At 42.3% G+C, this 72,089-nt stretch overlaps 1 protein-coding gene across 1 annotated transcript; it reads left to right on the top strand.

The window, feature by feature from the left end:
* The first annotated feature begins 17,188 nt into the window (after positions 1-17,188).
* Fem1c (fem-1 homolog C) lies at positions 17,189-45,409 on the top strand. Its single transcript, XM_006977662.4, has 3 exons — positions 17,189-17,328; positions 18,126-18,855; positions 40,785-45,409. The coding sequence occupies exons 2-3, from the start codon at positions 18,312-18,314 to the stop codon at positions 42,092-42,094; spliced, it is 1,854 nt and encodes a 617-aa protein (XP_006977724.1). The 5' UTR covers positions 17,189-17,328; positions 18,126-18,311; the 3' UTR covers positions 42,095-45,409.
* Positions 45,410-72,089: the final 26,680 nt, after the last annotated feature.

The following is a 72,089-nucleotide window of genomic DNA, read 5'->3' as shown; positions in this document are numbered from 1 at the left end:
TGGGATTGGGGTACAAGATGGTGAAATTCCCAAAGAATCAATAAAGAATTATGTTAAAAAATTACCATGGAAACAAACCTCTGGGCATGTCTGTAAGGGAGTTTCTAGATCTAGTTGAGGTGAGAAGACATGTCTTGGGCTGGAGAGATGGCTCAGAGGTTAAGAGCACTGGCTGCCCTTCTAGAGGTCAATTCCCAGCAACCACATGGTGGCTCACAACCATCTGTAAAGAGATCTGGTGCCCTCTTCTGGCCTGCAGGCATACATGCAAGCAGACCACTGTATACATACTAAATAAATCTTAAGGAGAAAAAAAGATGGGTCTTAAGTCTAGGTGGCACCATCCATGGGTGGGATCCCGGACTGAGGGAAAAGAAGCAGCTCCATTGCTCTCTACTTCCTGAGTGTGGACTCAAGATAACCAGCTGCCTGATAGCCCTACAACCACAACTTCTCCGAAACAATGGGTTGTCAAGCTTTCAAAGAGTCTGTTTTGTCTTTGGTTCCAGTCTCCACCTCCTGGTCACCATGAGGTAAAACCATTTTCCTCTCTCACTGGTTTCTGCCATGACCTACTGCCGTGCCTTAAAGCAACCTGACCAAATGACTACATACTAAATCTCCAAAACCAAAAGTCAGAACGAACCTTTGTTGTTGCTATTTCAAGATAAGATCTCACTGTGTAGCTCTGGCTGTCCTGGAACTCACTCTGTAGACCAGGCTGGCCTTGAACTCACAGAGCTCCATCTGCCTCCTGAGTGCTGGGAGTAAAGGTATGTGCCACCATGCCTAGCTTCATAGATTTTAACACCCTTTAAGTTGTTTATCTCAGACATCTTGTCATAGTGATAGAAAGCTAATACATCTAGTGACATTGCAGTCATATCATTTTATGGTGAATTTCTCATGCTTAATGATGACGTTGGTCAAACCTTACTTACTCTTCTGCCAGTAGCACATACAGTTATGTATGGCACGTGCTGCCTGATGGAAGGAAGCACCCATGCTTTGAGTTCTGTATGCACTATACTTCACTGTGCATTCTGTGATGTTTGCACAGTGACAAAATCACCCAATGGTTCACTTATCAGATCTATCTCTATCATTAACAATGAATGCGAGAGATATGTAGACCAAAGGGCCAATGCTGTTTGGCTCCGCAGAAATAGGATAATGGTAAGTATAGAGGGAGCAAAACTCTTCTATTGATGATTGGTTTGATTTGGTTACAAAAGCAACTTCTTTCATTTTTCATTCTATACAAATACTCGCAACTCTAAAATCATTTTATCTTTCTTGTGAGAGGCATGAGTGACTTCAGTGTTCAGGTTAGAATCTCCTACTGCTTTTTGTTCCCCACTTTGGTGAATAGATTTAGCAAATTACTTACAATTAGTTTTCTCCTCTTCTGGATCATATTCCACTGGGTCTTGTTCCTTCAGTAATAATTTATAATCTATTTTAATTGATACTCTTAAATTCTTATTAATATATGCAACTCAAAAGTAACCGGCTTTAGAATATGCCTGGGATAAAAGCCAAGATATGCAGAGTATCAAAACTCGAGGCTGCTGGTCCAGTGACATGTCCTGTTGGGGAGACTCCCATGTGGCAATAGAAACTGGGTCTTGGATAGCCTCATGACTCTGTGGCTCTCGGGTTGCTCATTAGCAAGCAGTAAGTGTGAAAGCACTATCACTGTGGTTCTCAAATGTTATTGCATATTAAAATGACCAATGGGGCATGTTAGAACAGAGGTTATCAAGCCACACCCCACATGGATATTTGAGTCTCTAGGGCTCAGGAATTTGCCTCTCTGAGCTCCCACGAGCTGCTGAGACAGCAAGAATCGAAACCACACTTGAAGAATCATTATTTAATGGAAGAGGAATTCTTTCAATTTCTGTCTGTTGAAGCCACCCAAGGTGTGTTAGGATCCTCATCTCAAGGCTGATCTTTGAACACTCTGACTTCAGTGGGTGGTGGCTAGCTTCCAATCCCCTCTTGCCATACAGAGATCACTTGCTTCCTGCATCTCTGATCCTGGATCCCAGTATTCTCAGGCTGACTCCACGGTCATTTCACAGGCCTTCTCTGTCTTAGTGGGCTCAGCTTGACATTTTTCTTGGCCTTCCTGCACCCATGCATCTTGTCCACACCTCCTCCTGCTGTACCAACCATCCCCGTCCTGTGGTCACTTAAGACAGGGCTATGTAAATTGATAGTGGCTGAATCATTAGCAACTAATAGCACAATAAGCCATTGGTGATTTAATTTGTAAATTGGCTTCAGTTACACAAAGGCATATTGTTTTTTAAACGTAGTCAATCAATGTATTTGTTTTCTCTTGCTGTGTGGATCTCACAGAGCGAGACTGCTACAGATCATTCCTTTACCCCAATGATTGACATCAGGCTCAAACTTTGCGGACTATAACAATGCCCATTCATTCTTTACAGTTCTCTTGGTTCAAGTTTGGCATAGCAGGGCTGGGTCCCTTGCCTGGAGTTACAGAAGACCAAGGTCAAGCATCAGCTGGCTACATTCTCCTCTAAAGGCACGAGTGAGGAAGAATCTGTTTCCAGCCTCATCTGTGCTGTCCACTTAGTTCCTGTGTCCACCTCCATGCTGTCAGTCAGACACCAATTTCTACTCAAGGCCATTCCTTCTTATGGGCCCTCTTCCAACATAGTAGTATCAGAATCCTTTGATGCTAGCAGGAGACCCTCCTTCAAGGTCAATGCCTCTCATGCTTCTACTGATTTCTGCTGTCTTCAGTGAGAGAAAACTACTCTCCACTTCCCACGGCTCATTTAATTAGGTAGACAAGATAGACCTATCTAGCAAATCTTAATAGATTGCTTATTCACAGATGACACTTGCACTTGAAAGGGGGGATGGCTGTAAGGCTGAGAGTTACTGGGGTACAGTTTCAACGGCTATAGTTTACTCCTAGGCCCCAGGAATCCACAACTGTCCACATGTAAAATATGGATTTACTCCAGAAGATTCATGGAAGTCTTTCTTTCGTGGCATCACTTCAAAGTCCAAAATCTTCTCTAAATATCAACCAGCTCCAAATGCAGAACAGCCATCTGTATCAGGTCCAGATGAGGTTCCTCGGAAGAATGAATTCCAGGCAGATGTCCTCTCTATTCACAGACCTAGAAACCTGAAAAGATAAGCTACCTGCCCCATACTATGACATACCACAGTGAAAGAGGCATAGGAAAAATGACAGGCATTTCAGTTAAAAAAAAAAAAAAACTAAACAGAAAAACAAGGTTACATGGGCCTGGAGAGATGGCTTAGTGCATACGAGCCCTGGCTGTTCTTCCAAAGGACACAGATTTGATTCCCCGCACCTACATGATGGTCCACATTTGTCTATTAACTCCAATTCCAGGGGACCCAATGCCTTCTTCTGGCCTCTTAGAGTATCAGACACACAAGTGATACACAAACAAACCTGCAGCAGAATACACATAAAATAAGTAAATTAAAATACACACAAAATAAGGTTATAGATAAAATTTCAGTCTAACACAAGATGTGCATCCAGCTAGGCCAGCTCCATTAGGTTTCAAAGATCGAGACTGTAGTAATTCTCCTTGACTCTGCTTCATTTATTAGGCTCCTGGCTTTTCCCATAGAGGTTTATGATCTGCCCTTGGGAAAGGTCATGGAAGGGGATGTTCATTGTGCAGCCCACATTTGCTATATCTTAAAGATCCATAGCAGATATGCAGAATGTATGATGCAGTGGCAAAGCACAATATAAATCAACATTTATAAGGTAAATGAAACAGCACCTCATTTTCAAAGCATGATAACGTTAACCACCATATGCCACACTATGAATAAGTCCCTTGGTCGTTTCCCCAGTAGTGATTTCATACCCCTAAGTGATGACTCCCTGCGGCTTGGAACATTTAATGGTGATGATGATCTAATAGATAATTATATCAATAAACAAGTATGAGGAAAAATCAGAGAACTAAGAAAAATATCTAAAATAAATGTTTTAAACAAAGCCCATCAGCATTTTTTTAAGTTGAGGTTTCTCTAGAATATTCAATCTCATTAACAAGAAAAAGTCTACAAAAACCTCAATTGCATTAGTTAATCAGTTTCTAACTAGAGGAAAAAGAGATTCCCAAGACCTAATCAAGGTACAATGCCCAGCACGTAAGAGTCATCTGGGAGATTTGAAATCATTCAGCCTTGGAGAGCATATCCAGGCAAGGCTTTCCTAAGTGAGACCTAAGGGAAAGATCGTAAGGAGATTGACTTGGGTGAAATGGACAGAATGTCTTTAATGAATTGCAGCAGATGAGCAAAGGGAAGGGCCAGCCAGGACCGAAGCCTAGGACAAGCTTATGCACCTGATTCTGATTCAGGGACAGCCTTTCAGATTTCTGAGCAGAGGATTAATACTGTTGGAACAGCAAGCCAGATGTAACCTTGGCAATAGAGTAGCAAATGGACCAGACCAGGATAATAGCAAGAAGAGGAGGGGGCGGGGGAGAAATTGCAGGATAATGTGGACATTTTGTTCTTCACACATTAAAACAATGGTTCTGGCCTGCTATCAGCACAGAGTGTTCTCTGGGGCATTTGTGAACAGCAGTCATGGGTTTGTGCTGATGTAGTCACCATTTCTTGTCCAGACTTGCTTGTGAGCAAGGGCAGAGATTATAGTGGGGTATTGTTACAGTTACTACTGTGGATAGGGTTGTGTACATTTAGTAGGCATCTACAGAATAAGAATGTTGGAGTCTGGCCTTGTTAGATAATTAGATAAGACTTATCAAGTGCCTACTGTGTGCAGAACACTGTGTTTTCTGAATGTTATCTTACCTAGTTCTCAAGGCAGGCTTTTGGCCATTGGAACTTTTGGCCTCATCTTAAAGTTGAGGAAGTGAGGTGTCTGAGAAATGCTGTCTTCCTGAGAGCAATGAGCAGGTAAGCTGTGGTTGTCTCTGTAGCACCCTGCGCTTTCTCGTGACCTTTCTGTTAAAGTGAGTTTGCTGACTGGGGATGTAGCTCAGCTGGTAGAGCATTGCTTGCCTAGGATATGTGAGGCTTTGGGTTCGATCCCCAGCACCCCATAAGTCAACTATGGTGGCACACACCCATAATTCCAGCACTCAGGAGGCAGAAGCAAGATGAAGTCCAAGGGTGCCCTCTGCTACACAGCAAGTTGGAGGCTATAAAACCCTGTTTCAATGAAAAGAGTTAATATAATAAAACAGTTTTCCTAGTGATCTGTTGTCCAGAATGACCTTAGAAGTCATGTAGAGAGAGACTGACTGAGATTTTTGTGGGCAATAGACCTATGTTGAACTGAGTTTTCTGTATGTATAGCCTGTGCTGTTTATCATCTGGGGCTAACTACATAAACTCAGTAGCCATGACAATACAAAAATGTAGCTGGAGCATAATTAGGCCTGAAGAGCACATGCTGTTAGCAATAAAGGGGTTTTTAGAAGATTTCATCCTCAATATTTCTTCAGAAGATTTCATTCTCAATATCCTCTGATCATGCAAATTCTTCCTAATGAAGAGAAATTGGACTTCATGAGGAACACTTAGAAACTATTGTAAAAATTCTTTCTCTAATGCTCTCTTGTCCTGTATGAAGAACACATAGCATAATGATAGAAATTCAGCAAAAGTTAATATGTGCCTCCTGTGTCCCTGGGACTCTTGGTTGGCATTTGGGTACAGCAGAGAAACACAGGTACTCACGGGTTCTCAGGAAGTAAATAAGTCGTCCTCGTGGGTTGAATGATAGATGTCCCCCATGTCATCGGGCATTTGAGTGCTTGGTCCCGGTTGGTGGTGCTCTTTAGGGAGGCATAGAAGTGTGGTCTTGTTGGCAGGAGTATGTCACTGGGGGTGGGCTTTGAAGTTTCAGAACCTCACACCACTCCCAGTTTGTTCTCTACTTCCTGCTTGCCTTTTAACAGCTCTCAGCCAGGCAGTGGTGGTGTAGGCCTTTAATTCCAGCACTTGGGAGGCAGAGGCAGGAAGATCTCCGGGAGTTCAATGATAGCTTGGTCTACAGAGCAAGTTCCAGGACAGCCAGGGTTACACAGAGAAACCCTGTCTTGGGGGTGGGAGGTGGGGAGGATGTGAGGTCTCATCCTGCAGCTCCTGTCTCTGTGCATCTGTCCCTCGGGTACAATAAGCCCAAATAAATCCTTCCTTCTGTAAATTGCCCAGGTCTTGGTGTTTTATCACACAATGGAAACCCCAACTAAGACATAAGTCATGGCAATAATGAGGAGCACAGACCTGTGATACTAGGCCAGGGGCTCCACCAGATCTTCGGGGGGGAGGGGGGCAAACATTCCAGTGGAGCCTTAAGGTGGCATGGTTAGCTAGGGCTGAGCCACGAAGACTCACATGTAGGAAAGCCTAACACTGGAGAAGGGTGTATCACTAACATGCAGATGAGGAAACATGGAGGAGGAGAGAAAAAATGTCGAAAGCGTGGAGCAGGTTTAATCTGAAGCACCACACACAGATATTTAAAAAGAAAAAGAAGCATCTTTCTCAGTGTAGTTATTATTGTAAAATAACCGGATCAGAAAAAGAATCACTTCTCAGCCACGATAGTGATCTGAGTATGAGGACTGGAGTTCAGAATCCCAGCATCCACATAAAAGTCTGCGCACATGTCAGCCATCTTGCTAATCCCAACACTCAGGAGGAGGTAGGAGATCTCCGGGGCATGCTCTTGACAGCTAGACTAGCCAAATGGTGAGCTCTGGATTCTGCAAGAGACTCTGACTCAGTGAAATAAAGTAGAGCATAATCTTGGAAAACACTAGACATCAACTTCAGCCTTCCATGTGAGTACTTACACCACACACACACACATACACACACACACACACACACACACACACACACAGTGGTGGTTACATCATCATGATTATTACCACTGCATCATGTTGGTGATGGGAACAGTTGAATCTGAAGATTGTTGACAAGAGGTTGTAAACAGCAAAAGCCGGGCTTCACCATTTGGCTTTCCAAGGACACGGATGGAGGGGAGCCTGGCTGTAGATAGTAGAGAATCCACTGAAGACTCCAGCTCTCAGCCTAAATCTTCTCACGCCAAGGAAAGACTTAAAAGCTCTTACCAAAGAAGTCCCCCTAATTCCATCAAGCCCTATCAAATGACTCCAAGAAAAATGCTGAAGGACCACTGAACTCAATGTTGTGTTTACATGTCTATATCTGTATAAAATAATGATTATAAATGTTTGTTTAAAAAGGTGAAGTGCAAATGTGAATTTAAAAGAAGTTGTAGATTTTCAACACTGCACACAAACTTCTTCTTTTTTTTTTTATTTTTTTTATTTTTTTTTGAGACAGGGTTTCTCCATGTAGTTTTGGAGCCTGTCCTGGAACTCACTCTGTAGCCCAGGCTGGCCTCGAACTCACAGAGATCCGCCTGGCTCTGCCTCCCAAGTGCTGGGATTAAACGCGTGCACCACCGCCTGGCACCAAACTTCTTTTACACTTGTTACAAATAAGTATTTATGCTTATAAAATAAAATAAAATAAAATAAAATAAAATAAAATAAAATAAATAACTCCAAGAGCAATAATAAGAGTGCCAAGAAAGTCGAAGCCGACTTAGGAACCCTATATTGGGCAAAGTTACTCTTCCATTGATCTGTTTACCCCTCCAGAAGAGGTTTCAAAAAATTGGGTCTTCCTTCCTTCCTTCCTTCCTTCCTTCCTTCCTTCCTTCCTTCCTTCCTTCCTTCCTTCCTCCCTTCCTTCCTTCATCCTTCCTTCCTTCCTTCCCTAGATATGGAAGCAGGGCACTGCCCAGAGTATTGCACTTAGCCAATGTCAGTATTATTTCACTCAGGACTGTAGCAGCTTCCTGATCTCCCCGGAACAGTAGGTAGGGATTTCACAGTGTGGTAACATGGGGATCCAAGCTGGTGATTTCACTAAGACAAACACACCCTGAGAAGTGCTGTTTATTCTGCATCAAGATGAAGAATTGTAACAGGCAGGGCTCTTCTGGTCAGGACAAACAGGCTTCTACTGCCAGAACCTGCTGTATATAAACACTGGATTAGCTGGGTGTGTGCATTATTGGTTTTGTTTCAGTTTTATTTTTTGAGATGTAATAAGGGCAAATTACATTTTTTTAAAACTCTCTGTTCAAAGACAAACTTTGAGATCTATAAAAGCTTTGTGATCTGGTGGCTGCGGAGCCCATGGCTTAGCTAGGCAGATTCCAGCATTGTGTCTGCTGACTTTGAGTAAAGTGGAAAGTTGATTTTTGTGTGATGCCAACAAGGATAGCAGAAGGCAGGTCTGCCCTGCCCTGTCACTTGGGCTCAGGTGAATTCCTAAGGTGTTTCATGGCCAGCCTGCTTCGAAAACTCTCTGTGTTCCATTCCCACTACTTCCCTGGTACCTAGTATTATCCAGCCATGAGTGGTGTCTTTCAGCTCTGGGGGTTTCATTTTTCTTGTGTGTGTGTGTGTGTGTGTGTGTGTGTGTGTGTGTGTGTGTGTGTGTGTGTGTGTGTGTATTTGAGACAGGGTCTCATGTAGCTCAGAACGGCCTCAAACTTACTATGTAGCCAAGGACAGCCTTGAGGTCCTGATCCACCTGACTCCACCTCCCAGTGCTGGGATTGCAGATGTATGCTGATACACATGCTGAGGTTTCTTCAATTCCTAAGAGTCAGTCCCTCTCTTGCCTTGGAGCGTTTCTCTGCTTCTTCCTACTTCTCCCTCTCTTTTCTTTGTCAGCGAAAACATCCTCTTGCCCTTCAGCTTCTGCTTAGTCAGCATTGCCTCTGGAAGCCTTCTTCCTCTACCCTAACCCAGCCCACATGCCATGCTTCAAATGTACAGTAGAACATGTACAGCATGATCTTGCTCACATGTACTGTGTTCCCAGGCTCCTCACTGGGCGATACACAGAGTCAGCAATCAATGTCCGTTGATAGAATGAAGTTGGGTGTGGTAGCAGAGGGCTGTAATCACAGCTACCCAGCAGGGTGAAGCAAGAGGATCACAAGTCCAAGGCCTACCTAGAACACAGAATAGGTTCAAGTTTAGTCTGCATGACTTAGTGAACTCCTGTCTTAAAATAAATGTAAAAGGAGGACTAGGGTTGCAGCCCAGTGGTAGGATACTCGCCTGCTGTGTGCAAGGCATTGAGTTCAACCCTTAACACCACACACATGCAGATGAGTGGCTGACTGATGAGTGAATGAACAGATAGATGGATGTGTGGATGAAAGATGCCTGACTTCCATTAATGAACAATCAAAGGGCTATTTTTAATAGGGACTCAGAAGGTGAGGGGCATTTCTAATCCTTAGATTAGATGTCTAAAGGATATGGAAAAGTGCTTTTCTATTTAGAATAGCAATAATAATTAACCGATTTAATGAAAATAAATCATGGTAACCTGATTGAACCAAGTCCACGTATGATGGATGCCCAGCAACCCTCAGTTTCAAAGACACATCATCTAACCTGCTCCTGAGGATGTATTCCAGGCTTCTCAAAGGGAGACCCTTAGGTCTCTGTATTGACAGTCTTTAAATAACTCCTTGAGGGGCTGCACAAAGAATACACTCAAGATTGACTCTCCAGATAAGAATTGTGAATCAAGACTGGACTGGACGTATGAGAAGCTACTCTGGGCAGGAAGCAAGAACAAAAGGACAAGACTTGGCATGAAACCTCCTTACTATCCATGTAGTGGAGAACAATGGCAGTGGGAGGACCGGACAGGAGCCATTCTTATCGAGAGGCACAGCAGCCTCAGACAGAAAACAATGGGCAAGGGATTTCCCAACCAGAAATGCTAGGAGTTCAAAAATGTGTTCTGCTTGGCTTCAGCAAAAAAGTCAAGAGGAAGTTCCCTACTATTAGGGTTGAGGTCAGGCCTGTTGAAAGAATAAAGTATATTACAACAGCAGGAGAAAGAAGCCAGAGGCAGGTAGGACTTGGAGGGGAGAGAAAGAGACCCTGCTGAAGTCCTAAGAGCGGTCAGCAGCAATACATGCTGGGCCTGTGTAGGAAGAACCTAAGATGGAACAGGAGGTACAGAATGTGAATACAGGCTCTAGATTAGTGATTCTCAACCTGTGGGTCACGACCCCATCGGAGGTCAGATGACTTTTTCACAGGGGTCGCCTATGACCATTGGAAAATACAGATATTTACATTATTATTCATAACAGTAGCAAAACTACAGTTAGGAAGTAGCAACAAAAATGATTTTATGGTTGGGGGGTCACCACAACATGAGGAACTGTATTAAAGAGTCGCAGCGTTAGGAAGGTTGGGAACGCTAGATGCTCAGGAAGTCAGAGGGATTGGGGATGAGATGGAGCTGATCCTGGGGATAGAATCATCTTACAGAATTCCACCCTGGAGATGTTGTGGATTCCACTGAGAGGAGGGATGGCAGGATGATCCTAGAGCTGCGAGCACCTAGGGCAGTGAAGGAGTTCTAGAATTTGGGGTAGTCATCTTGTGGAGGGCACAGCACATGGTGAGAAGAAGGCTTTCAAGTTGAGTGTATGAGGAGGTGGCTAGGAGCTCCTGCTTGTGTGTGTGTGGTGGGGGCATCTCATCAGTGGTATGTGGGAAGACAGTTCTGGGTTTGTTTTGTTTTGTTCTTTTCAACTTTGCTTGTCTTTGCTTTTCTCAGTGCTAGAGAAGGCACCCAGGGCTTTGCCCATGTTAGGCAAGTGTTCTCCCTCTGAGCATTTCTTCAGTCTGGGTAAGCAACTTTGAAATTAAGTATAGAATTGGAGAAGGATGTGAAAACAAAGAAGCTAAAATTTGCAAGGCAAGTTGATCTAGAAGGCTCTGAAAGAAGCACCGGAGGATTAATTGGTCAAGCATTTAAGGATGGACAAAAGGGCCTCTTTAGCAGGCATTCTCTCCAGGGCCTGGACAAGGCCTAGAAGAATTCAAGACTCAGGGAGGGGAGGCAGTAAGCATTCACTGTGTAGGGCCTGATAGACTACCTGGGTAGACCACAAAAGATCTGACTCTTTTCTAACAGTCTGTTTGCAACTGATAGTAGCCTGGCCCCACGTGACATTCATCTGGGTGGTGGTAGAAAACTCAGAACCGGAGTACCACCATTTAGGGTGTCTCATCAGGCCATAAGCTAATAAACTCACTGTCTCAGTCACTGTGCTATTGCTGTGAAGAGACACCATGACCAAGGCAACTCGTATAAGAGAAAGCATTTAATTGGGGACTTGCTTAGAGTTTCAGAGGCTTTGTCCATGGTCGTCATGGTGGGGAGTGTGGCGGCAGACATGGTGCTGGGGAAGTAGCTGGGAGCTACATCCTGATCCACAGGCAGAGAGAGTAAGACTGGGTCTGGCATGAGCTTTGGAAATCCCAAAGCCCATCCTCAGTGACACACTTCCTCCAGCAGGGCCACCTCACCTAATCCTTCTAATCCTATCAAACAGTCCCACTCCCTGGTGACTAAGCATTCAAATCTATGAGCCAATAGGGGATGTTCTTATTCAAACCACCACATTCACTCAGGGGTAATCTCACATTGATAGGGGAGTCAATCATCCATAAAGCCTGTGTCTCTGAGGACAGAATAGTAAACTCTACAGCAATCCTAGATTTTCTGTCCTTCTCATCAGGTACTGACTTAATAAAAAGGCTCGTGACTGACACCCACAGCAACCAATCAAGGGACTGGGGTTCACAGAAATGACATCTCTTCTTTAGAAAAACAGGGGTGGGGCTGGAGAGGCGGCTCAGAGGTTAAGAGCACTGACTGCTCTTCCAGAGGTCCCAGGTTCAATTCCCAGCAACCACATGGTGGCTCACAACCATCTATAATGAAATCTGGTGCCCTCTTCTGATGTGCAGACATACATACAAACAGAACACTGTATACATAATAAATAAATAAATCTTTAAAAAAATAGGGGCAGTGATCTTATATGGACTTCAAACTTAGCAGGCACAAGAATCATTTCTAGACTTTATTAAAAATGCACACTTTTTTTAGTTCTATTAAAAAATGCACATTCAGAACTAGTGGGTCTGAATTTCCAGGGAGCATTAAAGCAGTGGCCAATTCTGCTGCAGGAAGTGGAGGCAGAGTTTTCACTTTATGAGAACTCGGCAAACAGCGGAAATGTGATTATGAGGCGTTTGTGAGAGATGTGGTCAGTCAGACTGCATAGCAAATGAGATCTGATGAACAGATGCTGAGACTAGACAACGTCTGCCTCTCTCTTGCCAGCTAGAATGGAGCCGAGACTATGGAATTACTGGCATGGTTTGGGCTAGCCCTGGTGGCACAGGCATGGAAGGCCAGTCAGGGTCATGGCCAGAGATCATGGAAGGAGGGAGGACTGGTGTTCAAGCTGCAGCCAAGGTCACGGACACCCGGAAATCTTTTCTAGCAGTTCTCAGTGTGCTGGCAGGTGTCTGATACTGATAGTAGCCTTGGATCTGGGAGTGGCTCTGGCTGGCTCTCTCCCTCAACCTCTCCTCCTTCCCTACGTTAGGAGGCAACTCCTTCAGGCTATCAAGAACAGATCCCCAGTCACCAAGAGCATCTTCAGCCCTCTGAAGAAACCTGAGATCGGATGGCGAAAGGCTGGACAATCTTGGGGCAGACTGGGGGCTGAAGTTGAAGATGCTTTCTCACTGTTTACTCCTGGGGAGCTAGAGTTGGGGCTGTGACAGCCTCAATCGGTAAGACAGCAAAGGGAAGAGGCAGATCCTTTTATGACACAAGATTCCTACCCCACCGTAATGAGAAAGGGATAGCACCATTCCAAGGGGGAACCCAGAATTCTTACTTCTAAAAGAATCCTGCCCTGCATATTTCTATAGTTTCAAGGTAATTTGGAGTTCATAAGTTCTTTAATCAGACTGCACTCCTCAAAACTACAAGAGATCAGCAGCATGGAGAGAATGGGAATTTGGGTTAAGCCGCAGAGAGAAGAAATGGGTCAGTAGGATGTACTTGAGGGAGGGTAGTCAGGACTTTGGTGCATTTAGAAGGTAGCTTGGGGGACCACTGCGTGGAGAGGAAGAAGACACGGAGAAGGGACCACATCAGGGGGTCTCTTGTTCTCTGCTTTCAGTATTGCATCTCTACTTCTCCTCCTGCCTTGCAGCTGGGGCTGTTCCCACTGGTCATTTAAGAGTCAGCTTAGGGGTTGGGGATTTAGCTCAGTGGTAGAGTGCTTGCCTAGCAAGTGCAAGGCCCTGCGTTTGGTCCTCAGCTCTGGAAAAAGAAAAAAAAGAGTCAGCTTACCCATCATCTCCTTCCCAGATTTGCCTCCGTGTGGTTAGAAGCTTCAAGTTGTGGGCTCTCACTTCTGTTCATGTACATATTTTGCATTGATTATCTATCTATCTATCTATCTATCTATCTATCTATCTATCTATCTATCTATCTATCTATCTATCTATCTATCTATCTTGAGACAGGGTCTTACTATGCAGCTCTAGCTGTCCAAGAACTCACTATGTAGACCAGGCTGGCATCCAACTCACAGAGATTTGAAAGCCTCTGTCTCTCAAGTGCTGGGATTAAAGGCATGCTCCACTATGCCTGGCATGCATTGGTTTGTTTATAGCTAGAAATAGCCCACAATCAGTTTTAACCCCCCCCCCTTTCAGCTCTCCCCTCCCTCAGCTTGGTGGATCAAAGCCAGGACCTCATGCATGCCAGGTAACGAACTGTTCTATCACTAAATTTACCCCAAGCCTTCAAACTATCAATTTCTTGAAATCAGGAAAGTAGGCGCCTTTCATGTTTTTCAAAATTGGTCCGTTTCCCAGTTAGTTACTAAGAACTAGAGATATTTTTGATTCATCTGTCCTATCCCCAAATTATACCTCGTTAACAAAGTTAAGCAGTACTGTGCAGATTGCTTCATTGAGTCTTCTGGTTCAAACAAAAGCTGCCGGGGGATCTAAATAATTGAAAATTCTCAGGATAATGTGGATGAAACATGCTACCAATTAAAGATCATATAGACCAAACAGAAAACAAAACAGAACAGAAACCCAAAACAAAAGGATGACCAAGTGAGTCTGAGAGACTTTGCCGTATCATTTTACATATGCTGTGCTAGCAAGAGTGAAAACAAAACAGAAACATCAAGTGACATTTTGCAGGAGGCAACATTCCCTTGTGGTATGGCAGATTGACCTAACTTTCTAAGAAGTAGCATGAGTACCCACTTCCTGTGCTTTATAACATATATTGTTGAAAGCAACTATTTGGATGTCATTTAACAAGATAATTTGTTACCCAGTTAGTAGACAATTTCTTAATTCAGCTCAATATTTTCAACTGATAAAGAATTGACAAAGTTCCTCAAGGTTCTTGCATTCTAGAGTAGTGCACCACTTTATTTATTTTACAATTCTCAGTGAGTAAAAGCTATGCCTGTTTTTATTTTGTTTGTTTGTTTTTTTTTTTTTTAATCAACTGGGAAAGATGAAGCTATGGGAGAAGAGCTGGGAAGTGAACTAGCAAGATGCATTGAATGCATTTCTCTACCAGCACACAGGTTTTACAACACAGTATAGACATAAATTAAAGGTTCAGAAACCTGAATTGGCCTTAAAACTAAGAGTATGCCTATCTTGTAAGAATCCTATGGAGGAGCAAGACAGTGGTGGCACATGTCTTTAATTCCAGCACTCGGGAGGCAGAAGCAGGTGGATTTCTTTGAGTTCAAGGCCAGCCTGGTCTACAGAGGGAATTCTAGGACAGCCAAGGCTCCACAGAGAAACCCTGTCTCAAGAAACAAAACAAAACAAACAAAATGAAACCCTATAGGATACACACTCAGAGCAGCAACTATGTAAACCTTAATATCATCTTATTGTAAAATTATTTACATCATCTTACATGAGAGAGGCTATTTCATGAAGTTAGCCTTCATTGGGTCAAGCATATGAAGCGGAGATTTATCCTCTTAATTTTTATATGTGACCATCTGTCTTAGATTGTCTTCGTAGTAGTATTAATCACACTTGTTTTTGTTTTGTTTTTTACATAGGGTCTTATTTTGTAGTTCTTGCTGGCCTGGAACTTGCTATGGAGATCAGGCTGGCCTTGAACTCACAGAAATCTACCTGTGTCTGCTTCCCCAGTGCTGGGATTAAAGACCAGCATCACCAAGCTTGACTAACTTCACACTTGAGGATCTGATGGTAAATATATATATATCCATTCCCTTGGGCAATGTGTCCCTTTTCAAAATTAGTATTAAGACTGTCAAAACAAGATGAGACATAAAGGCCGAAGGATCAGGAGTTCAAGGCCATCCTCAGCTATATGGGGTTCTGGTCTTACACACACACACACACACACACACACACACACACACACGATATATATATATATTCCCAAAGAAAGCCAGGGCAAGTCTCCTTCAAGGACTTCTCACCCGGCCCCCTGCATCCCTTCCCCTAGTTTTCAATTTCTACATAACTTAGTCATTTTGGCCATGGACTTTTCTTGATTCTTCTTCTCTTGGCTCGATCTTGATCTCTTGGTCCTCAGCTCTTTTAGTTGGCTTGCCCTTTCTTCTCTTCCTCTCTAGCTCTCCCCACTCCCCGTGTCATGGCCAGGTTAAGTCTGAACCCTTCCAGACGCCTCTGCCTGTGCTCCTCCTCATATCTCTAATAAAATCGTTCTCCCCAACCATACCTAGGAGTGGTCCTGTCCTCACTTTCATGCATATACATGTACTAAAATGTCAAAAAGGTTAACAAAAATTAAGAAGTGGAAGAGCATGAGAAATGTTTAGACTATGGCAAAGGAAAAAAAGCAAAATATATCTGTATGAAAATCATGATTGATCATGTGAAGGTACATAAACTTCTAATAACATAAGCGACTATGTAAAAACTAAGTTGACTATTTTTTTTAAAAGATGTTTTTAGTCTTGTGTAGTTTTCGTGATGAAGTTTACATTGGACGCTGAAGCTCAGTCTATCTACTCTAGTAATTTTCTCTTTCCCAGCTAAGGAATTGTGTGAGTTCAAGGTCTGGCCATATGTGTTCAAGAGGTTGAAGATCTCTTTCAAACCTGCTTTCTCATGATTCATTGCTTCTCAGGACATAGTTGAAACGCTTCTCAACCTACTTTAATGCCATAGGTTTTAACGTCACGAATTCTATAAGCTTATTTCCTGCTGTTAATCCGTTCCATTCATTTTCCTTAGTTTTCTTTCATTTTTTGGTTTTATTATTCAGAATTCAAGAACTCGACCTCGTTGGTTTTTGCCGGTCTTCGTACATAATATTCATATCTTTCAGTAGCCATTTAAAATAAAAATAAAAAAAGAAATCACGTTTGGCCAGCTGCAGAACGAGTTTCACTTTCGGGAACGTTTGTCTGGAGTTTGTCTGGACAAGCTGCTCGGTATCTTCTCCGCTCACCGACAGATGGACAGCAGGGATGAGTCTGACGTCCTGCTGAGTGGGATAGTAAGACAGGGTGTTCCCAAGCTGTACTCCGAGACTTCCGGGGAGCGCGGAAGGTGGGGGGAAACAGGAAAAGACTGAACACGCGAGATCCCCGCGGCTCCTCAGACAGGGAGCCCCCCTAGAGGCTAGACGGCGCGGCCCCGCCCCTCCCCGTACCACGCAGGCGCGTCCTCGCCTCCCGCCTTCGCCTCCACCCGGGACGCCCCGCCTCTCCCGCAGCACGCAGGCGCATTCCCCTTGGCGCTCTCGGGGACGCGCCCCAGCCTCCCTTCAGGCTGCCCCGCCCCTCAACAGCACGCAGGCGCGTCTTCCCGGAGAGCCCTCTCAGGTCCCCGCCCCCGTCTCGGGAAGCCCCGCCCCTTCCGTAGCACGCAGGCGCATCCTTCTTGGAGCTCGCGCAGGCCCCGCCCCCTCCCCCGCCGCCCCGCCCCCGCCGCCCTGCCCTGTCCCGCCCCTAGGCGGTTGCTGGCGGCGGCCACCGCCCTCCGTCGACCCAATGGCGCGGCTGCGGCGTCAGTAATGTGAAGCCGTGCACTGGCTTGTCCGGCCCCCGGGCCTGCAGCCCATTACACCATCGGCCGCGGCAGCCGCTGCATCCCGAACGGCCTGGGAGGGCGGGTGCAGACAGCTCCGCGGGGCGGGGCGGAGCGAGCAGCGCGGCCGGATTCATTCCTGTGGGGCGCGGGGCATGGAGGAGCTGTGCGGCCGCAGGCGGAGCGGGGCAGCCCGGGCGACGGGGACAACGGTTTCCATTTGAAGGGGCGGCCGGAGCCGCAGCAGCGGACGGCGGGAGGACCAGCCCCGGGGCAGGTGAGTCGGCGCTGCGGCCTGGGGCCCGGGCGGGGAGGCCTGGGCGGGAGGGAGGAGGGCGTCGGGGCGGAAGGCGGCCGGCGGGGTCGTGTGGGCCGCGGGGCCCGGGGCCGGCGGGCGGCTGGAAAGGGGTGGAGGCGAAGGGGACCGGGCGATTGCGGCCGCGGAGCAGCCGGCGGCGGCGGGCGAAGTGAAAAGGCTGGACGGCGGCCGGATTTCCTGAGCGCCTCGCGTAGTTGGAGGGGAAGAAAAGCCTTTCCGGCGAGGTTTTAGCGTGAGCGGGCCGAGGCTTGGTGCGTCTGACCTTTTTGTTCCTTGGCGAAACCCATCCCGGCCACAATGAGGCCTTCCAGCCTCGCGCCCTTGGCGGGTTCTCTGCAGATGCAAGAAAAGGTTTCTGAGCCCGCCGCGTCTGCTGCCTCTTTCGGTTCCTCGCTGGGCGTGTGCAAAGCCAAACCAGAACAAAGCTGGGCTGGCGAGAGCCGGACACGAGGAAACCAATTGCCTGGAGTGTGCTTCCCCCCCCCCCAACCCCCTCGCACATGGGGAGAAACTGCCCGCCACCGAAACATTCTGGTCTCTGTGCGAACCCTTTTGTATTTTCCTTTCGCGTCTCTTTTGAAGGAAGGGGGAGAATCGTTCCTAAAGTACGGCCTTTCCCCTGCTTCTTCCCCAAATTAGAAAATAGGGAAACCCAAATCATGTTTGTTTGTTTGTGTTTGCCTTTCCTTGTATGGAAAATCCTAAACGGCTCCTTTTTCCTTTTTCCTTTCTTTGTTTTTGTTTTAATTCTCTAGTTTGGTGCTCTGCTTCTCCGATGTTGGAATGCGATAGGAGGGAACATCCTCTCAGTGGTTTTATATCCGTTCTGGGGCGCGGTGACTAACATTGAACTTTGGCTCCTGTAACTTGCCTGCGTGGAGAGTTAAGCTGGAGCTTCGCTTTGAAGGGTAAATCAAGCTCAGCCTCCCGACTGGACATAAATGGATCTGAAGACAGCCGTGTTCAACGCAGCTCGCGATGGCAAACTCCGGCTCCTCACCAAGTTGCTGGCAAGCAAATCCAAAGAGGAGGTTTCCTCCTTGATCTCGGAAAAAACAAATGGGGCCACACCACTCTTGATGGCCGCCAGGTATGGACACCTCGACATGGTGGAGTTCCTTCTAGAGCAGTGCAGCGCTTCCATCGAAGTCGGGGGCTCTGTCAATTTCGACGGGGAAACCATCGAGGGGGCCCCCCCTCTATGGGCCGCTTCAGCAGCAGGACACCTGAAGGTTGTCCAGTCTTTGTTAAATCATGGAGCATCTGTCAACAACACGACTCTAACCAATTCAACTCCTCTTCGAGCCGCGTGCTTCGATGGCCACTTGGAAATAGTGAAGTACCTTGTAGAACACAAAGCCGACTTGGAAGTGTCCAACCGCCATGGCCATACATGCTTGATGATTTCATGCTACAAAGGACACAAAGAGATTGCTCAGTATTTACTGGAAAAGGGGGCAGATGTTAACAGGAAAAGTGTTAAAGGTGAGGTCAGCTTTTTTTTTTTTTTAAGTCACTGCCTCTTATTTTCAGGAAGTTTGATTACGATTTTTAGCATCGTGTTGAGTAGGCCCACGTTGACAGACCTGTGTTTATTAGGTAACCCTTCCAGTATTTCCTTGACTCTGTTACTTGATAGTGCATTAAACAAATGTGACAAATGATCCCAGACACTGTTAAACAGCGTTTTCTCTAAATATCATTTTCTCTCTCTTCCCTAAAGTTACAGATCATATTAGTGGCTGATGAGCTGAACCTTTCTGTTTGGAACTATAGTGAAATGCAATACATTGTTTTGAACTTTTTTTAGAATCACTTTGGAGTAGTGAGTCACCATCTTATTTATTCTAGGTAGGCATTTATTTGTTACTCTGTTATAGAAGGCTAGACCACACAGCCTTGAAAGGATTAAATCTGAAAGGGATATCTGTTCTCCGATTCCACTTACTGGTGGCTAGTAGAAAATCCTTTTATGTAGAACATGTATTAAATGTAGCAAGACAGAAAAATGGATTCTAAAGACCTGTTTAGGGCTTGAAAAAAAAGCTAAACAGGGACTAGGTTAAACCAATGTAGATTTGTTGGCAACAACTAAGGACCATTGTCAGGCAGAGCTTAGGTTTATAGACAAGTATAACTTTCACTATTGTATGAAACTAAAGACCGTGATAGTTAGAAATTCCTCAAACCTTTAAAAGAGGCTTTTGCAGAACAGTTTTGATAACCTGAAGAGCTTAAGTAAATCAGCACAGCAGCAGTAAAATAATTCACTACCGGATTTTAAAAAGCTGATAAGATTTAAAAGTAGTATAAATCAGGTGAAGAATTTTTCAAACATCGTATTGGCTTGCATTGTTTACAGTGAAAAATGTCTTACTACCCCTGCATTTTAGACTTCTATATTTATTGTTTGTTTCATTCTTCTAGAGGTAGACTGCATCCCTCCTTCCCTGCTTTGCTTTTGCTGTTGATTGACACCCCCACTCGTGTGTGTGTGTGTGTGTGTGTGTGTGTGTGTGTGTGTGTGTGTGTGTGTGTAGGTGTTTGTGTGACTGCACACAAGTGGATCTTAATCCTAGGTTGTGTCATTCAGTTTCAGCAAACATGGCTGGCTCATTCTTGTTTGATACAAATTTTCATTGATCGTATATAATTAATTGATCTAGGACTGTGCTAGGATAAACAATCTTGCTGTGAATATTCTTGAAGAAAGCTGTGTATTAGCACACTGTGAGAATAACTATAGTGGGAAGCAGAGGATGTGCTGGGATTGTGGGCACTGTATTGTTTCCGAGCATGTTTATAACAGTAGTAGTTTTTTGTTTTTCCTAAAAGAGTCTTATGAAAATGATACAAGACCATTGAGATTTTTTTTATTTGAAGTTTTTCAGAGCAAATGTAAAACTTTAAAAAAAACATCCCAGTACTCAGACAACCCTTCCAAGGATATTTCTAAATTTTGTATAGATATGTGTATGCAGTTTTATTTTATGTCTTGTTCTATAACCTGTTTTTAATTAGTAAGTTATTTTTAAATTCTTAACCATAGCTAAGAACTAAACAGTCTCTTTGTACACTAATGACATAGATGTGCTTATCCATTTTTATAAAATAATTAAATCTTGTTAGGATAGTTGATACTACAGGATATACAGTATCTAGTATTTTTCTTTTTTTAAAAAAAGTTTTCCTTTTACTGAAAATAGATTTTTTTTTCATATCCTGACTGTAGTTTCTTCCCTCTACTCCTCCCCGTTCTTCCCCTCCTCCCCTCCCATCCAGATCCACTCCCTTTCTGTCTCTCAGTAGAAACAATCAAGTTTCTAAATGAATAATAATATGATAAACTATGATAAAACAAAAACACATTGGAATTAGAAAAAAAAACAAACAAGTAGAAGGAAAAGAGCCCAAGATAAAGCACAAGAAACAGAGACCCACTTGCACACTTGGGAATCCCATAAAAACACTAACTAAAAGTCACAATATATATGCAGAGGACCTGGTGTAGACTTGTGCATGCTGCCTTAGTGTCTGTGAGTTTATATGTGTGTTGGTTATGTTGAATAGAGGGCCTTGTTTTCTTGCTTGTCCTCCATATCCTCTGGCTCTTACACTCTTTCTGCCTCCTCATCCCTGAGGTTCCCTGATTCCTGAGGGGAAAGATTTAGTGGAGACATCCCATTTAGAACTGAGTGTTCCAAGATCTCTCACTCTCTGCGTATTGTTTGGCTGTGAGTCTTATTTCTTCTCATCTGCTGCAGGAGGAAGCTTCTCTGATGATGGCTGAGCAAGGTATTGATCTATGAGTATATTAGAATATCATGAGAAGTCAAAGACAGGAGTATTTCATTTTACCCTAGGTCTTTGGGCTATCTAGTCTCAGGTTCATGGTCACCCAAGTAGTGTTGGATATGGGTTCAATCTCATGGATTGGGCCTTAAGTCAAATCAGATATTGGTTGGTTACTTGCACAAGTTTTGTTCCACCATTGCCCTAGCATATCTTGCAGGCAGGACACCGTTGTAGATCAAACTGTTAGTGGCTGGCTTGGTGTCTGCATACCCTTCTGGTAGAGTGCATAGTACCTTCTGGTACTAAAGATGCTAGAACATAGGGGTGAAAGCTCTCTTATAGGTACCAGCTGACTTCTCCATGTCTGGTGAATTGTGTAGGTGTGGTCTTTAGCAATAGAGTCTTGCTATTGCTTTGTGGAGAGCAACATATAGTCTTGGCAACAGCTTGGGTTGTTTGGGGATTCCCATGGGACTCTGTTTGACCAACAACTTAGATGTAACACAATCCTAGTACTGGAAGCTTCATTTGGTGGCAAGGGATGGTCAGATGGGGCTGTCTCCCCCATCATTTAGCTATTTCATTTGGCTTGCCTTCATTTATGTGTATATTTTAGGAAGCTCTGGTGTATTAGGTTTCCATACTACTCAAATGGCCCTTAATTTAGCTGTCTCTCCTTATATTCCCCCTCATCCCCTTCTTCCTTCCCCACTTGATCCTCCTGTTCCAGCCCACCTATCCATCCATAACTATCTGTTCTATTTCCCTTTCTTAATGAGATTTAGTGGTTCCCCCCAGTCCTTTACTCTATCTCACTTCTGTGGTTCTCTAGATAGTAGTTTGGTTATCATTGATCTAACAGCCAGTATGCACATATAAGTGAATACATGCCATATTTGTCTTTCTGTGTCTGGGTTACCTTGCTAAGAATGATTTTTTTTTTTCTAGTTCCATCCTGTTAATTTCATGGTTTTATTTAAGAGCTGATAATACTCCATTGTGGGAATGTGCCACATTTTTTATTCATTCTTCTGTTGAGGGACCAGATAGTTTACAATTTCTGGCCATGATGAATAGAGCAGCGGTAAACATGGTTGAGCAAGACTCTCTGTGGTAGGATGAAGCATCCTTTGAGTATAGGCCCAAGAGTGGTATATATAGATGGATCTTGTGGTAGGTTATTTTCCATCTTCCCCAGGAACAGCTGCACTGATTTCCACAGTGACTGTGCAAGTTTGCACTCCCATTAGCAGTGGATGAGTGTTCCCCTTACTCTGCATCCTCACCAGCATGAGCTATCACTTATTTTATTGATCTTAGCCATTCTGATGGGTATAAGTTGAAATTTCAAAGTAATTTTGGTTTAAGAACTGCATACTTGCCTGGTGATGGTGGCGCACACCTTTAATCCCAGCCCTCCGGAGGCAGAGGCAAGCCGATCTCTGAGTTTCAGGCCAGCCTGGTCTACAGAGCAAGTTGCAGGAGAGCCAAGGCTACACAGAAAAACCCTATCTCAAAAAGAAAGAGATAGAGAAAGAAAAAGAACTAAATACTCTTCTAATGGAGCTTTACATTGATTCTGAGTTTCAGATGATAGTGTTTTTATAAGCATTCTTCAGTATATTTTTTGTTTATTCCTGATTGTCTTGACAGGTAGGTTGATGAGTTAAAAGACTAGACTTTAAAAAAAAAATCCTGGTGAAGAATGTTTAATCATGTCAATATTGGGAAGGCTTCAAGATAATTAAAAGAAGTAGGGGATATCTAAAGCACATGATCTCTTGGTGAGGCTTTTTGATGTTTTGTTCCTTTGGTTAGGGCTTTTTATTTATTAGTTTAATAATGTCTATATTATTGATACAGCCAGACATTGAAGTCAAATTGGGGTGTTTTAAATTTTTAACTGGAGAGATGAGTCCTGATACTATTTGCATTATATCTTCTAAATTTGCTTTAGATACCTCTGTAGATACAAAAGGAAGGGTTCCTCTTTCATCATCGTTATCACAGCTTTGTATGTGAGAATCTGTCCGCTACCTCTTTTTCCAGGTGATCTGCTAAGTCTGAGTCGTATTTCTTTGGTATCAACATCTGATATGTCTTTAAGAAGACAAGTAGGGTCAGGTGATGATGATACACACCTTTAATCCCAGCACTTGGGAGGAAGAGGTAGGGGGAATCTTTGAATTTGAGGCTGGCCTGGTCTACAGAGTGAGTTCCAGGACAGCCCTGGATACAAAGAGAAACCCTGTCTTAGAATTCCTTACCACCACCACCCCCAAAAAAATAAGACAAGTAGGGAAAGAATTATACCAAATGTTGTTTCAGATACCTTCAATTTTAAATACATACATAGAAGGTTTTTATCATTTTGTGTGCATTATATTAACCTTTTTTTGTGAAGCCACTTTTGGACCTTGATTTTTTATTAAGGTGTTGGTGACAGATTCCAATATATACACACACTCTTGCCCTCCTGTACTCTGATCCTGAAGCTTTGATTCTTTGATAATTGCAGTTTGATTGATCCTTAGATTCTTGGGTGAGGGCATGGGGAAAGGGGAAGAAGTCATTTGTAATCAGAAAGGAGGAGCCATCTGAAACTGATGTAGCTCTGGAAGAGTATCATACCTGACTTAGCAGTGAAGAAGGATTTTCTTCCAATTTTTAGCTCAACTTTCAAAGTGACAAATGCTGATTAGACTAGGTGTAGAATCGAACAGTTCTTTTTAGTGGTGGTGGGGAATCTAGGCTCTCATGCATGCTAGGCAAGTGCTCTGCTTCTGAGCTACATCTTCAGCCCCATTTATTACAACATATTATATGCATTGCAAAGTATTCTGAAAAAAAAAACCAATAGGTTATGCTTGGTTTTACTTTAAAATGCATGTGAGTGCTTCATTCCTTTACTTTTTAACAAGTAGTTGACAATTGACTATTACTTAAGCATTTTCCATTACTTTTTAACAGGCTGTTGGCGTTTTTTGAATATATTTAAACAGAAAGTGGAATTCATTCATTAGTTGAGAGGGCACTCTGTCCCTCAGTACATCACTGGGCTGTTAGACTCACTCTGTCCAAAGATGAGTATGACAAGACACCCTGATCTTGATTCCTGCCTTTAAGGTCTGATTTCAGAGACAGCCTCAGAGGCAGATGCTATTAGATGTATGGGAAAAACTTAATCCCTAACAACACTCTACCTAAGGGGCAGTGGGTTCCTTCTTTTTCCATAGCATTCCATAAGTGGAGAAAATATTCCAGATACTCAGGAGTATCTCGCTAGTTTGACATAACAATTGATTTAAAAAATTTTTAATCTTTATTTTTGTTTTATGCATACGAGTGTTTTGTCTGCATGTATGTCTCTGCATCATGTATATGTTGTGCCTGTGGAGACCAGAAGGGGGTGCCGGATCCCTCTGGGACTAGAGTTACAGACAGCTCTGAGTTGTCATGTGGGTGCCGGGGACCAAACTCAGGTCCTTTGGAAGGGCAACCAGTGCTCTTAACCACCAAGCCATCTCTCTAGCCCTATAACAGTTGATTTTTAAATGTATTTCATTTATTTATTTTTATTTTATGTGAGGGTGTCAGATTTCCTGGAACTGGAGAGCTGCCATGTGGGTGCTGGTAATTGAACCTGGAACCTCTGGAAGAGCAACGAATGCTCTTAACCACTGAGCCATCTCTCCAGCCCCAACAATTGATTTTTGAGACAAGTCGGTTCCTATTTAAAACCAGTAACCTCCAAAGCTGAAGAGATTATATTGATCCTTAGAACTACCACTCAGCAGTTCACATTTACAGTCATCTTTAGCTTCCTTTGCTTCTGTTTCATTTGAGATTGTTTTTATGCGTGGAGTTTTGATTTTGCAGCTCTCAAATGAAGCCTTCATGTCTGCTTTTAGATCCAAACTGCTGGGAATTTAGCAGGTGAGGGTGCTTGACTAGGTACTGCAGACCAGTAATAGTAACTCTCCAGGTTGGGTTGGAGATTGGACCTAGATGACACCATGTCTTCACTCATAGGTCAGTCATTTTAGACGTTCGTTCAGGTGCTGACGTGAATTGGTAATGAGGTAATTATGGTGGCACTTTGGAGGCTCTGAGATACGGGCTGCCAAATGAGTGTGCACTGACTAGAAGTGCTTTGTGGAGAAAGACCGAAGTGTGGGGAGACAGAGAGAGAGAGATCACTAGTTCAGAGTGGCTGTGGTCCTTCAGAGGACCTGAATCTGATGCCCAGCATCCGTGATGGGCAGGTCACAACCACCTGATACTCCAGCTCCAAGAGATCTGATATAGTCTCCTGGCCTCTGCATGTACCTACAAACACCTCTTAGAGAGACACACACTTAACTTTTTTAAAATCCTAAAACATGAGTACAGTTTATAAGATACAGAATTTTAAAAATAAATGTCCCTTGAAATGATGTTGGGTTGAGATGTAAAGTTTAGATAGGTTTTCAGGCTTAGGAAATGATATGGAGAGGCAGGCACATTGAAAAAAATGCCTCTAGGATCCAGGAATTGGGATGTAGGTTTATGCATAAGGACCAAAAGGCACTCAGGGTTAAATTATAAAAAGAGCAGTAAGAAGTTAAATTTTGTTTGTCATGCCAGCTATATCATAGATTGCTTTTCAGTGTTGTGGTAATCATGACCAAAAGCAATTTGGGGAGGAAAGAGTTTATTTCAGCTGATGTGTCTCCATTATAGTCCATAATGAAGGGACATGCTGCTTACTGGCTTGCTCTTCATGACTTGCTCAGCTTGCTTTCTTATACTACTCAGGACCACCTGCCCAGGGGTGGAACAGTTGGCTGAGTCTTCCCACATCAATCATCAATCAAGAAAATGTTCTATAGGCTTGCCTCCAGGCAGTCTGGTGGAAGCATTTTCACAAATGATTCAAGGTTCCTTTCCCTAGAAAAGTTTTGTCCTGTGTCATGTTGACAAAAACAGTAACCCAGCAAAGTGTTTTCAGCAGAGAAATAACTAGAATTTTAAGAGCATTCTGGTACACTGTGAGTGTTTGAGGCTGGAGACTTCATATTTTTGTCTTGTATATTAGGGAAAGAGTCTGGTCCAGAGTATTTGGTAAGTAGGCTTGCTAAATGGCCCAGTTGGATTTGAGAGAGGGAAGGCAAGATCTTTGGCAAGCCTTGTATTTTATAGTCTTCCATGGAAGGATAGGTCCATAAATTAAAAAGATTATACAGAAATCAGTAGTGTAGGTAGACTTGGTAGGGGTTCAGAAAAAAGTAAAATCTGTTTAGCTATGTGACAGATAATTGTACTAAAAGATTTTCGAGACTGTTAATTTGGGCAGGTTTTTGTCTTTGGCTTTTTAGTATGGTAATCATACAGTCATATATGAAGACTACAGTGTACCTAGCATCTTGCTTTATCAACTATATCAATATTTTAAAAAAAAGTATCTTCCTTTTTCCTCTTTTTTTTTATTTTTTATTTTTTTATTTTTTCGAGACAGAGTTTCTCTGTAGTTTTGTGCCTTTCCTGGAACTCACTCTGTAGCCCTGGCTGGCCTTGAACTCACAGAGATCCGCCTGCCTCTGCCTCCCAAGTGCTGTGATTAAAGGCGTACGCACACGCACACCCGGCAATATATCTCTTTCATCGTCTCTGAATAGTTCAAAGCAAACCCAAGGCATTGTTTCATTCTCTCCCACAGTAAAAACATTTTAGAGTGTGGATGTAGATCATCAGGGACTTAATTATTTTTATCATTTTTTTATAAAGCCCTAGTTGTGTGGTGGTGCATATCTGTAATCCTAGCACTTTTGAGGCTAAGTTGGGAAGATCCTAAGTTTGAGGGTTGCCTGGGCTATGTATTGAGACTATGGGAGGAATGCTTTTTCCACACCCTAAGAGTGTAAATTAAAAACTGTTGAAGATAATAGGCTAGGGTAGGGCTTGTTATCATGGTAAGTAGGTTATTTTAGTGTACTTGAATACTGGGTTGAAAGCAGTTCTCTGTTCTCTTGGGCTGGAGGACATTTACCAGCCATTGGTTATCTTTAGCACACCTACTTGCAGAATAGAAGGACCTAAACCTTTATTCTGCCCTGGTGTGTGGTTTTAATTTGGTTTAGTAATGGTTAAATAATTTACTAGTTTAATTCATTAACATTTTAATGCAGATCTTCAAGTTGTTCCCACCTTGCTTTTCCATTGTCCTCATGTCCCTGTTATCTTCAGGAAGACTTGTCATGCTACTTGAAGGGTAGCTGTAAAGATGTGTAAATAGATGTGTGGTTAGCTTTCTCTGGAGATGGAACCTTGAACTTTGAATTCTCACAGAATTAAACTAAGGTTGGAGAGAGTGAACAGTATGGGATGTGTTTGCCATTTCCCAGTTGTTGGCAGCCCCATTAACTCAAGACAGTCTTCCTGAGTTTTATGTACTTGCTTTTAGGTATATATATGGTCCCCTCATGGTGTTCATTTTGATCAGAGTTTCAATGATTTATTAAATCTTTTTGCTTAAAATATAATTTTGGAATTCTTGATATTTTAGAGATTTGTGCCTTTGATGTATTAGGAAAATGTGTGATAGAAGACAGGTGAGAAGGCCCAGTTTAAGAAAGCCCTAGGAGTGTACCTGTTTAAAACGTCTGTACCTTCCCCTTCCTTTGGGAAGAGCTGTAGTTAGATAGGAGCCCATGAGTCGCAACAACTTGAAAGGGAATTGTAGTGAAGTCTGGATGGAACATGGGTGTTTTCAATCTTCCTGTGAGCTTTTTTACAGTTGGGAGCTGGTTTCTGTTCTCATCCCTAAGCTCCAGGGATTTTAGTCTTGAAAACTCTACTGCATATCAAGTCTTCTTCTAGAACAGTTTCTCATTTATCCTACATCTTACGTTTGCAGGTAGAAACAATAAAGTATTTAATTTTGTTGTAAGCTCATTGGCTTGTGTTGTTGAGTTTCTATATGCTTCTGCTCAGTGCCTCATACAGTTAATGAAGGGAGGGCACACAATAGTCATGGCTGTTTGTTGTTCCTTTTCTTTTTTCCTGCCCCTTGGTGTCTCCCATGATAGAATATACATGGAGGAAGGGAAATACAGCAGAACCTTCTAGTACTCCTTTAATATTCTAAATCACTTCCACATTTCTCAGCTCCTTCGGTGCATGCAAATTACATAGGGCATAAAGGAATCTGTCTAGATCTCTCCTGTCTAGATCACTTCTAAAGTAGGCCCAGATACAAAATGGAGGAAGAACGAGTTGTTGATCAACCATAGTAAGCTGAAGAAGAAAGATGAATTATTTTTGTGTATTTTCAGACACATATTCTACAATATGGTCTTTGTTCTTGTAGGTCAAAACTGTTTTATCAGAAAAACAAATGTTTGATTGTTACTGGATTTTCAAACAACTTTATTGGGATCTCTTTCACATATCATTCACTTACTTAAAGCGTACAATTCATTGGGTGTTTTTAGTGTGTTAAATGAGTTAGGTAGCTACCACGGCAATTTTTTGTCCTTCTGCCCCAAACTCATGTTCATTGTCTACTGCATTAGCTTCAAGTGATTACTAAGTTTCTTTCTGTTCCTGTAAATCCACCTGTTTTGTATTGTATAAGTACAGCTGGAACATATGGTTTCTCATGACTTGCTTCTTTTACTTAGGATAATGTGGTCAAGGTTCATTCAATTGTAGCATGTCAGTTGAATTTTTATTATCAAATAATAATGCCTTTGTATAGATCAATGGTTCTCAACTTGTGGGTCGTGACTCTTCTGGGTTGAAGAATCCTTTCACAGGGTTCGCCTAAGACCATCAGAAAACAGGTATTGATATTATGATTCATAACATTAGCAAAATTACAGTTATGAAGTAGCAACAAAATAATTTTATGGTTGGGGGTCACCACGACATGAGGAACTACCTCAGCATTAGGAAGACTGAGGACACTTGTATAGATACTACCACTTTTACCCCTTCAGAATTGATGAACACTTGATTGTTTTATTTTTCAGCATTATGAATAGTGCCATTTGTATAAAAATCCCATAGGTATATGTTTTCATTTCTGTCCGATGTATGTGTTGCTAGGAGTAGAATAGGGTTACAGTGGTCACTGTTTAACTTTTGAGGAAGTAACAGACTGTTTTTCAGAGCAGTCGCATAGTTTATAATCCTCAATATAGGAGGGGCCTAATTTTTCTGCACTCACCAGCACTTGTTCCTTTTATATATACCATCTTAGGGTTGTGATTGTGGTTTATATTTTCCCATGGCTAATAATGTTTCGTATCTATTCATATGCTTGCTTCATGTATTTGTTTGCCATTTCTGTATCTTAGTGTCTTCATATATTTTCGTATGTTTTATAGTTGAGCTATTTAACTTTTGTATTACTTAGCTTTAAGAGTTGTTTATATAGCTGGGCCTAGTGGAACACCCCTTTAATCCTAGCACTTGGTGGGCAGAGGCAGGCAGATCTCTGTGAGTTCAAGGCCAGCCTGGTCTACAAGGTGAAGTTCCAGGACAGCTAGGGCTGTCTTGGAAAAAAAAAAGTTGTTTATGTATTTGATATACAAGTCTTTTATCAGATATATATTTACAAGTATTTTTTCCCATTTTGTGGACTTTTTTTTCATATTTGATGGTATTGTTTATAGCAATTTGAGTTCTTTTGCAGATTTAAAAATTTCCATTGTAGATCTGTTGCATATGAGCAAGATAATTTCTTACTACATATTTACTTATTTTGTGTATGTGCGTGTGCTGTGGTATATGTATACCCATACCATAGCACACATGTGATCAGAAATAAAGCTGTAAGGTTTACCAACAGTGTTTATGGCTTAAGAACTTCCCCAAGGATGAAAATTGTGACATAATTGTAATATATACTATAGTCTTACTTTGGCTCATTTAAATTTAGACTAATTAGCAGGGCATAGTGGAACACACACGTCTATATCTTTTTTTTATTATTATTATTTTTTATTTAGGGTGCTTGGTAACATTTATGTTTAAGCATTGCATTCTATCCAAGTAGGGGAATTATAGGTCTGTACCACTAGGCAGGGCTGAATACAGAGAATTTTTGAGCCTCAAAAACAGTTCTTCCCCAGAGTACTGGTGTATTTTGGTTTACTGGCTTTGAGAAACATATTGACTCCATTGCTTGCGTCAAACTTTCATACATCAGCATGAATTCTTATTTTTCTTTTTCTTTTTTTTTTTTTTTCCTTTTTCGTTTTTTGAGACAGGGTTTCTCTGTGTAGCTTTGCGCCTTTCCTGGAACTCACTTTGTAGCCCAGGCTGCCCTCAAACTCACAGAGATCCTCCTGCCTTTGCCTCCCAAGTTCTGGGAATAAAGGTGTGCACCACCACCGCCTGGCATGAATTCTTTTATGTGCTTGTTATCAATTAATTATAGGAGTCTTTAAAATTTATATCAATTAAAATGCTCCCACTAAGTACTTCTTAAGGAAGATTACCATGCTTTAACACATGAGCATATGGCAGGTTGCTGATCTTAATATCTGTCCCAGAAGCATACTACTGAATATGGCTACTATTCATTCTTTTACATTTTTTTGCTCTGCTTTTGAAGTTCCATAGCTGAAGATTAGTCACATGTTAACTTTCTACAGAAAGTCTTTGAGTTGATGTTTAATATGCCATTAACTAGCTACCTTAAATTTGAAAAGGATGCCCACTTAATAGAGGTGTCTTTTGAGAAATTACAAAGTTTCCATTATGAATTCGGTGAAGGAAATTTTTTTCCTTAAAATGAAGTTGCTCAGGCATTGGAAGTGGTGTAATACAAAGTGCTTTTCTTTTTTTCCTTTGAAGGTCAATTCATGAAATTTCAATGTCAAATACCTTTATTTTAAACCATTTTTTAAACTTTATTTCATGTGCATTGGTGTTTTGCTTGCATATGTGTCTGTGAAGGTGTTGGATCTTCTGGAACTGGAGTTACATATGGCTGTGAGCTGTCATGTAGGTGCTGTGAATTGAACCCAGGTCCTCTGGAAGAGGAACACGTGCTCTTAACTACTGAGCCATCTCGCCAGCCCCCAAATACCTTTATTTTGAATTAGGATGCTTGGTAGCATTTATGTTTAAACATTGCATTCTATTTTTCATTGTTTCTTAGTAACCCTGCTAAATCTTTTGGGAGTACAGTCATTGTGTTGTGGGGGTGTTTAAGAGCTATAAAACACGGGAAACTCTTGAGTCGAATATGTAGTAATTAGCATCTATTGTTTAAAATCAGTGATGGTAACTGTCAGAAACATGGTCTTTGGCATGTAATTGAACATGGATGACTAGAAAGAACATAATATTTTGATCTTTATAAAATTTGAGTGGAATAGTGACTTTTTTTTACAAAACATTTAGCAGTTATTTAACACTTAAATGACTGGTAGTAACAAATAATTGTCTATCGGATTATAAAATAAAGAGTTTATGTATAGACTAATCGCAGTCTAAAATAAATGGCTTTTCTTTTTTTTGAGACAGGACACTGCGTAGCTCTGGCTGTCCTGGAACTCACTATGTAGATCATAGATCAGGCTGGCCTCGAACTTATAGCGATCACCTGCCCTTTTCTTTCAGAATGCTAGAATTAAAGGCATGAACCACTATTCTGGCTTTCATTAATATTTTTAAAAGGAGAAAAAAAAATGTAAAACAGAATAAAATGTTTCATTGTTTAGGAATAGAAGTCATATAAATTAAAAAATAATTTCAGAATACTATAAAAGTTGAACTTACTTTTTTTTCCTCCACTTTAAACTTTAATCTTTTTATACAATGAATCTTAACCCTACCTTTCATAATTCTTGGGCAACCTCCAACATGTCTCCCTTGTCCTTTCATGTCCCTTCTCCCTCTCTCTCCCTCGCTCCATAACCTACTGAATCTAGTAGTACTGCCGCTGGAGTGTTTTGTTGGATTGGTCCTGTGCAAGTAATCGTAACTGCAGTGAGTTCGTTCATGAGTGTAACGGCCATGGCATGTTCAGAGATCGGCATGTTGTGACACGTCTTCCCCATCCTCGGGCTCAGATGTTTTCTGAACCTTGTGAGGTTCTAGATTTCTCATTTAGGGTTGAACACTCAATAAATAGTCATTTATTCTTAGAGCTTTGACCAGTAGTTGTTTCCTGCATTAACTACTGACTATGTGTATGAACATGGATGTTTAGAAGGCAGTTTGACATTTAGTGAAACAGCAGTAGTAGGTCTCCCCAGGCCACATGACTTCCTGAGCCATCGGCTTGTGAGCAGCTTTTCAGGACCTGACATAGATTCACTCTTGGAGAGCGGGTTCCATAGCTCATCAGAAAGCAGTGTTACCCCATACAGCCATGGCACTGTTGCACCACTGTGCACATTTGACTGGCAGGTCAGTGTTGTAACATACAGGCTACACTGCTGGGTAGGTGCATTGATGACTTTGCTCTTCCAGCAGGCTTTATAGGACTTTCTGGCAATCGAAAGCTAGCCATCGGGGAGAAGTTTTCAACTTAGTTCCGGCTTGATTTTTCTGTGTTCTACAATAAAGTGTGTTGTTTCTTCAGCAATGGGATCTTACTATCTAGTTATTGTGGGCAGCCTAGAGCAATGGCAGGAGCCTGTATTGTTTCAGGACCCTCTGTGACCTCCCTGGCCAGTAACTCGTAAGGGAGGTACCACCTTGCTAGAGATTCCCCTTTAATAGCCTATGTCTTCTAGGAGAAGCATTGTCAATTTTTGGCAGGCATTGTTACTACCACATAAATGTAAGAACAAAAGTCACTACTTTTCTCTTTGTAGTTAATTCTTTTTTCAGACCCCAGCCTCTGGCCACCAGTGGCCTGCTGTTTACTCTGTGTTGTAGGCACTGTTTTAGAAGTGAAAATTTTAAAGCAACACAAATGTCTACCGACAAGGAAATGTTTATGTGAATTATGGCATATCTCCTTACTTTAACTTTTATTATAAATCTATTAAGAGTAATTAAGCAATATCAATTTGATTTATAGAGAATATACAGACTTGAAACTGATAGAATTCCAAGATCCAGGTGAAAAATAGGAATAGTTGTGTATTCCAATCACAACTTTGTCAGTATGGTATTTAAAAAGACTTGTAGAAAGAGCACAAAAATTATGGTTGCCTTCAAATTCTGCTGTGGTTTTAAAATCTTCAGTAGTTGAGGAAAATCAAATGGAAACTTGAGATATGTGAAAATGAAGTCTTGTTCATTAACTTACGTATTATCTATGATTCTTTCATGCTGTGTGGCAGAGGTTAAGGCAGTAACTCTGTGACCTATGAAACCTAAATTGTTCTGGCTTTTACTAGCTCTGGGTTAGACTCTACCGGTCATTGAGAAACAGGGCCAGAGAAGATAGTGGAACATGCTACTGCCATGTAAAGTCCCTATCCCATAGTGTACCTGTATCCCAGTTAACAAATAAGATACTTTAATATTGAAAATAAAATAAAACCAAGATTTTATCTGCACAGAGTCGTGGTTTCAGAATCGTGAAGGTTTTCTGCTGTTTCTGAAGAGGAAGCATGAATTAGGGAGATGGGTTGGTTGAACTTTTTGGTTTTTTGAGACAGGGTTTCTCTGTGTAGCTTTGGAGCCTGTCCTGGAACTCACACTGTTAGCCCAGACTGGCCTCGAACTCACACAGACTGCCTCTGCCTCGAGTGCTGGGATTGATTAAAGGCGTGCACCACCACCTCCCGGTGGGGTTGGTTGAACTTTGATGAGAATGTTTAACTCTTCTACTAGACACAACATTCACAGAAGTGTAGTATGACTGACTTTTAAAATGAGATCCCAGAATGATGTCACTGAAGTAGCATTTGGAGCTGTGTATTTATGTTTTACCACTAAGTTTTGGTTTTCTGTTTGTGTGTAGGATTGAATTTAGCTCTCTGCCTTGCATTGTTGTACTTAAAGATTAAAAGAGATAACAGCTAATACATTTTAAGAAATCATACTCTTAGACTTGCTACATTTTTTTATTTGCTACTTTCTCTGGGCTTAATTCACTTCTTTTCTTCCTTCATAGTTTCTGGAAATGGTTCTTTTTCACTTCTGCATATTTATGTATGCCTCTTCTGAGTATAATGTGCTGCTTATTTTTTTCCTCCTCTCATAATTTCTTGAGATCAAACTTTGCTATTTTAAAACCTTTTTGTTTATTATATGTACATCTAAAAGGATGTATTACTCTGAGCACAGTTTTGGCTGTAGCTCCAAGATTTATCATTTAGTACTTTAATTGCAAATCAGTTAATTTCCTTTTGACTTTCTTCTTTGACTTGGGTTATTTATTAAAATGAGTTTTAAAATTTAATATATTTAAAAATATAATGTATATATAATATTTAAAATATATAAGATTTTTTAAGTTATTGATTTGTGTTTTGTTTTTTGAGATGGTGTTTCTTTATGTAGCCATGACTATCCTAGAACTTGCTCTGTAGTCAGGCTAGCCTCAAACTCAGTGGTAAGCCTCACTCTGCCTCCCAAGTTCTGGGATTAAAGGCATGTGCCACCACTGCCCAACTTTGGTCTTTTGATACTCTTTAAAACTAACTTTATGGCCTAGATTATGATCAGTATTTGTATATTCCATGTATCTTTGGGGAAAAATATTTCCTGTCATTGTTTCCCCATTTTTAGTTCTAATATTCCTCTCTTTTTATGTTTAGGGTGTGTATTGCATACATACAGTGTGCCATGGATTTCTGTTTGCATATTAGTCGTTTTTCTTCTTCTAGTAGTATCATTTAATTCATCTCCATTTAATAGCATTTATTCTTGGAGTTGGATTTTCATTTGGCTCCCTTTAGGGTCTACCTGTTTGTTTTTTGTTTCTTGTTTGCCTGTTTTTTTTTGGGGGGGGGGTTGTTTTGTTTTTGCTCTTTGGATTATTCCTAATTTTTTTTTTTATTCCTCTATAATTTAGGAAAAACCTTGACTCATCATTTTTAAAATCCTTGAACTATTTTTATAGTGGTTACCCTTGTTAGTAGGACTTGGGCATACATTTCTCTTCCTTTCCAACAGTGAGACCTTAGGACTCTACTGCAGTTGTTCTCCTTATATTGGGGGATTTTGCTGCCAAGTGTTTTACTTCCATATGTAGTATTTCAAGCCCACAAGATATTGTTGAGAAAGTTATATTTACTTAGATTTATACTCACAGATTTCCTTTTTTTGTGTATCTATGCCCATGTCTCCTGGCTGCCATATACTTATTCCTTCTGCTAAAAAAAAAAAATACTCCAAGATATTTAGGCTCTTCCTAGTAATATATATTTTAATTTTCTTCATCTGATAGTGTTTGTTATTTTTATTTATTCATGATGTGAATCTAGAATTCCAATTTGATAGTTCTTGTCTGTTAAGGATTTTCATAGTGATTCCGTGTCTCAGCTATGGTTCTAGTGAGACTGCTGTTGATGTTATTTTCTAGCAGAGAATGAATGGGAAACCTTTTGTGGTTTAATGCTTCTCTTTTTGACCTTAGTATTCCTATATATGAAACACACATACACACACACACACACACACACACACACACACATTCCCTTAGCGGACCCTAATACAGGTAGGTGTCCTCCACTTAACTTTGGAGATGAGGTCTCTCCACAGCTTTGGAGGTGGTAAGTAGGCTGGGCGGACTGGCTAGCTCCAGGATTCTCCTTGTCTACTCCCTTCCTGGTGCTGGGATTGCAAGTGAGTGCCACCACACTCAGCATCCTCTCCACTGAGGGTCTGGAGTCAAAGTCATCGCCTCGCTTGTAGGGCAAGCACTTACCGACTGAGCATTCTCCCCAGCTCCTTCCAATGATTGTTTGCTGTCATCAGAGAATGCACAGAAGAGAAAATGAAACATAGAGCCGATGGAAAAGCCCAGTAAGGCATTTAGTGAATACAGTTATTGACACAAATTTTTATATGAGGGTTAGCATATTCAAAGAGATTTTTAAAAATTGGATATTCAAAGGAAACCTGGAAACTACAAAAAACCAAATAGACATTCTAGAACTAAACAAATTTAGTGGGTGGCTTTTAAAAGTGGATTAGTCATAGCAGACTAGAAAATTCATGAACTAGAAGATGGTCAGATGGAGATACAGAGAAAAACCACACATGAGAAAGGGCTACAGGAGACAAAGGGAACAGTGCCCAAAGGTCCGCATGCTTAAAGCCATAGTTCTGAGCCTGAAAATGAGCCAAAGCAGAGTTAGGAGAGACTCTTAGAAGTCAGTTCCACAGTGGCTGGCTGAGGGTGCAGAGCAGTTAGTAGCTGCTCAGTCCAGGAAACTAGATTGCCTCTGGAGTTCCAAACCATCTGGAAACGAAGGCCCGGAGGATTCCTGGAGAGCCACTGGTCTTCAGTCCCTCTTGGAAGGCTGGAGAAAGTAGGTCCTAGCGTCAGCACAGGCGACAGTAGCAGTGGTAGTAACAAGATAGATGTGCTGATGATGAGCAAGGGTGAAAGCAGGCAGCAGAAACCAGCCTGCTCTCCCTCCACCCTCGTATCTGTGAAGCCATCAGAAGATGCTATCTGCTCAGGGGTGGTGTGAGGATCCTGACTCCTCACTTAGACCTTCCTGGAGTACTTAAATAGATGTGCTTAGAGGCACGTTGATTCTAGACCAACCAGTGACAACAAGGATTAACCATCACAGTGCCTGAAGGATAATGCCTCTGGCTTCCACAGGCATACACATTCACACACATACATGATTTGAGCTCTGCTATGACAGTCTCATCCTCCAAGTAGTATCTGTATACTTTAGATTTACATTTGTTAGGCATGATGGTGTGTACCTGTAACCTCCAAACTCGGGAAGTACAGATAGCTCAACAGTTTGAGAACAGCCTGGACCTGTAGCAAAACAAAAACAAAAATGAAGGAAGGACAGATGGACTAGGCAAAGTGGAAAAGTATTCTGCTTTGTTTGTTGGTGTGTAGAGCAGGCTGGCCTGGAATTGGCGCTCTTCCCACTCTGCTTTCTAGGTGGTGGATTAGAGATGTGCAGTCATGTCTGGCTCTCCTAGTCTTTGGTCTTTTGGTGACCAGACTGCTTTGTCACTGCCATTGCTAGACAAAAAGCCTCTTCTTTTTCTTTAAGCCCGATTTTTTTTTTCTTTTTGGCCTGTATATGGGTAGATTCAGAATACACATATTCTAATTTTTTCAGTAAATACAGAATTTTAGTTCATTTAAAACTGACTTGCTGCATCCCTATCCTTGATTTTATGTTACTCTTAATAGAAAAGAATGCTATCTAAGCTTTTTCTTTTGGCTTAAATTTTTGTTTGTTTGGTTTTTTAACTTAAATCATCTATTGTGGGGTAAAAATAGGGGTTCTCACTTCAGAATATTTAAAAAATTTTTTTAATGTGCTTGGCATAGTAGTCATGTTTAGTTAGAATTTGAAACAAATGACAACAATAATCAGAACCTCTGAGTGCCCCGGATGGTTGGCAATACTTTGTTGTTGATCACTGAAATCTGGGACAGAATAAACAGATTGTAGATAACTCATATATTTCTTAAAGCTATTGTGGGAAGTCAAACAAGATGAACCTTTGAAACGTTTCAAAGTCCCTATGTGTAACTAAAAAGAGAAAATCATTTTAGATGACATTTACTTACTTAGTAGTTGGGGTGGTGGAGTGTGTGCCGTGACGTGTGGGGGTGAGGACAACTAGTCAGCTCTCTCCTTGAGCCTTGTACGACCCAGGGGTAGATAGAACTCATCAGGATTGACAGCAAGTGCTGTTACTTGCAAAACCATCCTTTTTTTTTTTTTTTTTGAGACAGGGTTTCTCTGTGTAGCTTTGCGACTTTCCTGGTTCAGGCTGGCCTTGAACTCACAGAGATCTGCCTGCCTCTGCCTCCCGAGTGCTGGGATTAAAGGCGTGCGCCACCACCGTCTGGCGGCGCAAAGCCATCTTGATGGGCTGTGGTTTTTCTGTGTGTGTGTGTGTGTGTGTGTGTCTGCCTGTGCCTGTCTGCCTGTGTTTGTGTCATGTATGTGCATACCATGGTTCATGTGTTCGCAGGGTCACTCTTTTTTTTCCCTTTTTTTTCTTTCGTGTGTGTGTGTGTGTGTGTGTGTGTGTGTGTGTGTGTGTGTGTGTCTGTCTGTCTGTGCCTGCCTGCCTGCTGTATATGCCAGACTAGTTGGTGCACAAGCATTTTTTTTCTTTCTTTCTTTTTCTCCTCCACCTCCCATCTTGGTGTGAAAGGACTGGGATTTCAGGCTCACACTACTGTGCCCAGATTCACATGGTTTCTGAGGACTCAAACTCAGATCTTCATGGTTATGTGGAAAGCACTTTGCTTCCTGAGCCCCTCCATGATGCTGTCTTTCCCCCTTTAATAAAGTAGATTTGTTACTTTTCTTCAAACCACTTCCTGATATACATACTGTGTTGGAGGTCCCCAGAAGCACCCTGATGTTTGAAAGTGACTCATTGTGCAGTAGTTCTCACAGGTGAGATTTATTATAGTGATGTCAAAACAAGACACAGCTAGATCATAAGGGTGAGAGGTCTGGGGGAGCATGTGCAGGCTTCTGTGTGCTTTCTCCCTTTCATGAAGAGCACTCTTCCCAAATAGTGAGAAGACATATGCTATTTTGGTCTAAGACACATACTCGTGGCATTCAGCACTCAAGGTTGTAATTGAGGACTGGGTCACACAGTCATCCTTTGCCTAACCATATCCCAAATTTCAAACACTTAGACAGAAAGCAGCTGGTTAACATAAAGTTCATCAACGACAGTTTGGTACAGTGAGCCACCCCTGTCATTCAGGGAACATTTTATGCCGTTGTAGAGTCTAACGTTAACCATGTCAGCATCTCTGATGGTGAATGGCAGTTTTAGACCGCTTTGTTAACTTCCTGTATATGCCCAAAGTGACGCTCTGCGGACACTTCCTGCACACCGTGTATATACATACCAAAGAGCTGCGTGATGGCTTCCCTTGTGATCAGTGGTCAAGTGGTTATTGTTTCCGTTAGATAGGCTGTCTGATGTTGATGGCATACATACCGTTGCTATAGACTGTTAGTAATATGCCTGTGCCTTTTGTCACTTAATTCATGTGCAGGGTGACGGGATAGTGTTAGAGCATTTAGTACATCTAAAAATATGTAAAAAATTAAATTATAACAGTAAATAACCCATTATGAAAGCGTTTTGTATATCATATCTCCTTTGAATAGTTATATTGAACCACTTGTAGCATGAATCCTAATTGATGTTAATAATGAAAACCTGGAGCCAGATATTGGGGTAAATGCTGAAAGATCAGTAAAGGAGCCAGCTACTAAAGAGACTTCTTACCTCTACCAAATCCTCAGCCTGAAAGACAGCTGAGCTCCTCTCTTCCGCTTTATGTTCCTCTCTCCACCCATTCATAACACTTCCTGTCTCCACCTCCCTAGTGCTGCAATTAAAGGCATGAGACCCCAAGGGCAGGATCAAAGGTGTGTGCCACCACCCCGGCTTTCTTTCTCTTTTAGACTGGATCAATCTTTTTTTTTTTTTTAAATGTTTCCAGATTTAATGACATGTCATTTTTTTCCATATATATATGGAAAAAATATATATATATTTTACATATATATATAAAATATATATATAATATATATATATTTTATTTTACAATACCATTCAGTTCTACATATCAGCCATGGGTTCCCCTATTCTCCCCCCTCCCATCCCTCCCCATACCCCCAGCCTACCCCCCATTCCCACGTCTTCCAGGACAAGTCCTCCCCTGAGGACTGCGATCAACCTGGTAGACTCAGTCCAGGCAGGTTAGACTGGATCAGTCTTGTGTAGCCCAGGGTGGCCTTCAACTCACAAAGATCTGTCTGCCTCTGCCTCCTGAGTGCTGGGATTAAAGGTGTGTGCCACCACTTCCTGGCCTTTATGGCTAACTAGTGGCTTAGTTCTGAACTCTGATCTTCAGGCAAGCTTTGTTAGATCAGAAACAAAATATCACTACAACCACCGTGTATTTTTCAGATTTTAGTGAACTTATTTTTCCTATGAGAGCAATGTTTTGAGTAATACTTTGTAACACATTTTGACTTTAACAGTTAAAACTCATTTGATAATCAGTCCTTTTAAAAAAAATTGCCCCCTACTTAAGTGGAAGAATCTTAGCTCCATTTATAAATGGAGAAACTGACCCAGAAAGTTGATTGTCAGCAAAGCTGCAAATGATTTAATTTTATTTCATTCATTTTTGTTCAGAGAATATCACTTTCATTTGACTATGAATGAAAAGTGCCAAGGGGCCATTGATGAAGGAGCTTTATCTGGTGATTTTGGGTGGGTTGTTTGTTTCCTTTTCATACTCATTTTAGTCAACTCATTCAAGAATTTTCGTAAATAACCTCTTCCACTCCTTATCATATATCAGACACTTAGTATTAGGTGCTGAAGGTAATCGTTTTCTTCTTTTAATTATATGTCCTACTTATGGTTGGCTGGAGTTGCCTGTGCTTTTTTCTTTTTTTTTTAAAGTTACATTATAGCCTGGTCCTTCAAAGTGTGTTCTTTTCCTTCTCTTTAAGGCAATACTGCATTGCATGATTGTGCAGAGTCTGGAAGCTTGGACATCATGAAGATGCTGCTTATGTATTGTGCCAAGATGGAAAAAGATGGCTATGGAATGACTCCTCTTCTCTCAGCAAGTGTGACTGGTCACACCAATATTGTGGATTTTCTCACACACCATGCCCAGACCAGCAAAACAGAACGTATCAATGCTCTAGAGCTTCTGGGAGCTACGTTTGTAGATAAAAAAAGAGATTTACTTGGGGCTTTGAAATACTGGAAAAAGGCAATGAACATGAGGTACAGTGATAGGACTAATATAATTAGTAAACCAGTTCCACAGACACTAATAATGGCTTATGATTATGCCAAGGAGGTAAACAGTGCAGAAGAGCTAGAAGGTCTTATTGCTGATCCTGATGAGATGAGAATGCAAGCCCTGTTAATTAGAGAACGTATTCTCGGTCCTTCTCATCCTGATACCTCTTACTACATTAGATATAGGGGCGCTGTCTATGCCGACTCTGGAAACTTTAAACGATGCATCAACCTATGGAAGTATGCTTTGGATATGCAGCAGAGCAATTTGGACCCTTTAAGCCCAATGACTGCCAGCAGCTTGCTCTCTTTTGCGGAACTATTTTCCTTTATGCTACAGGACAGGGCTAAAGGCTTGCTGGGTACTACTGTTACATTTGATGATCTCATGGGCATACTGTGCAAAAGCGTCCTTGAAATTGAGCGGGCTATCAAACAAACTCAGTGTCCAGCTGACCCATTGCAATTGAATAAGGCTCTTTCCATCATTTTGCACTTAATTTGCTTATTAGAAAAAGTTCCTTGTACTCTAGAACAGGATCATTTCAAAAAGCAGACTATCTACAGGTTTCTTAAGCTGCATCCAAGAGGAAAGAATAACTTCAGCCCTCTGCATCTGGCTGTGGACAAGAATACTACCTGTGTAGGGCGGTACCCTGTTTGTAAGTTTCCATCTCTGCAAGTTACTGCGATACTGATAGAATGTGGTGCTGATGTGAACGTCAGGGACTCTGATGACAACAGTCCTCTACATATCGCTGCTTTGAACAACCATCCAGACATCATGAATCTCCTTATTAAATCAGGTGCACATTTTGATGCCACAAACTTACACAAACAAACAGCTAGTGACTTACTGGACGAGAAGGAGATAGCTAAAAATTTGATCCAGCCCATAAATCATACCACATTGCAGTGTCTCGCTGCTCGTGTCATCGTGAATCATAGAATATATTATAAAGGGCATATCCCAGAAAAGCTAGAGACCTTTGTTTCACTTCATAGATGATAATTCGAACGTACGTCAGCACTGTTAAAGCACGAATTGGTAACAGTTGTTTCATAACTGAGCACTGTTGTGATAACACCAGCATTCATTTAGCTTGATATCATTGTGCTCTCATTGGCTAAAGCATTGTAAGCATCAAATGTGCAGGATTGGTTTCCCAGTATTTAATATAAATATACCGTATAATATATTGTTTGTGAATTATTGAGAAATGTGATGTCATATTCAAATTTCTAAAACTGTCTGCCAAAGGCCATTCTGGTTTTGTTTGCTGTTGGGTGTCAGGGACAGAGTTAACTGTTTTCAGTGATGTCTTTATACTTTACTAGTTTGTGAATTTTATACAGTTGAAAGTCATCCTCCCCGGCTCCCACTTCTTCAGTCTTCAAGTTTTGCCCCTTTCTACTTTTTTTTTTCTCCCTAACCATTTCTGCTACAATGTTCCCCGAACCTTTGGATCCATGCTAGGTCAAAAACCTTATGGACTTGTTCACCATTTGCAGTAACCATAAGTGCTTTATCTTCTCTATGCACCGGCTTAAACTGGACTATTGTGTGTTGGCATATTCTCTATGCAGCAATTGGTCAACTTAACTCAAAACACTGTTTTCTTAAGTTAGGAAGTTCATTTCACAAAAGTACTCTCAGAGCATGTCAGTTTCTAGAGTTGCCGGTAAGCTATTTGAGCTCAAGCTTTTTTTAGTTTTATGTTTGGTTTGGTTTTGCTTTGTTTTTTCACATCTGAGGTTTCTTTCTTCAATTCACAGAAAGTTTTTGTATGCTAAATTTGGGAAACGAATCTCTTCCCGCTCATTAGCCCAGTTAAATTCAGGTCTGTCGTCTTAGTCTTTCGCGCAGTAAAGGAAGAACTTTCTGAAGTGACCTGCCTTTCATACTGCTCCAGCGTTGTCCTGCTTGTGCTGATGGTGTGACTAGGTGTAGAGAATGGCTTCCCTTTAACCTCAGAGTCCATCCACAGCTTAGCGAGTCACATTGAGCTCCCAGGCATTGAACTGCAGACCACTTTGAGTTACAAAAAGGCTAAAGCATGTCAGTGGCATGATGCTGCTTGCCCAGCCAGATCTAGGCATCTCAGATAATTAAGGTATTTTAGTATGCAATTTACTGCCATAGTATCAAAGGTCAATAACAGTGTTCTTTCTTTTTTCAAGTTTATGTATAGCTTTCAAAGATAACGTGCATGAATTACTTTGATCTCAATTATTTGTCACCCTATTAAACACAAAAGATCGCACAGTGATTTCTGTCCCCTTAATGAAAGCGCCTCCTTTCCTTCTTTCTCCCTGCCACTTCCCCTCCTCCCTCTCTTTCTCCTCTCACTTATTTTTTTTTCCTATCATAGATTTGTTAATGCCACAGAAAGGGCTTCTTTGACTTAAGAAAAGATAAGTGGAAATTGAAAAGATTCAGGTAATCACTCAGCACTTTACCGTACTCAATAGAATTTACAATGGTACACATTGCCCTGCAGATGTAGTAAAAAAACAAAACAAAAAACAAAAAAAACTGTTCTGAATGAAATGCTCCTATTGATTCTAGAAAAACAAGTCAGTTCCCCTGTGAACTTGATGATCTGGGTCACTTGGGTTTAGGGGATGACGTTTATCCTAAGGGTTGATGTAATGTTATTTAAAGAATTGTCATTGCAATCACATCATCTTTATTCAGTAAAAATTTGTAATAAAGAGTAGTAAATAAAGGACAGGAGACTTTTTCATTAAACAATTGAGGTTTAATTTTTTTAAAAAGGTATCTTCACTCATTTTACTACATTTTAAAATTTTACCATTGGGAAAATGGATTAGTTATCAGTGGGCTCTTTTCAAACTTATGAAGATGTTTTACTGTGTTTTATTTACTGTGGGCAAGTCTGATAAAATATTTGAGCTGCTATACATAAGAATCATATGTCATTTAGACAGATACTCTAGAAATATCAAACTATTTTGAAATCATCTGCCTCTAACTTTATGGTATGAGAATTATATATGCTTGAACTACCTTTTGTTTTTTAAACAAAGAAAAGAAAACTTGGCCATTTTAGTGAATCATCATTGGTTGATCTCACTTTTGGGGTAAAAGATGACAATTTGACTTTAAGGGATTTAATGCCTGCACACCCCTCCCCCTTTGCCCAGAAGAGCCTGGCTTACGTGTTCTTAGAACAAGGCTCATCCTAAGGCTCACTGTTGTACAAGTGGACTTGACTCTCATAACTCTGTATGAAGTAAGGATATCTTCACATAGTGGAACAGATAACTTGGAACTGGTCTCTAGTCTTGAAAACTGCAGTACTATATTGCAGGCAGGATGTGGCTCTCCCTTTTTTGTTTGTCCACTCCAGAAATGCCATTGGGAGCTCTTGAAAAAGCAGTTAAGTAGCTCAGAATTAGCCAGAATTTTATTTTAGAGTAAGTTGGTTCAGGAGTGCAACCTCAGATAACTGTTAGGGCCTTCATCAGAAAATCGTGAGACTGAATAAAATACAGTTGTTAAGTTTGTGGGTTTGTTTTTGTCCATGATGAGCAAATGATCTAATTGTACTCATTTGAATCAAACTAAATGGACACTGTAGCATGGTAGTATTGGCTGGTATTAATGTGTAAATCTCAATGTTTCTCCAGAAATGCCTCTGAATTTGAGATGTTCTACAATTTTGATCATTTTTGTAAGAGAAATGGTTATTTTATTCAGATACCAGTCTCCTTTCCAAAGGCAAATGAACTATAGACTTAAAAATGTCATTTTTTTGTTCTTTTATTCTTAGTCTGACAAGCATAAGCCCCAATCAGCAAGATAACTTGGTGTCCTTTATGATTTTGAAGTTAAGTGATTGCTCATTTGCAAAGAAGTAATTTGTAATATTTTTAAAAACCCCATTTACTGTAAGTTGAGAAATTGTTTAGGTTATATTTGGAAATTTGGCTTCTTAAAATCAAATTGCCCAGCAGAAGCCCTCAGCTGAAAGTACAGGTGTGTTGATCCCTGTGATAGTTCCCAGCAGGGTCTAGGTGAGGAATAGTGTTCTTCTACCCTCTACAGCAGCACCATCACCCGGAACTTGGACCACTTTACAGTTAGGTACTAAGGAAACTTGAATTGCTTGTCATCTTCTTTCTTTTCTTTTCCCCTGTGTATCACTAAACAGCTAGTTTCTCTCCCTTTTGTTGGTTCCCATTGTGTATCTTTTAAAAGAAGTACTGTAATCAGATGCCAGCCAATAAATTGTCACACGATGGAAAAAACGATATGCCACAGCATTGTAAGGTTTAATAAAATTAAATTTGCACCAAACTTAAGTGTGCTCTTATTAACTCTTAATTCTTAATGAGGGTTAACCTGGAAATATATTACAGTGGGTTCCTAGATTCCTTTTTTAGAAAACTGCCTACTTAATAACTTACAGCCAGTTAGAACTTACCCATGCCTCTTACTAGTAGCCTGCTGTGTAAATAAGATGACTTGTGTATAGCTGATGGAATTTTTTCTAGTAAATACCATAGGAACTACAGACTAGGAAGACTAGTGAAAAGCACAGAAAACTTTTAAGCTTGTGCTTGTCTTTAATATTCCGTATAATTAGAAGCATGTACAGTGATAATGCATACAATGAAGGTAAGTTTTCTATACTTTTATTTCAAGTACTAAGGGATAAGTTCCTTTTCCTATGTCTTAAGTTATCTAATACAAGATTTTAATTGACCTAGAAAGTTGATCATAATTCTAAACTCATGAGTATAAATTAGAATCCAGTGCCATGCCGTTTCCTTTTTGGAACATTAATGTGCCTTATTCATGACAAGTGTACATCCTTTTATAGGAGTCTTTTTGACCATTTGTCATTATTCCCATCTGTGTGTTAACTATAGGTGTCCACATCATCACCACAAATATTTAAAAGAAAAATCTTACCAAACTTAAAAGGAAAAAGGTATCCTATTTTTAAGGGTTTGAATAACAAAATGTTTATTATTAAAGACCCTCTAATCACAATGCCATGTTTGTTGAAGTTTGGGCTTTGGGAGTTAAGAGGCATAATTGGTTCCTGAGTATCATGTTACTTTATTTTATGTTTATCATAAAAGGTCTATTAAATGAGATTTTCTCATTAAATTACAGCTTTACATTATTATGTGAATTGAGTTTGTTTTCCTCATGAGTCTCTTTTCATGATTTGATGACAAGTGGTTTTGTTAGTGCACTTGGGCTGTACTTATTTTGTATGCTGTGGTGTGAACTGAGAGGTACCCAGATTTGACATAATGCCAAAACTAAAAAGGAAAGATCATTCAGTCTACTACATTTATGAATCATAAAATTTCTCTGTACTCTTCAGTGAAGAGAGTTCTAATACAGGATGTTTAAGTTAGTTTATTGTATATCTGTTTTCTTTTTCTAGTGCTGGGATTATAGAAATGAGCCCAGTTAATGAGTCTACCTTCTTGGCCAGTAGGCAACAATTTCTATTTATCTTTCTGGTAGCTAATATTAAAAAAATCTGTGGCTTATGTGAATGTAATTTTGTAAAGAAATTATAGAAACTTAGTTACAAGATGCAAACTTCTGACTTGTGTATGATCTTAACAACTTGAATATATTAGTATTTAGTAGGGAATCTACCCTGCAGTGTAAATTTCCATTAGCTATCTATGAACACTTCACATTTAACCACCAATGTCCTTTTGTCTGAACCCATTCTGAGATCACTTGCCTTTAGTCCTTTTGTCTTCTTAACCAATCTCTATCTTTCATTTTTCTAAAACAGTGCTTTAAAATAATTTATAGAACATTCCTTAATTCAGGTTTATCTGTTGTTACACCAGGGCTGTAGTTGTCTGAAGAGGTGAATGTTACTCTTCTTGTTTTCTTAGTGTATATATGATTTCAACCTGTCATCACTGATGATGTGAACATCAGTCACTTAGGTAACATAAGTACCAGATCTTCATATATTTTAAAGTTACAATTTTTTTTTTTTTATTCTATATCCTATTTTCTGGAAGCAAGTCACTAGGTCCAAACAATGCTCAAGGGGAGAATTAAACTACTTTCTAGAAAGTGCTGTTTGCATGTTACTTGGAATTCTAATGTGAAGGAAATTTGATCCTTCTCATTTATTCAATCATGTTTCCATATATGTTATCCATACTTCTTGTTGTAACTCAAAAATAGTATTTTGCTGCTTAAATTGTTCCAGCTTTTGCTAAAATGAGCCACTACAAGATGCTCAAGGCTGGAGTTGTGCTCAATGGTGGAATACTTGGGTTCAGCCCCTCCCGATACCAGACAGTGGGGTCTCATGGTATGGAGACGGTAGAAATGAAACCAAGCCATACACTAGGAACAAGACCGACAGGGCTTCTTCACCAGGGGTTCAATTTATTTTTATTAATTTTTTTAGACAGGGGTAAGGTGATTGGGCTACTCCTTTTGTTCAAGCTTACATTGGGAGCAAGGAGTGGGGACTAAGGTTTGATAAATTTTCATTATCCATGGGGTGCTTGAAAGGATGTTTTCCTTTGTAAGTGTTGTGGCCTTGAGTTTGTGGGGTAACTTGTGGCTGATTGAACCTAGGAACTGCTGACTTACCATTACAGAGTATCACCGTAGTGCACAAACATCTTAGTCATGGTTTGGTCTGGGTCTTGTGATAAGGCTGAGGGGCTTTAGGTACTCCAGCTGCTGAGAAAGCACTAGGGTGGAGGAGAAGCATGCCAGCTCTAATCGGCAATAGGCCAAGTTAACCCTGAAGACGAGTTTGGGATCCATATGTAGAGCCAAGTAGGATCTGAACCAGGTAAGACTTCAGAGAGGCAGATACCATATGAGGACAGATGCCGGGCCTTTGTCTCAGTCACCCACCAGCATTTTCAGGTTTGAGTAAGTTCAGCGTATGTAGTGCAAGTGGCCTTTTAAGTTTTTGCAAAGTAACCGAGGCAACTATTACCGTAATTCAAATGTCAGGTGTGATCTACAGCAAAGCTATTGGGAAACCAGTGCCTTACTAGCTATAATCTCCAAAGTCAAGGGCACTGAGTTGTTCTAGCAGACCTGTCTTCTGTTTGTTATGAGAGTGTATCTGGGGGCCGTTTTATGGAATGAAGCTTTTCTTCCATTCCAGTCTCTCTCCGTTTGTCTTTGTTTACCCCATAATCTTGAGGGATTTGGTATCTGAATGAAGTCATTTTCATGACCATTACGAATGCACCTGTTTTGCCTGGCCTGTGTAGTCAAGGGGCTTCTAGTCTTGAAACATTCTGACCTACTCTGTTGATGAGTCCAAGAATAAAGATAAGAAAACACACCATATTTTTAGTAAATAACAGGTTAAGAGATCAGAGTTTGCCGCATGTGGTCACTGTCTCAATCCTAGCTGCTACTACCACTACCAAGTCCTTTAGGTTCATCTTGTGTTTTGTCTATGCCAGTTCTGGATTCAGTCATTGCCCCAAAGCATCATCTACCTCTCATGGGAGAAGAGTTTTGTACAGTCTGGGGTGTGTGTGCTGGATGTGCTTGTTGCCATTGGAACGTCACTACTTGAGCTCGGTGAGCCAGACTAGGAAAGCTAGGAGTGTGTCCTAGCATGCACCTCCGAAATGATGTCTGTTTTAGGTTTGGTTTGCCTTGCTTCAGTTTGGGTTTGTTGAGTAGTTAAAATAGGGTCTGATCATGTAGTTGAGGCTGATCTGAAATTCCCAACCTCCTGCCCCAGCTCCCCCAGTGCCAAGTACTATAAGCAGCCATAAAGTGCAGCTATGTCTGCCTGTGTATGTACAAGCCTGACTTTATACCAGTATCTCTTAATTCCTAATCTAGCACGGTCAGATTCATTCTAGTTCCCCCTTTGGTACCTTTCCAAAGAAAAGCTAACCTCTTACAGTGTTGTGATTGGTTTGATGTGTGTGTGCATGCAAATGTGCTTGCACACTTGCCACTGTGCATGTGGAGGTCAGAGGAGACCTTGGTAGGAGTCAGTTCTCTCATTCCATCAGGTGGGTCATCAGGATCGAGGTTGGCAGCAAGTACCTTTACTCACTGAGCCATTTTGCTGGCTCCATTAATGACTATTTTTAAATAGGCTCCATAGGAATCAGTGATTAACTTAAATGTTAAAAAATTCTGACTACCAGCTATAACTCATAAAAAGCATATTAAAGACAGGTAAAGTAGAAACCAGTTTTTTTTCTTTATTAAGAAATTTTTACTCATTTTATATACCAACCACATCCATTTATATACCAACCATCCTTCCTGCCCTCCCTGCCTCGCCCCCCCCCCCCCCCAGCAATAAGGCCTCCCATGGGGAGTCAGCAAAGCCTGGTACATTCAGTTGAGGCAGGACCAAGCCCCTACCCCCTGCATTGAAACCTGTTGTTTCTTAAAAATTATTCTCTTTTTTTCAGCTGGGTCTCACGTTTCCCAGACTGTCCTCCAACATCTGTGAATAGGGCATAGTCTATTTTAGACATTTTAGACATCATCATTATTCTCAAATCTGTGCTTTGTGTTTGCAACTTGTATTTTGTCTTAGATAAAATTGTAAACCAGGCCTGATGGTGTGTGCCTTTAATCACAGCAATTAAGAGGTGAGGGCAGGAAGATCAGAGTTCAAAGTCATCCTCTATTATACAATGTAGCTGGAGAGCTTTTCTCCAGCTCCCACCAAGCCCCGCCAGTCCTGGAGCCCACTTACAAAATAAACATACTGACTCTTATATTATTTAAACTGCTCGGCCATTAGCTCAGGCCTACCATTGTCTAGCTCTTACTCTTATACTAAGCCCAATTTTGTTAATCTGTATGTCCCCACGTGTTCCGTGGCTTTACCTATTGCCTCTACATGATGCTCCCTGAACGGCAGCTGGTGTCTCCCTCTCCTGCCTTCCTGTCCTTTTCTTTCTCCTCTCTCTAGTCCCGCCTATACTTCCTGCCTGGCTACTGGCCAATCAGTGTTTTATTTATCAAACAATCATCCACAGCAATACAACAAGTTCAAGGCCGCCCTCAGTTACTTGAAACCTTGTCTCAAAACAACAAAATCATAGAACTATGCTATGAGTGTGAGTGTATGTTTGCAAATGACTTAAAATCAACTCATTAAAACTGGTTCATCCTGTGTAGTCCTAAACTGTTCACCATGGCAGTTGAAAATTACTCAGATCTGTTTGTTCTTTGCAGTCTGGGATTTCAAGGAATTTATTATTAAGATGTGGAATTGGCTGAAGAACAAAGACAGGAGGAGATCAAAAACAAATGTTAAGGTTTTAAAGTTTTGTTAATCTTTTAAACCATCTAGAAGTAATTAAAACATTTTTTTTAAATCCTTGAGATTGGTCCAGGAAGAAACAGCTCCTTAGCCACTGCCTGTAAAGGAGATTTTATGCTGGTTGTAGTGGCATATGCTGGTAGGATTTGCTGAAGGAGGTGGAGGCAGGAAGATCATGAGTTCAAGGCCAGACTGGGCTACACATAAATTTAAAAAAAAAAAAAAAAAAAAAGAAAAAAAAGATTTTACCTTCAAAAAGAGAGCTTTTCCTTTTGTAAAAATCAATTTTAATACTTTTGTTCTGTAACCTCTATAGTCTGTTCCCGATCTTGTCACACGTTGTGTCAGCTACTTTTCTTGTTGCCATAGCCAAATACCTGGCAAGCACCTTGGAGGAAGGGTGTATTTTGGCTCTTGGTCTGAGGGTACCGTCTGTCGTGGGGTAGGTAGAGAGGCTGCTTGCTGGCATCAGGGTAGATCAGAAAACAGCAGGGGATGCGGCACTCACCTGGCTTCTTCCTTTCCCTCTACATATTCAGTCGGGTTCCTTCTATTGATCGTCCTTCCAAACAGACACATCCAGAGGTGTACATGTTAGCCCAAGGCCATCATAAGCAGAAGGTGATCGAATGCCCTTGTCAGATTAGTACACTTCTGCCTTGTTAAGCCCGGGCACTGAAGCAGGTATTCAAGAAGTTGAGACCAGAGCCTTTCACTGTTGAAAGCAGCCATGCGTATTGTTTTGCTTAGTTTTTAATCTGACACTGTCAAGAATTCTATTGTAACATTTCAGGCGCTTTTTAATTCATTTTTAGTTTGCTGTCACTATCATCCTAGCTGCCTTTTTGGGCTTTTGTTTCCTTTCCCCTACCCGTAAGGAAATTGCTTTCTGTGGATGCTTTTTTCCTCCATTTGCTTAGAGCTTACACATTGTCCTTTTTAGGTCTCTAACATGCTACCTTTGTATTTTTAATGTGAGTACCGGGTTGAATTTTGTTTGGACCCCAAAGATTTGTCCACTTAGAACTTCAGAGCATGAATGTATGTGGAGCAAGTCTCTGCAGACATAATTAAGGTAAGGATCCCAAGATGGTGTCCTTTGGACTAGGGTGAACCTAAATGCAGCAACATGTTCTTAAAAGAAGAGATGCCGAGCATGGTGGCGCACACCTTTAATCCCAGTGCTTGGAGGGCAGAGGCAGGTGGATCTCTGTGAGTTCAAGGCCAGCCTGGTCTACATAGTGAGTTTAGGACAGCTAGGGATACACAGAGAAACCCTGTCTTGGAAAACCAGGACGGGGGCGGGGAGGACGAAGACACATGAAGGCAGTGATGTAGCTACTAGTCGAGGAACTCCAAGAGTTGGTGGCAGCCACCAAAAGCTAACGGGAGAAGTGACTTCTTTAGAGTCTCTGAGAGAGACTTAACTGGCTACAGCTGAATGTCCTGCTTCTGACCTCCAGGACAGTAAGTTTTCAGAGTGTTTTTTGTTTGTTTGTTTTTTGAAACAGGGTTTCTCTGTGTAGCTTTGGTGCCTGTCCTGGAACTCACTCTGTAGACCAGGCTGGCCTTGAACTCAGAAATCCGCCTGGCTCTGCCTCCCGAGTACTGTGATTAAAGGCATGCGCCACCACCGCCCGGCTAGTTTTCAGAGTTTTAAACTCTGAGAATGTTAACAGGTCCTCAGAGAACATGCAGTGATTTATTTATTGTTATAAGTAGATGATTCAATGAGTTTATGTTTCCTGATCTCAGTTTTTCATCTAAAAAATTTAAAACTTACTCAATGCTTGAAATTCCAAGACCAACAGTATGAGGTCCACTGGTGTAGAAAAACTTACAGGCTTACTAACATACATACAAGAGTTCTGAAAGCCAGCACTGTGCTATAATGCAACTGGGAATACCCAGACATGAGTATTTTATCATAAACAAGAAACATAAAAATGATAGTGGACAGGTTCTGACTAGACAGAAGAGGACAGCGTGGGACAATGTTGAAAACAGAAAAGAAGCCTGACTAGAAGGAAATCATACTGAGTACAAAAAGAGCCAAACATGAAGGGTAGTAAAAATATCACACACACTCTAGCACCTTGGGTTGGGACTTCTGGCTTCATGACTGTGGTCAACAGATTTTTGTTTTAAGCCATTGAGGTGGAGATTGTTTGTTCTGGTGGTCCTTGGGACTTGATACCAAGCATACTGGCTTGGCAAAGCTATGTACTGACCATAGAATGGCTTCACTTAACCACACCACCCTGGTTACCACCCTGGTTATAAGTCTAAGCTGTTTGTCCACTTTGTTTAAACCTCCCATCCAAGAAATGGTTCTGTGGTGGCTTGTTGGTTGTAGTTTGTTGGCAACAGTATCCATTGCTGGAGTCCTGTCCCTGTGGTGAAAAGTTTTCTCCCTTTTCAACTTCTTCCTTCAGTGTTCTGGAGGGAGGGAGTGGAGTGTTACACTGTCTTGGTCTCTTTGTGACTGCGGTTCCCCAGCACTTGGACGTTGTGAAGCCATTGTCTTCTTAGCCTCTAAGGTTGCTGCTCCCTGCCGTTCTTTGTTTCACTGGGGGTGATTGCTTTTTCTTTTAAGCTTTCTCTGTCTTGGGCATTTTGCAGTTGTGTTGTAATATGACCAGGGTTGGTTTTGTTTATTTTTCCTGCTTGCCACCTCTGGTCCGTCTCCCCCCCCCCCTTGCTTTTAGATATCAGCACTCATCTTTGTGTATTGCTTCTGCCTTGTTCTCTTTATTCTGTGTCTGAAATTCCTACTAGACACATTGCTAGACTTCTAAGTCAGCTTTTCTGGTGTCGTCCACTTCTATTTACTGGACTCCATGATTTTTTCAGTCTTTCTTACTTTCACAAATTCTATCTCCTACCTAGACTACTCTCTGACATATTAAGTTTCTAAATTTCATTGCTTTTCATTTCATTTCTAGAAATTCTGCTCCCTCCTTAACTTTTTTTTTTTTTTTTTTTTTTTGGTTTGTTAGTTTGTTTGTTTGTTTTGCAGGTCTGAGCATCTCATTTTAAACACCCTACTGTATGCAACCCCCAGCCCAGGTTCTCAGGGTGCTGACTAATCTTTCTGTTAATGCCATGTTCACTTTGATAAGGGATAGGAGGATCCTTTCTTATGTTGGTTATACACCTTTCTCACTGTCTCCAGTTAATATTTTCCCAGGTTAAAGAACAATGGTCTGTGTCCACAGGGATTTGTACATACAGATCCATCAGGGCCTAGAGATTCCCAGAATCAAAGTTTGTGTTTGGTCTGTTGGTTGTTTTGGTTTGATTTTGTTTCATTTTTGAGATAGGGTCTCAAGTCACCGAGCCTCGATTAAAACTTGATACACAGCCAAGGATGACCTTCAAGTCTTGCCTCTACCTCTTGAGTGCTGAGATTACAGGCATGGTGTAGGTGGTACTAGAGATTGAATTCAGGGCTTCCAAATGCTAGGAAACCCTCTGCCAACTGAGCAGAACCCCAGCTGAACCCCAACCACCAGAATCAGGTTTTCAAAAAGTTTCCATCTTAGACATCCTGTATCAAGAGAATTTGGATTCTATCCAAGTCCAGGCCCATAGTTCTAGTTTGTCATGGGAGCATTTTGGGTTTTGACCCAGTCCAGAGGAGTGGGTAGACAGCTGTGGATCCTGCTGTTTTACTAGAAGGCTAAGGTTCTCTTGGCCTCCTTTACTGAGTCTTTCCTGGCATGGTGTGTGGATTTCAGCTCCAGCTTCTTGTCAGACAGGGACTCAAGGAGATTGCTCCTGTAAATGCTAAACCATCAGTCCTGTCAGCCATTTCCTTCTCGGGCCCCGTTGGTGAGGCTGTTAGTGCATGGACCTAGGACCCTGGCTTTGAATTCCTTTCATTTCCATAACTTATGGCTTTTTCTTTCAAGATCAGTTACATGATTAAACTTGTTTGTGTATTTATCCAGCATCTCTCTGCCTGCTTCTCTGTGATTCTCATTTCCAATTGTGCTGGGTTACAACTGTTAAAGCCTGTAAGACATTTACTGTCTCATAAATCAGAGCTGATTCAAGGCCACTCTTAACACTTACCCTGATAGTCTCGCTAGAATTCAGTTCTTTTTTGTGAACATAAAAGTGAAAAATTATAATTGTGCTGAGAATCATGCATGACCTTGGGTACACTCATGGCATTCAGTTCTGAATATGATCATTATCTTTGCTCTGCCATAACAGAAAACAAAGTTACTTGGAGCAACCCACGTTGAGGCCAGTATTTGGAACTGAAAACCCTTTGAGACACAACCTTGTCTGCATGTTGTGGTCACAGATGTAGGCGCAGCTCAACTAGACCTTCCTGCAAGGTCCAGGGTAAGGGGGAGGCGGGGAGAGTTTGCATAATGCTTTTCCTTTCATTTGCTAGGAAAACTCACTCATGACTATTTTCAGGTACAAAGTACACTGTTTATCTTTATTCTTGCTTGTGAAGATAAAAATGTTAATGTTCTGTCTCTACTAGTGAGTTAATGTTGTAAAGCAACTAAAAGAAGAGACATATCATAAGTATGTCCTGTTTATTTAATACACTGACCCCCTAATACACTCCATTTAATGCATGAGCAAATATAAGTATATGTGCATTATTTTTATCCTGTATACAGGTAGGAGGAGTGCCTTCCAAAGGCACTATTTCACATTATATGTACCGTTGGGTTGAGCATTAGAGATAGTGCATTTACTGGGGTTTTCATGTTGTATAGGAGGTTATTCATAATGGCAAGACTGCTTTTAGTCATAGGAAATGTAAGCCATTGAATGTCAGGTGTCTAGAAAGTTTAGATCCATCAGATGGGAACACACTTTTTTTTTTTTTTTTTTAAACCGGAGCTGAGGACCGAACCCAGGGCCTTGCTAGGCAAGCGCTCTACCACTGAGCTAAATCCCCAACCCCTGGGAACACACTTTAAATAACTGTGACCACATTTGTTTTGCTTGTCACCTAGTAACCCAAAGGGCAGGGCATGACAGAGCTGCAGTCATGGAGACGGATGGTCAATTACTCTGATTATCTAATAGCTGAAAAATTGCTTGGCTCTGGTTGGTATGAAACTCATCTGCTCGAAAATAGCTCACAGCTCATAGGTTCATTTTTACTACATTGAATTCTTTTAAGCTATCTTTGAAAATATACAGTAGGGCATAAAAGGATTGAGTGTTAATTCTGGATGTGTTATGTTCTCTTGGATAACTACTAAAGGATGTCTTTTCTAGAAGCTTAAACTTGTGTGTAACTTTAGCTATTTTTTTAATTAGAATCAACAAACTAAGTCAAAGGAAGTGATGGAATGGATGCAGCACAAAACTTTAAGGTACCTGGTGGGTAAAGTCTCAGGAAACAAATGCGACACCATTGCGTCCTTGTCTACTAGCTGTATGACCTTGAAGTCTCAATGTCCTGCCGATGAGAAGGAGAGTTTTGTGAGGTAAAAATAACATAGCGAAGCAGATCGTCTGGCGCACAATGTCTTAAGTGTGGTAGCTAGTAGAAAAGTAGATCATTAAAATATTTTAGTGGCTAGATTTTTTTTTTTTTTTTTTTTTTTGGCTTTTAACCTTTAAATGGACTTTACATTCACAAGGCACCCATTTTATATTTGGAAAGACATAAAATGCTTTCTGTAGTTCAGAATATCAAACTGAAGAGTGCAGCTGGTATTTGAAGCAAGTAATTGATAGGCTTCTTTGAAAGATGAACTAGGGAGATGGTAGGAAGAAATAACTTAGAAAAGCTTCATTCTTAATTTTGAATCATGACAGTCAAGGCCATGAGGCAACATCAAGATTCTGTAATGTCTGTAAAAAAAATGGCTCTCGAAACAACCTGGAATGAGAAATGAGTTAAAATTTCAAAGGCTTTCATTGAAGGGTCTTAATTGTGTTCTCTTTTGTAGGTAGAGAACTGATTTCTAATTTGCATCTAAGGGGAAATTGGCCACATTTTCAGTATTATGAGCAGATTCCTAATGCCCAAAGGGAATTATGTTCTGTCTTCTATTGCCTGTGGGAAGGGTGTTGCTAAGAAACAGGATTCCTGATCCATTCTGAGGAAAGCAGCTTGTCATTTATCAGAGCACAGGCAATGCAGTGCAGCAGAGGCAATGTGTTTCAGAAACTAGGGCTGTTAGTGGCCGGGCCATCTCTTGTTGGTTGGGTGCAGTTCTGCTGATGGTGAGCCTCCCCGATGGTGAGCCTCCCCGATGGTGAGCCTCCATGATGGTGAGCCTCTCTGATGGTGAGCCTCCCCGATGGTGAGCCTCTCCGATGTTGAGCCTCTCTGATGGTGAGCCTCCCCGATGGTGAGCCTCTCTGATGGTGAGCCTCTCTGATGGTGAGCCTCCCCGATGGTGAGCCTCCCCGATGGTGAGCCTCCCTGATGGTGAGCCTCCCCGATGGTGAGCCTTTCTGATGGTGAGCCTCCCCGATGGTGAGCCTCCCCGATGGTGAGCCTCCCCGATGGTGAAGCCTCTGTGTTGACTCCTGGCACACATGGCGTGCAGGCCGTTCCTTAGTGGTTGGCAGCTCCAGGGGAAAGAATACAGTTTGAGGGCTGGAAGGAAGAGCGCAAGCTGTGAGTGTTTCCATGTGAACCAAGCCCTTTAACAGCCAGAGCTTAAGGACTGTCCACCCTACCCCGTGAAGTAGGTGGGTATTTCCCTTCGGATGGAGAGGATGAGTAACTCATCAGAAACTTCACAGTGACAAGGCTAGAAGTGCCAGGCCAGTTAACTTCAAGCCTGTATTTTCTGAGTTCAAATGCACAAGCGTCCACCTCCACTGTCAGAGGCTAGACCAGGGCCGAGTCAGCCCACCACTGCCAAGAGATGAGGCAGATTCCACAACATTCAGACACAGGCCTAGAGTGCCTCTATTTCTGGTTCTTTGTTTTCTGAATAGGAGTTTCTTCATTTTCTTTTTCTTTTTTTAGACGTAAAGCTACTGTATCCTCAGTTGAATAGGCATCTTGCCAAAGATCTGCAAGATCCCAAAGCAGGGGTGCTGTTGCAGTCTGGCACCCTGGTGGGGGCTGCCTGCAGAGAGCGGGGGTGGGGGTGGGGTCTCCAGAGGCCCCACTTGGCTGCTGTTCTATTCCTTTGCTTCCTGCCTTTCATGGTCACCTTTTCAAGACTTACATCTGCTTTCTCCATTACGATAGCTTGCTTCATAAACAGCTTGTGGGAATCACTGTCCTATTCAGAAGGAGTAGGATTCATCCTTTTCACAGGGATTAGTTGAGAAGGTATTATGGGATAGGCAGCATTGCAGGTAAGACAGATAGATCCCTGTTCTGATGGAGCTTGTTCTCCCGCGGAAGACAGACACAGGACACTTTTAGCTTGGTGCTCTGTACTCGGGTTCATATACCGCGGAGAGGGATGGAGAGTGAGTAGGAATGGGTTTGTAGAAAGGGTGATGAATCACCCGAAGGCTGCCTGGGGACCTGCCACTTAGACTGAGACCTGAAGGAGGTAGGAAGAGGCAAGCTATGCAGCCTTGTGTAGGCTGGGAGTGGGCAGCAGAAGCAGTAGAAAGGCCCCGGAGGTAGGCTCCAGCCTGCTGATGGAGGGATGGGAAGAACATAGTTCAAGACGGGGAAAGGCTAGTGGGCACTATCAGGCTTCGCTGGCCATGTAGAAGAGTGTGGATTTTATCCTGAGTGTCAGGAAGCCTGACCCGAAAGGGGCATGCCCTGTGTATTGAAAGAGAAGTCTGATTACAGGCTGAAGAATGCATTGCTGCGGTTGAAAGCTGGGAAGCCTCAGGAGAGGCTCTTCCTGTGCTCCATGCAGAAGATGAAGGAGATGGAGGCTGGGAATGCTGGGAAGAATGCAGGGAAGTGCAGGGGTATGGGCCGTGCTCAGGAATTTTTAGGAATTCCTAAAAGCTGCCCGGAGGACTGAATGTGAAAAGGGAGGAGAGGAGGAATCAGAGGTGCTAGACAGATGTCACGTTCTTCTTTTTAAGTTTCATTTTTGTTTTATGTATATGGTGTTTGGCTGCATGCGTGTCTGTGCCCCACTTGTCAGAGGAGGCCAGAGAGAGCACTGAATCCCCTAGAACAGCTGATACAGACTTGGAAGCTGCCAGGTGGGTGCTGGGAACTGAGCCCGAGTCCTCTGCAAGTGCCCTTAGCTGCTGAGCCTTCCCTCTAGTCCCAGATGTCATTTTGTTAATATTAGAAAATGTGCCTCTCTGGAACACAGCGGCAGTGTGTAACCAAACCAGGATGGCTAAAAGTTGAAGAACTAAAGTGCTTCATTTGAATTATTTTAATTTTGTCTCAAAAAAGCAGATATTGTGAATCACAAGATGAAAGACAAAAGGACCTTAAATAAACGAGCTCTGTGTGTGAGTGTTTGTTCATATGGAACACAGAAGTCAACCTCACGATAAAATGTGGGTCTGAGCCGGGCGGTGGTGGCGCATGCCTTTAATCCCAGTGCTTGGGAGGCAGAGCAAGGCAGATCTCTGTGAGTTCGAGGCCAGCCTGGTCTACAGAGCGAGATCCAGGACAGGCACCAAAACTACACAGAGAAACCCTGTCTCGAAAAAACAAAAACCAAAACAAACAAACAAAAAAGGTGGGCCTGTTAGAGACTCCAGTGCGGGAACATTCAGGCACCCGTGGGAGGAATGTGTTTCTTCCGGACATGGCAGCAGTGTTCCTGGAGCAGATGGTAGCAGTGTCTGATGGCTGGCCAAAGGTGCAGAGGCTAAGTGTTCAAGTGAGACTTCTTATACGGGCTGCTGATGGAAAAAAGAGCAACACTGCAGAACAACCATATGGCATGCGCACTGAGAAAGGAAAAGGGGACAGAACTCACTTTTACCAGGGTGAGTCTATCCCCTGTCCCTAACATAATTCCGTGTTAATTACATAGTTATGTACTATCGGTGTTATGAAAAGTATATAAGATACACAGTGAAGATGGAAGCCACCTTCCCAACCAGCCACCTGATAATGAAGATGGGCACCCACCCCCCACCCCAACCAGCATCCGGGATCATCTGCTTTCATCCTGAGACAAGAGCTTCCGGATTCTGTCTGGGAGACGGCGGCTACAGCCGTGGTTGGGTCGTCTTGCCCACAGTGACTAAGGGGAAGCAGTCAGAGGTACAATCCTTTGGGATTCCAACCTGAATTTAAGATGACCATTAGTAAATGGTCGACGCACGCAAAACCCGGCACTGACCGTTTTAGGAGACGGCTGGCAGTTCCCCTACCTCAGCCGACAGAACAGCCTGGTCCCACTGCTTCTCGGCTCTTCAGCTATTTCTCAGCATGTCGTCAGTGACTGCACTCTCCCAATGCCTCCTGCCTCCCTTACTGTGGGGAACATAGTAAGGGGTTCATGTCTATTGCTTACAAATGGAGAGCACTAGCCGGAACAGTTAAATTATCTCTTTTTCATTAAAATTCTGCTCTCAATAAAAACTATGTTTAAGCAGAAGGACGTGAGAGCGGACTTCCGTGCTCTGAGTATCTAATTCTAGCTATGACTTCAGGGTGATGTGCCAAGCCTCTGTGTATTTAGAAATGGGTTGCACATCAGTTCTCACGACTCCCATGGAGAAACTGTCTGTGGTGTAGCTGCTCATTTAAAGCGATGATGTTCTCATGCTCCAAGCAGCCTTTATATAGGGTTTTGAAGCAACCACTCTATGTCCTACCTGATTTCTGGAAGGTCCACATTCACCTTGCACTGTCCTTTTTGGCTTTGCGTTCGCTTGTGATTCATTGTCATTCTGTTCTGTAAGTCTCCTTTAAGAGAATTTGTAATACCCCAGATTGGACTTACAAGCACATTGAGAGGCCATGCGGCGGACATGGCTGTTTGGCAAGGCGTGAGGAGGGCCTGTCCTAGCATCCAGCGGGAGGGGAAAGAGGAGGGTTTAGTCTGAAAGGCGGGAGAAGGAGAGGGTGTCCAGCTCCTCTTTTGTCTATTTTTTCAAACGTGTCCCTCTGCAAGGTAAGCCTGTTACTCCCATGATGCTGCCTTGGTTCACATGAAGGATCTACATACAGTTTAAAGAAGGCAGTCACAAGAAGGAGATGAAGAATAATGCCACTAGAGCGAAGAACAACTTACCTTGTAAGTGACATGAGAGACAGGAGGAGTAGGAAGGCAATTTACTTACACAACCTAGTTCAGGCGGAAGGGGTGCTGGGGAGGCAGTGCATACTTAACACATCATGAGCCAGGTACTAGTAACGTGAGCAGTGTTCTATATAAAACGTTAGGTGTTTTTATTGCTGAGACAGCGTTGAGTCGCGATTGAAAGACACTCTTTGAGGGATATCCTAGTCAACCTCTTGCAGCTCAGCCGCTTGTCTCAAGCTGTTTTGTAATGACAGAGGGTTAGAGGGGTTCATGCTACCCTGAGCAGCCCCTTTACCAAGCAATTCCACTGTCAGCCCCTTCTCTGAACTCCTCATTTTGAAGAACTGATCGCGGAGGCCGGTAACTTAACCCACATTTCCCCTTGGTCTGGCAGCTTCCAGAACAGGTGTACTCTCCATCCAGTGTGCCCTCATGCAGTATGCATGGCCAGTTCATAACGAGGACTATGGGGGGTCCAGCCCCTCGATAGTCCCCTCCCAGGGTCCGCAGAAGGCTCTATCAACCAGCAGAGAATCTTTAGGGTCGGTAAATCAGTCTACGCACGCCGAGTTCTTTGGTCCATTCGCTTTAATTCCTCTGGCATAACATCCTTTATACACAGCTTCAGTTCTGTTCTCATGTCTAGCTCCTTTCTTGCCTGATTTCTCTCTATATTTATCTACTGTCCCCTCTATGTTCTATCTTAATTCCTTCATTTTGTTCTGTCCCTTCTAGGTTCTCATCTATCTAGTTCTTTCCCCTATCAGCTCCTCTCCTGTCTCCTTCTCTCTCATCTGGCTCTTCCTCATCTTGTTCTTCCCCATCTGGCTCTTCCTCATCTTCCATCTCGTTCCTCTAGTCCTCTCTTTTAGCTCTTCAATCTAGTTCTTCCCCATCTCAGCTTGTTCCTCTCAAGTTCTTACCCATCTCGTTCTTCCATTCTCTTCTCTCTTCTCCCCTCCTGTCCTCTGCTTTACAGTTATATATCTCCCCAAAATCACGATCCTCCCCTCCACCCAGGACACTCAGCCTGAACTTCCTCAGGCAGTGATTGTCCGCTATCAGGATCAAATGGAGGGTTGATAAGAATTACAAAGAGGGGCACTAGTTGTTAATTACCATTTGTGACCCAAAGGGGAAGTGACTAATGAATTAACTAAAGGCTAAATATGGGTAACATCTAAGAAGAGGGATCTTACGTGAACAACTATAACCTTAAATGTGTTTGGTAAAGGATGTTAAAAATCTATAAGTTGCTAGGTCAATGGGAGGAAATAAAACTGTCTTATTTTTTCCTGTGGCTCCTATCTGTTCAAGCTGTCTGCCGTTTACTGCAGGGTGGGGGAAAGTGTGCTCAGTCTCTAGGCAACCTGTGTACAGCTAGATGCCTCTGGTGATACAGGGAGGTTTGAACTGGGAGTTCTGGCTGAGCATAGCTGTTAGCACAGAAGTTTATCTAAATATTCCTAGAAGTGGTTAGGTAAGTAGTTAGAGGTCTATAAAGTTAGTAAGGCTGTAAGAAAGAAGGGCCTAAGCTAAATTGTGTAAAACTATTACTTAGTGTCCACCTGGCCTAGGCGGCGTCCTCTTGTGAATTTACTGTAAGTCAGGAGACTTGTACGTGGGCTGCTATCACTTGTTAGTCCTTGGAAGTTGGGCGCCCCCCTGGGTGGTGTCTCCTTGTGGAATTTAAGTCAGGAGACTTTCAGGTGGGCTGTTATCATTGTTAGTCTTTGGCAGTTGGGCGTCCACCTGGGTGGTGTTTCCTGTAGTCCTTGAAAGTGGCTAAGGGAGATAACTGGTTCCAGAGAAAGCCTTTCCTGAGGCTGTTCTCCAAATACCTGGAATGTGTATGTCCAGAGAGTGATCAGTCTACACTGTTAGTCCTTCTTAGGGGAAAGTCAATTGGGAAAACTATGAAGGCACACATGATTTTCATAACAGAATACAGCTGATATATAACAAGCCAAGTAACACCAAAAACTCCTTGGGATTTGGCTTCCTCTGGAGGAATTCCCTGATCCCTCCAGGTAGTGACTTTGCCATAACCAGCTGAGTTCTTATGATATATTTCTGCGGCCCGCAAGAAGTTCATGCCTGGATCCCACAGCCACTCCAGGAGACCTGTCTCTTTGTCCTTACTCTCTGGGCTAACCAGGAATGAGGCCGCAGCTTCCTTCAGCACTGGCTGGAGGCCTCATCTCCTCTGCAGGTGGGCCCAAGGTCCAGACCCTGAAATTAGTGGTAGATTTCCATTGGGAGGTGATTTGGTTCAATCCAGCAGTAAGCATCATGAAGGAATCAAAGCAACATTTGAAGATGGAAGGGGGGCGGGTGTTAAATGAATAGACCATGTAGTTAGAAGAGTCTCTCAGAGGAGGTGACTTAGAAACTGAGACATGACCTTGGTTGGATTTAAGGCCCACTCCAGGAGATAGAATCCGTACCTGATATTGCTGAAGTGCCCAAGAACCTGAGACCAGATAAGTCATAGGCCCTAGGGGGAAACCTAGTCCTGTTATTTAGATAAAGGACATAGCAATAAATGACCCCAATGACATATTGCTATACCCATAGATGAGTATATCACTCACCCCTCATCAGAGAAGCTTCTTCTTGTAGTCCATGGAAATTAACACAGAGACCCACAACAGGACAGTGAGCTGATGGCGAGAGACTTTGGTGCACTCAGCCCTAAATGGGATGTCTTCAGCCAATCCTCCACTCAAGACTCAGGGACCTATACAAAAGAGGAGGCAGAAAGAGTCTAAAGGCCGGAGGTGGTAGGTAGACGACTCCAGGGAAACGGGATCGTCCAGACACAAGAGGACCGATGCACATATGCACTCACAGAGACCGTGACAGCACACAAAGGACCTGCACGCGCTTATCCCAGACAGTGCCAGTGTGGGGAGGGGACACGAAGGCCCACTCCTGGCTGAAGAGCTCGTGGCATCTGACTGCTGCGTGGAGAGGGATGGACAGTCCGTTGTCTCCAATGGAACCACACTCCAGGGCCAGCCCGGGCCCAGGAGGAGTTGGCCAGCACAAGACTGTGTGTTTTGTTTGTGGACTTTTTGTTTGGCATGTTTCTGTCTTACTGCTTTTGTTGTTTGTTTTAGTTTTCTTTCTGAGAGAGGGAGAAAAAAATGAAGCTGGGTGAGTAGCGATTTGGGAAGGATCTGAGAGGAGTTGGAGGAGGAAAAAGAATATGATCGTGGACAATTTGTTTTAACTGAATTTTTTTTTTTTTTAAAGAAACAGACACGAATGCTGTGTAAGAGATTTGAGGACAGAATGGTTCCCACACAGGGTACAGCAAGGGTGAAGGCCTCGGGGCTTGGCTTGGCTTTCCAGAAACAGTAGGCAGAACAGAATGGGAGGACGGCAGAATGCATCCTCGGAGAGAGGCAGGGGTCCGTGTCGTGACACTGAGACCCTGGCAGGAGTCAGTTCTGAACTGGAGGAGAGACCTCCGAGTGTGCTGAGCATAGAAATGACGGGGTCAGGTACTGCTGTCTTCTTTGGTTTATTCGTTCTTCAAACAGGCGCTTTTAAACCGACTTAACTTTTTAAAGAGACCTCGCAACTTTTGGTGTGCACTGAACACTCTCATATGCATGTGAACTGAACAAAGCTGGCAAAATGGCACCTTTGTAGCTAGAAAACCTAGGACCCCAGAAGGGACCTGGGATTCTGGCTAGACCACAGTCTGTGTATATTGTTCATTCTCTGCCTAGATACTTCCAGTTCTAGGGAACTTCCTGTTTTATATCATTAAAACATTACATTATCCTAGCACTCAGGAAGTGGAGACCAGAGAGTCAGGAGTTCAAGGCCAGCTTCACTACATAGTGAATTCAAGGCCAGCCTGGGCTATATGAGACCCTGTCTCAAAAACAGGTGTGTAAATGTGACTCTAGAGAGAGACAGACACACAAAGAAACATAACCTCTCATCCTTTCTGGTGTAAAAGTGAGTCCTGTTGGTGATTTATCTCAGTGGTAGAGCCTAGCGTGTTCAAGGCCCTAGTACCACACATCAAGTAATAAATAAATGAATAAAATATAAAAATTATCTCATTAACATGGATTCTAGAACACGGCACAGTTTGGGGCAGTTTTATCAGCCCTATGCCTAAAGGGTGCAGACATCTCCCTTGGCAGTTGGGTCAGGATGGATTTAAATATTCATCCGAAACCACTTAGATGTGAAAGCCTTGCTCCAAGACTGGACCTCTGAGCCCATCACCTAGCTTCTGCCAGAGCCCTGAAGATTGCCAGCCTGTGCATGTCTGAACCTAGCTTCTGGTGCATTCCTCTCCTGCCCTCCATTTAGGTCAGTAGACATAAATAGATACGAGGAGAGAGGGCTGTGGCCCAATTCCAAATACCTATGCAAATATCAGCTTCATTCTGCCCTGGGATACTTAATTTGGAATGGCCACACACGTTAGTTCTAATTCCATCCCTTGATGACACATCCCTTTTTACTCTCTAACTACTAAACCCAGCTTTGTCCTAATACTAACATTTTTATGAAATTGTGAGTAAGTTGCAACTAGATGTTGATGAACAAGACTGCTTAAAATGAGTTTCTGAGTAAAACTTACATCTTGGAGGTTGACACAGATAGTGTCTTTAATGTAGGCAGACAAGGAGGTCTCAGAACACTATAGACAAGGCTCTAAAAAGTCTTTAAGTGGTGGCTGGGGGTGGTGGCTTAATCCCAGCACTTGGGAGACAGAAGCAGGTAGATCTCTGAGTTTGAGGCTGGTCTGATCTATATAATGATTTTAGGCCAGTCAGGGCTGCATAGGGATATCCTGTCTTTAAAACAAAACAAAAACTTTGATTGGAAATTGACCACGAGTCCTAGGAAAGAATAAAAACGTTAATCCAATAAAATATGTCTTGTGTAGGGCTTGCTCCAACCTCTTGAGAGCCTTGCTGTTTGCTTTTATTTTTTTTTTTTATTTTTTATTTTTTTTTGGTTTTTCGAGACAGGGTTTCTCTGTGTAGCTTTGCGCCTTTCCTGGAGCTCACTTGGTAGCCCAGGCTGGCCTCGAACTCACAGAGATCCGCCTGGCTCTGCCTCCCAAGTGCTGGGATTAGAGGCATGCGCCACCAACGCCCGGCTTGCTGTTTGCTTTTATAAGTGAAACATTTAACAGAGGTAGTTGCTGAGTCTACCACTTAGAACACCTCTAATCATCCTGGGATCTTTTGTCTTACCTTGCTACTATAGACTGAACATCTGTGTGCCCCAAATTCCTAAAATTCGTAATTTGAAACCTGGTCCTAGGGGGATGGTAATAGGTGGGACTTTGGAGAAGTGATTGAATGAAGAGGGTAACCCATTATGAATGGCCTTAGTTCCCTTATGAAACAGACCCAGCGAACCCCCCTGACCCACTTATGAGGACACAGTAAGAAGACGGTAGTCTATGAACTAAGCCATGGGTGCTTGGGACTCTCCATTCTATCAATGCCTAGACCTCCAGCCTCCAGAACCCATGGGAAAAATTCTTTTTGGTTGTTCAGGCTATCTGACCTATGGTATTTTTATTAGCATAGACAATGGACTAAGACGTTTGATGTTGCAAACGCTTGAACTTAACAACTTTTGTTCTGATTTGTTTTATTAGAAAATTCAATGGCCATGACTTTTTTTTATGTATTTTTAGTCAGAGAGAGAACGGGTTACATAAACATACCCAGATGATATTTTTGGTCATTTGGATTTTATTAAGAAACTGAGGATATGGCTGAACTCAGATTTTCAGCACACATTAGTCATTGTATACACGTGTGTTTTCCTGCTCTGTGATGCAATGAACCCCTTCAGTTTTCAATTCCCTCTTCCTCCTACAGAAAACCAAACTTCATATACATACAGCAGCCACATTTCTTCTTCCAGAGAATGAACACTTTATCTCCTTAAGCATTTCCAAGAATCCTTGGGCTTTTTGGAGTATATGTAACATCATTTGTTACTAAATATTGTTCATATTATCCACTCAGTGGTCATCATGAAAAATAAATATCAAATAGACTCACATGTTTTAAAAACTATCCTGCACTTAATAAACTATAAATATACAATGAAGGGGTAATAATCAATGAATTCTATCTCTATACGGGTATATTGTTAGAAGTAAGGTTTTCTCCCTTTAAAGGGGGTTGTCATAGACAGAGTAGATGCATGCACGTGTGTCTATATGTGTGCTGGTGCATGCGTGCGTGCGTGCGTGCGTGCGTGCGTGCGTGTGTGTGTGTGTGTGTGTGTGTGTGTGTGTGTGTGTATGAAAAGAATGCGTTCCATTTCAATCCTATTAAGTAGACATGACCACTGTTGGAATTTTGGTGTGTTTCCTCACTCTCTCCTGGTGGGAACTTCGTAGCCAAGCACTCTCAGGATAAGGCAGACATTCTGGTAAAATTGTGTTTACAGCTTTTGTCCCACAGAAATGATACCCAACCGATAAGTGGATGTGGTTTATTTAAAGAGAATCTTTGGATTCTGGAGCAAGTGGCTACATTGGCATTCCTCAGATTTTCAAGGTATATGTGTAGCCCTCATCTCTTAAAAGTAACCTTGACTGTGCCCTATTGAACTTTGGGGTTTAAGGATATGTCTGAAAGTGGATAAAATAATGAACCTCTCAGTTATCTGAATGATGGGCTTTTTGCTTGTTTTTTACCACGTGCCTCGATCGGAAGATTTTCTGAACTGCATAATTATTGCAGCCTCTTACTTCTCTGCTTTCACTAACGGGCTGCAGATGCCCCGAGACCCCCTTTCCTGACATCGCTTTTCCTCTGAAGAAAGGCGGGTACTCTGCAAAGCCTATGACTGAAGTCCCCTTGCCCTGAGCTGAAGCTCAAGGGGCCTCAGTCCTTCCCGGAAGATGCTGCCTGTGTGTTTCTGTCAGAGCACAGGCTCCGACGTCCTGGCTGACCGGAGGGCTACGCACTTGCATTCCCACTCCTCTGCAGGCCGATTCTGCAGCAGGTCTCAGCTGCACAGACGGCTCTGTGCAGGGGGAATGGACCTGAGTTCAGGGAAGTGTTGGCTGCCAGTGGAGGGGAGGCAGTGTCAGGATTTTGTCCAGCAGGCAAAGCAGAGAGTCTTTTCATTCTTTCCCTGGACAGAAAGCTTCTCTTGACCACACGTGTAACTGCCTGTGATACATGCATAGGCTAGAGGCATGCTGTTTCTCAGCTGTTTGAATTTTGCAAAAATATATTGGAAGGTTGTTAAAGTTAACGTTTTGCTTCTCCCAAAAAGGATCATAACACAAAATCAATTTAATGTCACTCCAATTTAGCCGCCTCCAGCTCTGTCCCAGGGACAGACCTGACTGTGGTGTGGAGGGAGTGAAGAGAAGACAGATACACAGAGACACAGAAAAGCTGGAATCAGGTGGTCTCGGCTGTCTGATGGAGAGGCCTCACCACCCCAGAACCTCAGTGTGTTTATTATATGCAGTTGAACAGAGAGGTGAGGTTATTGCACACAGATAAACAAGGAGCCAAGCTTTATGGTTGTCTTAGGGTTTCTATGGCTGTAATAAAACACCATGACCAAAAACAACTTGGGGGCCAAAGTTTTATTTATTTCACTCATAGCTCCATATCAGTTCATCTTCAAAAGTGGTGAGGGCAGGAATTCACACAGGGCAGGAACCTGGAGGCAGGAGCTGATGCAGAGGCCACAGAAGGGTGCTGCTTACTGGCTTGCTCCTCGTGGTTTGCCCAGCCTGCTTTCTTAACCAGAACCACCAGCCCAGAGATGGCACCACCCACAATAGACTGGGCCCTCTACCATCAATTAATTAAGAAAATGCCCTGCATGCTCGTGTATAGCCCGATCTTATGGAAACATTTCCTTAACTGAGGTTCCCTCCTCTCCAATGACATTAGCTTGTGTCAAGTTGACATAAAACTATCCAGCACAACATTATACAGCTGAATCAAGGAGGCAGGCTCAGTTTATCTCAGTAAGAGAAGTCTCTGTAAAGCAGCTGTCTTAATGCTGTAAGTTTCTTGGGCCGGAGGAGGGGAGAACACTATGGTAGACATTTTCTACACACATTGCCAACATCTGTACACAGACCAGAGGAAGGCTTTGCCATCCCTCCAAGCCTCATGGTGGGGAGGCTTTGACATTTTTCCATGAGTCTGAGGTTATGGTCCCTGACATGGCTGGCTCATATTGCCAACACACACATACACACACACTCAAGCCATCACACTCTCAGGGCCTCCACTCCCTACACTACGGAATATTCTCAAGCCAAGCATGGTAGCACAAACCTTGAATCCCCAGCAGAGGCAGGCAGATTTGTATTGTGGAATATTAGTTTAAGATGTGTTATATTCCTTTATGCTGTGGAATATTTGTTTAATGATGCAAAGATGTGTTGCATTCCTTTACTTTGCATTTGTTTAACTCTGTGAAGCTGTGTTATTTTACCTGCCCGAAACACCTGGTTGGTTTAACAAAGAGCTGAACGGCCAATAGCTAGGCAGGAGAGAGAAATAGGTGGGGCTTCCAGGCAGAGAAAATAAATAGGATAAATCTAGGGAAGAGAGAGGACTGAGAGAAGGAGACAGGAGGAAGCCAGAGGTCAGCCACCCAGCCAGCCATGGGGTAAATAGGAAAGGAAGATGTATAGGATAAAGAAAGATAAAAAGCCCAGAGATAAAACGTAATTAAAGAGAAATGGCATAATTTAAGTTATAAAAGCTGGCTAGAAACAAGCCAAGCTAAATCCAGGCATTCATAAGTAAGGATAAGTCTCTGTGTATTTATTTGGAAGCTGGGTGGCAGGCCCCCCAAAGAGTGAAAAAAAAAACCAAAAAAACAAAAACTACAGATTTGTATGTGTTGGAGGTCAGCCTGATCTATGTGGAGTTCTAGCTCACCCAGGGCTACATAATGAGATTCTGTCTCAAAACAACAATAAATAAAAGAAATACAAGAAGGACTTATACTCAGAGAAAAGGGGGGAAGGGTGGTCTATAAATTGAAAAATCAACTTTACAAAAAAACCTCAGTAAAGTCTTTTATTTTTCTTTGCCCCTGGTAAAACTTCTTCATAGAATTCCCTGGAGAACCACTGGTCTGCAAGTGGCCGACAGACTAGCTCCTCACATGGCCGTTTCTGTGGCTACACAGCCATGCTCACTCATACACCTGCTGCCTATGATGGTTTTCTTGCTACAGCATTGACCTCAGTAGTTCTGGCAGTCATCATTTGGTCCTCGCGCTGGGGCTGTCTGCCATCTGTTGCCTATAGGAGTCCTTCCTTCTAGAAGAGCCTAATATGTTTAGAGATCCATTGTTTTTTTATGCCCCGAGAGGTTACTAGTCACACATTAAGTGAATCTCTGTTATATAGCAAGCTGTTTTCTAGATGGAGGGGGATACAGCAGTGACTTAGAGAGACATTTCCTCAGCACATACACAAATAAATGAACATGTGTAGCTTACACAGCATGAAACACACACGGATGCTGCATTGGTGAGAAGCCCGGGTCATGGGTACCTGGATGCACATTTAGGACCGATGCTGAGGGGTCATGACCAGCTACCTATTGCTCTTCGTGCTGAGTGGGTTTGATGGTGGCAGTACCTGTTTTAGAAATTATGCTTAAGTACCTGTGCCAGGACCCACGGCCAATACCGTGTGGGGCAGTAAAAGGAGACACAGAATTACAGAGTGTGGTAACAAGTTACTCGGTGAAAGCATTCAACTTGAGAATGGAAGGAAGGACCAGAAAGCTACAAGGCTAAATTTTAGTTGCAGGCTGTAGAGGTTTCGCAGCACCCTAACATAAAAATAAGCTGTAGGGGTCAACATGACGTCCACTGAGGTTACAGGATATTCTTTTTTTTTTACTAGCTGGGAGCAGCACATGCCCTTGTGTACTGTGCTTTGTACAAGTCACTATGTTGGGGATGGAGACATACCTTGATTAGGACAGGAAAAAACTTTTTTTTCTGAGACAGGGTTTCTCTGTGTAGCTTTGCGCCTTTTCTGGAACTCACTCTGTAGCCCAGGCTGGCCTCGAACTCACAGAGATCCACCTGTCTCTGCCTCCAGAGTGCTGGGATTAAAGGCGTGCGCCACCACCAGGGCGGGGAAATTATTAAAGAAGTCACAGGTAGTGCTGAATCAGCAGAGAAGAATATGAGCATAGTCCCGTTCTCATAGGATAACAGGGCCTAACTGTAAACAGCTTTGTCTATTTTTGTTCCCTTCCTCATTTAAATATAAATATTGCTCTCCTCCACTCTATTTTAGAAAACCCATGACACAAAATAAACCATCATGTAGACTCATCATCTACTCCAGTTTACATCTCTGCCCAGGAGGGAAAAAAAAAAGGAAGCAAAAATACTCTGTCTGGACTTTAGATCAATATAATTTTGTGGCTTTTCAGGAAAAGAAAAAAAAAAAAAAAAAAACCCTGTGCCTGAATCATTATGAGTATGAAAATGCTGCAACATTTGGAATGGATTTTGGAAAGTGGCCTCCAGCTCCGTTTTCAGACCATAGAGGAGGCTGATGTTTCCCTTGTTTTTAGACAATGAGCTCCATGTTGTAAATGATGGCGAAGTTCACGGTCCCTGGGGGAGCAAAGCTAATTCCTGGTCTGTGGGAGCATGTTTGTATTGCAGGGATCTTAATTTACCCATAAATAAATTATTCTCCTCCAAGGCCCATATAAATATAGTCTTAATTGCATGCCAACTGTTAGACCCAAAATTAGACAGCTCTGGTCCTTCTCTGCCAAGGGGAGGAGGTGTTCTGGAATATTTGAGTTGAGATGATTTTTTTGTGGCTTCGGGGACACTTTGAGAGAGAGAAGAAGCAGAGACATTGTTTTAGGTGAGTTTGGGGAAACCTTGTTTCTGGGTCATGTTCAGATGTTTCCCAACAAGCCCAGCAGTGATGCCAGCCTTTTTAATCTTTGCTCTTCCTTTGAACCCCTGTCGTCCGTTTGCACAAATGAAGCCACAGAGTGAGTCAGAGACTGCCCTTTTGGCTTCTTCCTGCACTCAGCCTTCCTTAATTAGCAGAAACAGGCCTCACTTAGAAAAGATGTTTGTGCCCTGATGACGAAGTGCCTTCAAATAGTTGCCCTCTAAAGGAAAATGTAGGGCAATCTTACAAATTAACTCGAGCACCAGGGTATATAGGCCATGTGTGGAATTAGGTTGACCCCAATAGAAGCGAGGTTAGGAGCCAGGCGGGGATTTGAACACCCTCCCCATCGTCTGCCGTCCTCCACCATCTTCTCCCAACACGGCAGCTGAGGGCTCCAGGCAGGAGCTTCCTGTTTTCTTTCATACTGGGAAGACAGAGAATAAGGGTATGGGCCTCTCTGAGCTGCTGTTCTTGCTAAATGTGATGCTCTTTAGAAAGTGGGCTGCAGACACAGTGGCTGCCCCTTCTCAAGTGCCCAGCAAGTAAAGCCCACACGTACCTTCAGCTCTGCTCTTCCTGTCCTTATTTTCCTTCTGAGGAATGATGAAGGCTGACGTTCCA

This window comes from Peromyscus maniculatus, chromosome 19 (assembly GCF_049852395.1).
Source record: "Peromyscus maniculatus bairdii isolate BWxNUB_F1_BW_parent chromosome 19, HU_Pman_BW_mat_3.1, whole genome shotgun sequence".
Classification (NCBI taxonomy): Eukaryota; Metazoa; Chordata; class Mammalia; order Rodentia; family Cricetidae; genus Peromyscus; species Peromyscus maniculatus.
Note: the sequence above shows the minus strand (reverse complement) of the source record. Positions and strands in the feature narration are given on the sequence as shown.

What these genes read in the sequence shown, in the direction of transcription:
- Fem1c (XM_006977662.4), top strand. Translation starts at nt 18,312, where the DNA reads ATGGATCTGAAGACAGCCGTGTTCAACGCAGCTCGCGATGGCAAACTC. An exon ending in TAACAGGAAAAGTGTTAAAG is followed by an intron (nt 18,856 to 40,784) that starts GTGAGGTCAGCT and finishes CTTCTCTTTAAG; the next exon opens with GCAATACTGCATTGCATGAT.